We start from the raw sequence: 67,851 nt of genomic DNA, 5'->3' as shown, positions 1-67,851 counted from the left end.
CGGGCGCGGCTCTGTGTCCCGTGTGTGTCCCCCCCCAACCTCGGGGAAGGGGGTCTGGCAGCGGCCGGGGGGGACCCCACGCCGGTGCGCGGGGGTCGCGGTGCTTGCGCTCCCCCCCCTCCGCGCAGATACAGCGCGGGGTGATGCTAAATGCGTGTCGGCAAGAGGGAAGCACAAAAGCCCTCTTTTCACACCGAGCCATCGCGGAGCGGGCACGCGTAAAAGTAGCTGTAAGTACCGTGCCGCAGAAAGAACGCCCTGATGGTCTGGTGTCGGGGTGGTGATGGCGGGGAAGGGCCCGTAGACATGCACGGGGGTTGATTTACGTTAAGAAAGAAAAAAAATGACGTTCTTTTTAGTTGGTAGAACTGTATTGCTGCTTTTGAAGTTACCCACCTCTGCCCTTTCACCGTTGCGAGTAGGGCTGCTACACCAAAGAGGTGAAAATAAATCCATCGTGCCCATGAAGGACCAAATCAAAGCGGGAGGGTGCTGGGTACGTGCTGGGGAGGGCCACTTTTGATACATAACGTCTGCGTAGCCCAAGACTGCACATCCCCACAGACACCAGCTTCCTCTCAGACGGAGATGGGTCAGCGGCGGCGGCGAAGGCAAAAGAGGAACCCTCGAGCTTGAACCGAGATTGAGGATGCAGAACCTCACTCCCCCTCAGTGCCAAGACTCTGAAGATGGTTAAAACGATTGTGCTGTGGGGCATTTTGGGGGGATCTGTGTCCCGAGAGTGTTCGATAGCCGCCGACACGCTTCCCTGAGAAGCGTGAGAGCTTCCTATAAAGTACTCACAAAGGGAATCCCAACTGAAGTGGGATTTTTAATTCCAGATATGATGGATTCAGCATCCTGAATCCATCTCATTTGGGGGGGGAATCTTCTATTTATCTTGGAGCAGAAAGAAAAAATGGACATTTCTCTGCCTTTTTTCATCAGTCTGCAAAAATCTTCAGAAATCACCTGTGAAGGACAAGGGCAATTGAAGGGGTCAAATGACTTCAGTTCTAGATTTTTCTACAGAGATATACATTGTCGGTATAGGCAGAACCTGCCTAGGACAACTGAAGAGGGACTGTCAAAATTACTTGCCTTGCCCACTGAATTTACATGCCACAGAAATGACTTTCAGCCGGTGTTCGTGCAGAGATGCCTTTGAACTAGCCTCAGAAATGGCACGTTCTGGTCCACCATGGGTGTTTGTGAGATTGAAATTAAATTTCTGACATAGCTCAAGGTGTGGTAACGTGGGGGGGAAGATTATAGGCCTGCATTTTAAATCGTGACTCAGTTGTTTTGAATGACATGTTTTGAATGTCTTGAGACGCACAAAGGGGCCTATTTTCTTCGTCGCACTGAGTGGCATAAGTATCTGCCCTCTAAAAATCAGACCTCTTTTAAGTTTAAATTGATCTATCATGATTTTAATCGCTCGGAGCTTCAACCAGAAAGTAGAAGAACAAGTCTAGGGAGTAAGGCAGCGTGAGGAGGAAAGGCTTGGGAACCATCGCGAGAGATGCACCCACCTTTACAGAGTCCGTTCGCTGCTCAGCAATGCCAAGTGCATCTACCAGCACCTCTCAGCTCAGGGTTTAAGCAGAGCATTCTGCGATTTTGATGCCCTTTGGTTCTGGACAGTTGTGGGGAAATTGGGCTTCGTGCCTCTGCACACCCAAAATGCATGCTAGAGTGCCTTCTTCCTTTTGTAAAACCAGCATTTTAATTTTTAAGGAGCACAGAAGCACTTGCAAGTGTAGCAGCTCATCACACCATGTTCTGTGCTCGTCTCCCTTTCCCAGTTGTTTTATGGGCTTTGCTCACGCCAAGCCCGCACAACCTGTGAAAAATTACATCCTCGTTGCCTTTCCTTACGTCCCGTGAGCATCTCCATGAAAACAGCCCCATTTCCAAAGCACCACCCGAAATTCTAGTGTCAGCATGTCTCCACTGCAGCCGCTGGTGAGCTAAACCCTCGTAATGCCATGGGGATTTTGGTGACCACAACAAAGGGCAGCTGGGATGTACAAGGGTGCAGCCAGACACTCCTCTGCAAAAGGGGCTGGAGCAGTTTAAGGCTCCTCAGCTGTCCCGCGCTGCTCCTCGGGTGATGGTTATATCCAGCAGCAGAGCTGTGCTCACAGCATCAGTATCTTTACTCCTTTTCTCTGGAAAGTCAGTTGGATTATCTTAAGTTGTGCTGGAAGATGCTTAGAGCCGACATTGCTGATGCTGCACAGAATCAAATTATGGGAGACTCGACGGCTCTGTTCTGGTAACTCGGGCATCTTACTAATTGTTTTGCCAGGGATTAGCAGATAAAGAAACTAATTGGTGAGGTTGTCTCATTGTTCTGACTTCTCCATGAGTATTTCGATCTAGAAGCCATGCAGGGAGGGTGCTTGGCTGCTCTGGGGCAGGGAGGAGTGAGTGGTGGAGCTATGCTGAGGTGCCTCAGCAAAACATAATTTGATCATTGAATAAACTTTTTTGAAATTTTGAAGTGAGTTTTTAATATGCACTTTTAAACCGATAGGAAAAAAAAAATCAGCAGCATAGGGCCAAACAGATACCCAGAAAATATCTGTGTGGTGGTCGCAGACCTTGTGGGCAGTAAGCAGTTGGATGCTAGGAGTCCAGGGGCTGCATCACATGGAGAGATGTGCTGCTATCTTGGAGCTCATGGGAGAGGATGGGATTTTTCAGGAGTATTTAAATGACCCAGGAGCAGAAATCTCACCGACGGTGACATTCTGAGGCAGGCACTTTGGATGAGCCTCCATCTGCTCCTTCAGTCTGAACAGTGACGGCTCACAATGCTGAGCCCTCCGGTCCCACGTCTGGTGTGGTGCTCAGAAAGGGCTCAGGCTTGGTCATCAGCACAGAGGGAAGGATTGCTATCGTTTTTTGACCTTCCCAGTTTTTCTTACCATTTTGTAGTGTTCTTCCTATAGATGTCCTCTGTGGTGGTATATACAAGGTCCTTCCATTTTATGATGCCCTGTAGCTTTAGACACGTCGTCCCCATAGTTATTTCCATGCTACTGTAGAGAAGTAAACCAAGTTACCTTTTTTCCGCTTGACCATATCTATCTACTCTTTAAGTAAATGGTTGCAAAGAAGCTATCTATGAAACCAACCTTGAAACAACAGGGATCCCTGAGCTGCTGCAGCAAGAAAGGGGTGAGCAGGTGACAGCGTACGTCCCTTCCAGTTTTCCCCTCTGACACCAGATTTCCCAATTGCAGTAGCTGATTCGATCTCACGCCACACCGTACCATCCTATTTTGGTCCTATTTCGATTGGCATGAACGGGCAAGCAGCACCCATCAGCCCATGGCTGTCCTACAGGGAACTCTACAGTAAATACACAGAACTGGTAGTTCAAATGCTGTAACAAAATACCCAAATCAGGAGGAATAATGAGATGTACAGTTTGAAGCAAGGCATTCAAAGATGTAAACAGCATTTTTAATTTAAAATGGTTAAAGTCATAAAAGGAGACTGGTTTAAAAGGGCCTTTCATGTAGCAAATAAGTTTAAAGACCTAGTTAAAGAATTTATTTTGTATTCATAACTCTTAATGCAGTTTGCATTTATCAGGCCATATATGCACTTTCTCACTTAAACACTTCTTTCTTGCCTTATATTTTGGCATGCAAGCTAATGTCACGCACCATCTCCACATGGAGAAGTTACTTCATTGGGCGTCAGTGTCATACTGACATTAAAATTTTGTATTTATTGTTGGTCACCAGAATCTGTAAAGGGTACACAGACAAAAATCTGAACTTTGGCCATCCTATCAGGTGCCAAAAAAAATGTATCCATCTCTCTTGTAAGAGTTTAAATTTTCAGATTTTATATTATATTATATTATGTTATGTTATGTTATTTTTTAGGGAAAACAATTGTAGTAACTCAGAAAATTCACAGTAACCCCTCCGTACTGCTGTGCCGTAGCCTCAGGGACACGCGTGGCGAGGAGGCATGGGAAGAGGCGGAGCACAGGGCGGGAGCCTGCCCTTGGGAAGCAGCCAGCAGCGCAGTAGAAAGCAGCGTCGGTAACTCCACCTGGGCACCAGTTCTGCCTGGTGGATATCAGGCAGGGTCACTGTTCGAGGTAAGCAAGCAGGCCAGAAGTCCTCCTCTCTGCTCGTGGACTCATAGTTTCTTTATGGTACATCTTTGTTGTTATATTTCTGTATTTATTGGGGGGAAAAGAGGACAAAGAACAACATGTCTGCACTTCTTCGTGTTATGGCAGTGGAAAAAACACTTCCTCACGGTGCGTGGATGAGCCCAGAGATGCTCCTCACTCCTAGTCCACTGCACCTGAGCAAGCAATTAAAGGAAAAGCGCAAACGGGTCTGAGTCGAAAACATTAATGTTGCATTTGATATTGAAAACATGTGATGAATTATTTGTTCCGCAGCTGTGTGGGCAATTAGACAGTCCTGTATTAAAGTCTTAGGAGGCCTCGCAGCATCTCCCAGACCGTGCCCTGCAGCCTTTTGGGTCGGCGGCAGCAGCGTCGGCAGGTGCTTTGCGCGGGAAGCCCTGGCTGAGCAAAGCCAGCCTGCTTTATGGCCGAGCACTGCGGCTGGGCGTGATATTGCCAAGGCCTGGCAACCAAAGCCTCCCACAATTTAACGAACATTGGGTACGGAAATATTTTTGAAGTGTTTTTCATCGGTAGTTTACAGCAGGGTGTAAAGCAGTGAAGCGACTGTCACATTTTACCAAGCTCAGTAACAGGAGCAAATACTTGTTTCAGCAGCAGAAATATTTCCATTAAATGTGGTCCTGAAGTTCAAAGCTCACGTGGTAGGAAGTATGGTGCTGGCTACGTCTTTTCACTCACCATTCGTGTTATGCATGCCGTTCTTCACTGAATGTAACCTTCAGGGGAATAACTTAAATAAAATATTTTAAAAAATGGACCCAAGGAGTGCCCCGTGCCCTCCGTGCTGGGGGAAAAAGCCAAACCTCCGTACGCCTCCCAGCTGCACCCAAGGAGTTAAAAGGGCAGGAAGAGCAAAAATAAGGCAGGAGTAGGACAGCAGGAGGTTTGCACAATGCTGAAGCAAGCAGCAGGGAGCAGAAGCCATGGGCTGGCAGAGGGGGGGACGGGGCACGCCTGGGGGCCAGCAGCCCCGCTCAGCCCCTGGCGAGGCCACGGCCACCCGCAGCCTCGGGGTCTGCAGGGCTGCTCGCCCCGGGTGCCCCACGGCTTGGCTGGGATCGCTCCTGGTTTGCATCGCGGCCCGTGGTTAGGGAGCGCTCAGTGGTTTGATGGGACCGCTGCTATTTTGGGGTCTTCCCTGCGTGACCATCACCACGCCGGGCTGGTGTGGAGGGAGCTCTGCAGAGACCCTCAGCCTCGCTGGTGGGGTCCGGCCCTTGCTCTCCTTAACCTGTGTCAGCCCGAGTCGCCTGCATTGGGTGGCATCAAGGGGGGGACCGCTCGCACCCTGGGAATCACTTGTAATCGCAGAAACCAGCACCCGTGTGGCACCCACAGCTGCAGCGCTCGGAGCCTTTCGGTGCAAGGACATTATCGAATCAGCGTGACTTCAAATGAGGTGCTCCTGAGTTTGCATATGTGCTCCAAGAGTTACGCTGTTTCCCAGCACGTATTATACGATCCTCATCGTTTGCTCAGCGTCTGAGTTTCATACACACTAGAAGATCTCCGGTGCTTAGGAATTGTTTTGATAGAAGTTGTGGGGAGGGGGGAAAAAAAAAAAAAAAGGAAGATGTACACATGTTCCACTCTCCTGACTTCATTGCTGCCCATCGCCACCAGCTCCTCCCCATCAAGCGCAATCGGGTTAGGCTTGGCAGCCCTCTTCAGGCTTTGCGAGCAAATGTAGCACCGGTGTTCACATTCATTTACATAAAAAAAATAAACCCCCCAAGATGTGATATTCCAGCACATCCCTCTCATGCCATCCCCAGTTATTGCCTCTTTCTTAAGTCCTGGTTAAACACTTCTGTTTTCTATAGCAACAGCCAAGTTAGGCAGCACACAGCAGCGGTAAATCCAGATTAGCAGATACAATAACCCCCCGGCAAACCACAATACCCTCTGCCACCAGTGAGACCAGGCTCGCAGGCAGCGAGAGGGGCTGCGGCGTTTCCCCAGGCAGCAGGAGCTATGCAGAGGTGGCAGCAGCACCAACAAGGAGATCTCCCTCAAAACTCATCCGCTGGGGGAGAGCAGCGGCGATCCCCTCCGCTCCTTTCCTGCAAAGGCCTCGCTTCATCTGCTGCATGGTACGTCTGAGCCCCCAAACCACGCCTGAGCCCCCCCAGCCACACCTGAGCCCCCCAGGAGCAACAGCCCGAACACACCAGCACCGACGCACAGTTAAAACCAGAGCAAAGTCCCCAGGCAGTGCTGCAGAGAAAAAGAATTGAAAGGCAGAAAGAAGGGAAAAATATGTTGATATTTATTAAAATGTGGTTTAGTAATCCTTTCTCTTACGGTTGGTTCTTGGAGTGAGGCCAGCCAGGCTGCTCATCACTGCCATCATAAGACCAGGAGTCACCGACTGGATACGAGGGCTGAGATGCAGCAAGTAGAAAAACTATTAGAAGAGATTCAGCTGCAATCTCTGGAAATCAGTACCTGGTTGCCACATTTGGTGGGAAAAAGGCGTGTTCTGGGGGGGGCAAATACCAGGCTCCTCTCCGGCTCGCTCCACAGCTCTGGGCACAGGAGCATCGTTGCTGGCTCGGCCGCCATGGCTCTCCCCAGCCTATGCAGTCTGCCAACCCGGGCAACAGCTTTCAAAAAATGCTATTTAAAAAAGGATTTTGGCCACGGTTACTCAAGTTATGCGGCCACTGTGGAGCCTCATGCAAAATGTTTTTTTACAAACATTTAAACCATTTATAAACAAGGTTTCATAACTTGGCAGTCGGACTCGATTTTTGTTATTTTTCACCCAGAGCACACTGCCATGCTGGGAGCTTCCTTCTGTCTCCATCTCTGACACAGCATAGTCCGAGCGCAACCGTAAGCATTTTCTAGTCTGAAACTTCGTAAAGGAGGAAGATGTGCACGAGCCCATCGCTGTCATCAGCCTAATTCACATTTATTTCGCCTCTCCCCGCTGTGTTTTATTAGGGATCAGGAAGCTCATTTTCTACAAAGCCAAAGAAGCCAGAAGTTTACCAAGTAAAAGAGAGTTTCAAAGTGTTTATAACTTTTCTCTTTGGATTTGCTGAGAGCCTGTTAGAAGACAGAGTATAAATAAAGCAGAATTAAATGTTAGACGGACGTGACTGACAGACACAAAGCAAAAGGACGTTTGCATTGACGAGGTTTACTGGAAATGACACTTGGGGACACGCTGCTTGGAGCTTTGCGGGAAGGTGCTGCCCGGCCTGAAACGACTGGCAAAATCCACTGCTGACCGCAGACCCTCTGAGACTTCACGCCGAGACGCAACCTCGATGCATCACCTGAAAAGGCAGATGACAACCGAGCACGATCTGCGTACCTCCAGGCCGGCAGCAGCAAGCGAGCTTGCCCAGCCTGGCCCACGGGCCGGGGTTTCTGTCCTCGTCCTCGCCCTCGTCCCCTCTGGGAGGCTCCAGGCACCCACGGGTGCTGTGCCTTTGGGCTGGCACCGCCGGGAGCTGCTTGGCTCCAACGCCAGCCGCCGCTCGGCACCCTGCCAGCCGGTCCTCTGCTCCTGCCGCGTCCCCGCAGCGGCAGTCGCACAGGTCCTCGTTCCTCTCCACCCCCAGTCCCCCCCAGTTTAGCTCTTCGCCCACATCCTTCATCCTTTGTGCTCACCAGCTGCACCCAACAGATATTTAATACATCTGATAGCAGGTCACTAAATGCTATGTTTTATTACAAATACTGTAACAGGAGCACTATGAATTAAGCTGAACGTTGTCAGTACTTCATGACGTTCCTGATTTCTGTAGGACCTTACCCAACTTTTACTTAATATTTTTGTTTTCATCCTTCACTTGTGTTTTAATTTTAAATTGCTGTATTAGTTCGCATAGTCATGAATGAACAGTTGCAATTTCAACCAGAAACCAGGGCACACCTTCAGTCACGTATCTCACAAAATATACTGACCGACAAGCCCCCAGACCTAAATGCCAAACGTAGGACAGATTACAATCCCATAGTACTTTCAGAAATACACCTCTTCCTGCCCAAACCCCTGAATTCCCCATCGCATTAGCATCCTTTACTTGGGTATTAAATGAAAAAAACCCAATATTTGCTCTTACCTGCTGCTTTGCCATCAGAAAGCAAAGCCCCCGGAGAAGGGCTCTGGAGCTGCTTGCTCTCCTCTGCCTGGTCCAAGGAGAGGTGTCTCAGGGCAAAACTCAGGACGGGGCCTCTGGGCTGATGCAGGGGCCATGGGTTTGCCCTCAGCTGGGCCGCGCTGACACATGCTGCGTCCTCCACGCGCTGCTGCCGCCGCATCCCCTCCTGCCGCCGCATCCCCTCCTGCTGTGGGGCGCTGGACCAGGACGTGGCAGGTTGAGCAGAGCATGGGCTTGTGGTTCAGGTCAAGGTCTAGGACGAGGCACAAGTGAGGATCAGGCAGCAGCCGAGCGCTGGGGGAGAGACCCGCAGCCCCTCCAGGTCTGGAGGGCGCGATTGCAGGAGCAGCCACACGCACCCACACTGGCCCAGAGAAATGGAGAGTCTTGCCCCCATAACGCATCAGATAAGGAGGAAAAACGGGTCACAAAGAAACCCCCCGGGCTTGGGGCAGTGCCCAGAGGGGAGCAGAGCAAAACCTGCTGTAACCACAGGCAGGACGGAATTACACACTTGCTCTGCGTGGATACTGCCACTGGGTTCGTTGAAGTTATCTAGCACATTTAAACAACAGTCTTTCAGGTAATGATTAGTGCAAAACTACCTTTCTTTTTATTAATTTGTAGTAGTCACAGTTAGAGATGGGGGCTACTAAATCCTGCAAAACTCACCCTGAGGGTTCAGGTGGCCGTGGGGGTGCCTCCCCGCGGCTGGCACGGCCCTGGCCCTTCACACCGCCCCCGGGAGAGCTGCTGCTCTTAAGGCATTCGCCCACAGGTGGGTTGGATGTCTTGGGGACAGGGGACACCAGTGGGACATTGAGAGCCGTCCTACTCCAACCCACGGCGCGGCCCTGCCAGCTCCCCGGGAACAGCGGTACCCGGCGGGGACTGGGCTTCCCCAGGAGAGGGGAGCGGACGCCGGAGATCTCACCTCGCCCCAGGGCCGCGCACCCGCCGGCGCGCTCTTACCCCGCGGTTACGCGTGACCGGACTCAGCTTTGGTTCTTTTATGGGCTTTTGGCACAATAAAAAGGATTATACAGACTTTCACTGAGGGAGCTGTAATCTGCCTCAGGTCTGGATAATTACGCTCTTAAGCACTGAGTGCATTGAAAAACGTGCCCACGCTCTCGCTTTTCATCTCTTCACAGCACAGGAGCGGTGGCCGCACTATCCCATTCCCTGTCATCGCTGCGACCGGGCGCTGGGGCTCCATCCTGCACGCTGGTGTGAGGGACCCTGCTCACGGAGGGTTCATCAGAACCTTTTACTGACGGCGTAGGAACAGCCCCTGGAGCTGCCTGCTGCTGCAAGGACCCTCCTGGTCGCAGGGCTTTCCGCAACTCCGAAAAACTCACCCCTTCAAGACTTTTTGACGAGGATCGGGAATGTAGCGCAGCGGCTGCTGCCCTCTCAGGCAGGCTTACGCCCCCCCGGCCCATGACGCAGCCATCCAGCGACGCAACCGCTGCCTTAAATAGCACAACCGTGAGCACAGGAAATAAAATGGTCGCAGCGCTTCCTCACCCGTGCTGCTCGCCATCCCCGGCGACGGGAGGGGGCTCTTTGGCCACTCGCCGTCTAGCAGATCGCTTAAATCTCATTTTCCTCTGTCCGTAACGCCAACGCCGCACTTAACGTGCAAGAGCCGAGAATGAAAAACGCTCTGGGGTGCCTGCGCTGGGCTCCCCCTGCACGGACAACCCCCGGCCTCTGGATCGTCTCCACTGTCAGTAACTACTCACCTGCCTGCGTTTAAGGACTCGCTGAAGACTGGATGTAAAAAATGCACTAAAAGTGATTGACTGTGGCACCCACAGATCATTATTGGTCCTTAACAACACAGCTAAACAATTAGCGAGGCTAGCCCAGGGAGGAGCATAGTTGTTTTAGTTGCTTGTTGCTTGCAAGCGAGCAGTGAGCAGGGCTCTGCCCTCAGCTGACAGCCAAGCCCATTGGCCTGGGATGGATGGCGACCACACACCCCCTCCCAAACGGCCGATTCTCCCAGTTTAACTCTTGTCTTGGAGATGGATAATGAGATATTGGTCACACAGGAAGCATTTCTTTACCGAGAAGGTGGTCAAACCCTGGAACAGGCTTCCTGGAGAGGTGGTCGATGCCCCAAGCCTGTCAGTATCTAAGAGGCATTTGAACAACACCCTTAATAATTTAATTTTTGGTCAGCCAAAAAGTGGTCAGGCAGTTGGACTAAATGATCGTTGTAGGTCCCTTCCAACTGAAATAGTCTATTCTATTCTAGTGCATTCCATTCTATTCTATTCCATGCCAAGAGGTCCAAGAGCCATCATCTTTATTCGTATCAGTTTTCACTTTATAAATAAAAAGGCTCACTTCTCATAGAGACCTTTGGCCTTTATATATAACAAGCCCCTCCACCCTTGGGCACCGCTTCCAGACACTTGCTTAGATGCAAAGACCTGCTGCACGGCAAGGAGCTGGCTTCAGCCTCCACCCTCGGTGCCGGAGAGCTTCTTCTGGCTCACTAACAGGAAACCTCCAGGCAACGCACAAAAAGCTGAACACCCCATTCCCCACCTACAGCAGACACGCCGCAGCCCCGGCGCTTCCCGATCCCAGCGTGGACTGGCAGCGGAGATGGACGCAGCTAGAGGGGACCACCAGGAAAGTGCGAGTCAGCAGCATCAACACCTCCACACGCCGGGCTGAGCTGCTGTCCAACAGCAGTCCGCAGTATTCTTACAGGAGAGGCAGGCAACCTGTCTACACGTAGGCAATAGATTGTTAATTACTTTAATTAGCACATTAAAAAGGTCCATGTAACAGAGTGCATAGCAGAACGTAATTCCTGATGTATAAACTCACGTGTGCAAGGCGTTCAGGAGCAAGCCCAGGCAACACCTGGTCCTTCCGCAGGATCACCCATTACAGAGTCAGCTTAAGTCTTTGGAAGAGACTAAATGAACTTGAAATGCATCTTATTTCCTGCAGGAAGCTACTCAGGACAGGAAGGAAGACAGGTAGCCCCACACTTGCCTCTGAGGGATGCAGATTCACAGAGTATCACCCAGTTCCCCCCAGCCCACCAGTCCCTGCCCAGCCCCTGAGCACCCACCGCTGCACCTCCCGCACCCTCAGTTGCTGAACTGCACGAACCCATTGCAGGGGGCAAAAAATAAACCCAGCACTGGTTCTGGGCTTGACACTGAAGTTCCCTGACTGGGAACCAGGGAGCTCTGGTACCTGTAAGACGTCCCTGCCACTACTTCCACTAGCATCTGCCAACAGCCGAAGGCTCGTCCTCCTGCCCGAGCGTAGTTTCTGCCCAAGGAGCAGCTTTCAGCCTCGCCGGGGCAATGGCAGGGGTTTAAATGGGCCACAAAGAAAATAAGTGCTCCGGGTCAAGCAGACGTAAGTCACACAAGCCAAAGTTTTTCACCATAATTTCTGGAAAAAGTAAATGCAGCACCTCACCTTTGGGCCAGTGGACTAGTTAATTTTCTGTACTTCCACATCCTAATTTTAGTCACACTTGTGCGGATAGCTTGTCACACTATGGCTGCCCATGAAGAAACTCTGCCTGCACAGTTACATTGAGGAAAGGAGTAAAGTCATTACACTTGCAGTAGGTGGCACACTGGTGAAATCTCTCATACACGTTTATTTTTGTTGATATTGTTTATTCGATGCCAGTGACCAGGTTATGCTGGGAAAGACGGCAGTTGGTGCCTTGAACCTTCACCAGAGCAAGAGGTTGGACAGTATTTCCATAACAGACAAGCTCTAACGTGGGGCGAGCAGCACTGCGTCACTGCAGGGTGGGAAGGGACACGATCCCGCCCGAGTTCAGCTGCAGGATCCCCTGACAGCTGCCGTGACACCAGCACAACCGCTCCTCTCCAGCTTGTTGGACTTCAGGAGGAGAGAGGAAGGCCGACTGCCGTCATTTGCACAAAACACAGCTGTGCCGCTATAAACTGCATCTACACCCCAAGCACAGAGCTGTTACCACCACTCATGTAGACACAACACAAGATCAGAAACACTCAGGGCAAGCCTGTTTTTAACAATGTGTGTCAGGCAGTAAACAGATGAACATTCAGATAGAGACAGCAGACAATAAGGGCGTGCCCAGACAAAAAAGCTCTCCTGCTATCAACCAAGGTATACATTTATAACTCCTCATGTATGTCAGTATGATCCATGATGTAGAGAACTCCTGCATAATGGAATAATTTATTCTCAGCTACGAGGAGCTGAGATACAGGCAGTGCCGATCACCTTGCATTTCAAGCCCTGCGAGCACCCGGGGTTGGTCGTCTTCTTCTTTAAACAACTGCCCCTGTTATTTCTGTCCTATTTGCATCTTATTAGCCATCTCGCATTTAAACGTGGACATCTGAAGTAGCTGCATAAAATACAAAGGACAAAGCATTACTCCGATCGAGTGCGATATCACCCAACAGCGGCAGCGTGTAAAGGCTGTGTTTTCCTTCTCCGTCTTTTGGGAGGACATCGCGTAGTCTGCTAACTCAATCACTTTATTTGGGCATAGGAAAACTTTTATTTACAACACGTTAATTAAAAAAATATTTGACAAAAAAGGCATACAGTATTTTATACTAAAAGAATAAAGATTTTTATTAAGCACTGTAAGTTGCATTCAATAGCCTTCAAATACACCACACCACAATCCATCTACAACCAATCAAACCCAACAGTAGTTCATTCTTGCACAATCCATGAGTTGGGGCAGAACTCCCTTCAACTTACATTAAGATACCTACTTAGCTCTTGCGGGCAGGGAATGGGGAATTACACCTCATTTCTGATCACTAATGTGTGATGAAGAGCATCAGGAGAATTATATGAAAACGAATATAAAGAAATGATTCTGATTTTGAAGTACATTAAGTTTGGAAACACTAACAAAAACATCAAAATGATACAGGTATATTTGCTTATACTAAATTCTTGATGGGAAAGTTCTCAAGAACAAGCCATTTGTTTCCTGCTACAGAAGGGGGGTACTTTTTTTTTTGAAGATCAAAGCTTTTTTTTTTGTTTTTCACAGAATTTCATATTTGCTAATATGAAGGCATAAAACAGCAACAGAGAACAATAATGCATACAGCAATGAGTACACCAGGGTAACGTTGATATTCAAAACGGCTAGATAATTTTTTTTTTTAAGTTTTAGAATAAATGCAACAGAGGTCAATAATCACAAAATTTTAAGGTTAGAGCAAGATCAGTCAATGACTAAACATAGTTAACATCTTTTATAGGACTATTACTGATTATTAGCTTTTTGTTTTGCAAATGGGCACAGTACTTGTAAGAATGGAAGAAAGAGGACAATAACATGCATAATATTAACTACACACTTTAAAAATTATGAACCATGCAGAAGTTTAGCTCAAATAGTAGTACTAATGGTCTACGTCTGATTCAAAACCACATAGTTCATTGATCACGGATGCATGGTATTAGTCACAAAAAGTTTCAGAACACATTGTGTTTATTTTGAAAGGTCATTTGCATCTTCTATGATTTCAAGTTTATCTCCATTTAACTTGCTTGTAAAGTATGTATGATGTATATTTAAAAATCAGCAGAACTGCAATATTACTCTATAATTTTTAGTTTCGATAGTTTGCACATTTTAACACAAAAGAACCACATCAACGGTGATGAAATTTAAGAAAGAAAAAACTGTGGTTGTGCCTTTTTCCCCCCATAATCATGAAATCAAAGCCTTAAAGAAAGCTTTATTGTGACACAGTAATGCAAAATCAAATATAATGGCATACATATGGTGCCAAGTACTAAAAATTATATTTTAAGCTATATATACTTAAAGACTGCCAAAATTTGTTTTCTTTATATTTCAAAAAACAAAACTACAAGCTTTTGTCATAACCAGTTTAAACTTTATGTATACTTCATTTTAAGTGCGGGAGTCAAATGCTCTTCATTCTCTTTCTTTTTTGTTTTATTGTAGCATTTTGACTACAACTGGTTAAAACTAAAAATGTGTTGTTTAAATCTCTGACATCAAAGAGGGATCCGAATTTCCAAAGTCCTCATTTTTCTCTTACGGAAAGGAAAAAATGTACGTAACTGTAGGCTCTCTTTCTTTCCAGATATTCCTAATCCTGACCCTTCCCAACATCCTTCACCCTCTATAAAAAATAAGTTTACTCTTCTTTTTTTAAGACAGTGGCCTCAAGAGTATCATCTTTATGGCAAACACTGTCTGCATTTAGTGCATTTAAGTGAGGATTTGTATTGCACATTTTAGAGTCATTACTCAAGGCACTTTCAGACTGATTGGAAGCCCTGATGTCTCCTGTATTCCCATTCATCTGGGAAGCTGGTTTTTCCTCATTCACAACTCCATTTTCAGCCAGGGATCCATCTGAAGACACAATTGAGGATTTAGATTCCTCTGATTTTGACTTAAGTTCTTTGGCTACTTCTTCTGCTGAAGCAGCATAAGGAGGTTTGCCCTATTTTTTAAAAAAAGAAGAAAATTACTGAAGAACCACTGCTATATATTTACAATCTGTTACAATAACACTATAATAGGCAGCATGCAGTGTGCAGAAGTATCACAAGCGAATACCGAGTATTATGTACTGCTGAAATAAGAAGTGGCATACAAAATAAACAGCACAGCACAGATGAGAAAGAACTTTCAGTATTTCTGAGTGCCTTCTAGCCATGCCTTCTGATGTTCTTGTGGTAAAATGCCCTTTCTAACTTTGATGCTTCAGTTATTTCACAATGTAAGAGCTACATAAACATCTGGAAACACCAAAACTGAGAATCAATATACAGCTTAACTCTGCTTCTTGGTTCATATACATTACAATTTAATGATATGATTACATGTTATTCAAATACAAACCAAAACTTTTTTCAGACAATTTTTAAAGAAGTGCAAAAGTACCATGCAGTATTATCTATACTAGTCTATATGCTTCTGAGATTAGGCAAGTGACTTCATACGAAAAGCATATAGTAGAATCTTACAAGACTGAGTATAGCAATAAAAACCAGATTTATGCAGCATTAGAATGTATATTCAGTTTTTAAGTATCTGCAACAATGAATCTTAGTGTTCCAGAAACATAATAGGCTTTAAACAACAAAACAAAGTAAGTAGGTTGGGTTGCTAAGAAGCAATGTACTTTTCTATCATGCTGTTAACAAAGTCAAGTACTGAGAAATGACTTAAGATACGGACATCTTATACACTTCAAACAATAGCAAACAGTTTCATAGTGTAATAATCTGAATTTTTACATACTAGAAACAGTGTGGTTAGACTTTTCTGAATCGCTGAAAGATTTTGCAGTTGAGTAAGAACTCTTGTTCTCTAGCATCAGTATCACAAAACTTATTCAGAAAACCATAAAAAAATCTGCAGTAACATTGCATAGGTATATGACTGGCATATGAGGACAAAGAATATTTAGCACGTGTGTGTAAATGTACTTCTTTACAGGCTTTACTAAGTGTTAAGTTTTAGATTAAACACATGCTTTTGTTTCTTTCCAGATCAAGAGTGAAAGGTCTCATCTTGTGAACAAATAGGCATGTCTTCTATGTTTAATAAATGCAAATTGCTTATTTCAGTCAGGTTCTCCAACCTTTCTTCATATTGTCTCATAATGACTATCAATAAAGCCACTGCAGGGAAGATCTTACTTGGTGTAAATACCCATATCTGAATCTGGCCCTGAATGGGCACTCTTTCCTTAACTGCCCAGGTTTGTAAGACAGGGAAGTACACTGTTGCCAGTTAGTCTTAACTGGGTATCAAAATCTGCTTGTTATGCATTAAGTTTTCCAAGTTCGCCCCGTCACATGCATTTTAATTCACCTTTTCTCTTTTCCTGTAAAAGGAATATATACTAGGGTATAGTGACTTCATGACCGTAAAATCCAATGAACTCGGGACCAGTCAATAGAAAATGTCATTTATGTTTCTTCTCCCTATCACAGGCACAATTTTAGACCCAAATCCTTGTGATCGCAAGTATTTACCACCCAAATTACATATAACCAATAAAATGTGAATACCCAAACTTGCTGACTGTCTGCCAAGACTATCTACCATCCACCTACAGGTGCTATCTGAACTACATTTACAGATGTAAACCTGTAGTAAACCCGGAATATTTGGGAGCTCCTTTTCAGGGCTTCCTTTATTTCATAGGTTAAGGTACTTGGAAATTAGACACTATATAATTAACATAGTGGTTTCTCTTCTATTTAAAGTAAAAGATTTAAAGCTTCAAATACATAGGTAGATTTGTAGACATATATCATCTGCGGACACAGAAATTTAACGAGAAAGAGAAGTATTTGAATTTTTACACCTAGAAAACCGCAAGCTTTACTGGAAGTTAATAGTTGCTTCATTATCCACTGGAGAACATTCCTTCTCTTACTGTCTGATACCTGCAAACACCCCCCTACTCTTACATACTAATGTCTCCATGACAAATTGCACATCCATATGATGTATTTATTGTGAAAGCTTTCCACCTATTTTCTACCCACTCATCCATTACCACTGGGACTTGCATCAACATTCAAAACTGCATAGCAGCAAGAACAATGGAAAAGGGAGGAAAACATAACTCCAAAGCAATTGGCATTTAATATGAAACAGCAGTTTGCTTCAGCTATATTTAAAGGATCCATGGAAAAGACAAAAGCCATGATCCACAGACGCTTCACACGTTGTCACCAAAAATGAAACTGTGTGCTCGTGGGGGTGAAGACTGGTCTGTTACTTCCTAGAAGTTTAGAGTAAGTTCTTACATTTGGAGCCATGCAGCAGCAAAGATCCTTATACTGCTAATTTTTCTTCATGAGGTCGGACCGTGGTCCCAGAAAAGAAACTGGGAAAGAGTGGGGGCAGGAACAGAACAGCTAATTTGTTTCAGCTTTGTATTTCTCCCATTTTCCTAATTTTTCTTCTGCTCCCACAGCTGGTTAGAGCTGTGTAGGCACAGCCTGCACATCAAAATACATTTTTCCACGTCTGTCTTTATAACCAAAGTTTGCTTAAAATTGCGATGCAACACTAGCCTGTCATCCACCAGTGGCTGTGCAGCTTACAGCTTCAACACATAGGAAAGATCATTGTAAGAAGCACTTATCTTTTAAAGTTGTGCTTGTCAGTGTTAGCTGGTCTGGAAGTCCATACCATACTAGTCTGTAAACTAGAGTGTTCTGAAGTCAGGCACATGGCTTTATTACCTGAATTGCTCCCTGGCTTTTATAACCTCTCCCATAGTACCTTCCGCCTCTTCCAAAAGTTCTTATCACTGGAGTGGAAATAACTCCTCTAGGACGCCTGTAAGTTTTGAGGAAAAGGAAGAAAGAAAAATACTTATCAGCTTTGTTTAAAACTGCTTTAAATTTTATTTTGCTGGAAGATTTTTTCCTACCTTTACTGTCTAGTGACTAAAATTTACGTTTCTTTAAAGAAGCAGTATGACTAACTAATTCAGAATTACAGGGTTCTACTGCTTGCAAGTGTATGAAACATAACAAACCTTTTGTTTTCGTAGCAATAAAATGACTATATCTGTATTTCACTTCTAGAGAAACAATAAATGAGTACTTTCAAGCTTTGCAGAAACATTTTCAAAGTGTCAAATTATCCTTACAGTGCTTTAAAAACAGAACTCAAAATACTTTCACCTTAAAAAATTATGCAAGCAATTTGAACCATTTATAAGGCCATTTCTCCCATTTAATAACACTTCCCATGTATAAACATGCTAGACAGACAAAATCAGATAAAGGAAAGGAAGGCAAAATACAAAATTGCTTCAGTTTTGATGGGAGAATACAAAATCATCTAAGAACCTGAGGGAAAAAAGGAGGCTTCAGCAATATCTGATGTGTAGCAATTTATCAAATTTGGATGCTTTCAAATGGAGGCTTCCAACTAGGACACATCAGGTGGTGGTTTTTTGATTTGATTCGATAAAGATTAGATCAGATCAAAACAAACTTTCACTCAGCTAAAACTATTTTAATGCCACCAACTGCAGAAACTCAAATTCCTAATCATTATGTCAAGGACTACTTCTCACCTAAGAATTCTTTTTGTTTTCTCTACTAGAAATACGTGACTGCTCTACTTTTCCTCCAAATCCACTGCCCCAATACCAGGAGGTCCCAGCATGAAGACTGACCCCTCTACAGCTGGCACAGAGCAGCCAAGTGCTGCTTAGGTCCAGGCCTGCATCCAGCCCAGTTTCTAAGCTGCATGGGCTGCAATTGCCCAGTTTGCCATTCTGGCAACAAATGACAGCTGCCATTTAACTGAATCTCATATTCCATATACCTGACAATTCCCACATGCCAGCAAGGTCTCTGTGAGCTGTACAAAAAACCACCTGAAGAGGAGGTAAGCTTTTCTGTAGTGCTCCTGCTTCCTCTGCTGTAAAAACTGAGTTATGCTGAACTGACTCAGTGGAGAAACACTGATCTGTGCCATGCAAGTCCTTTCACACACACTGCAAATTCCCACACTGAGCAATAAGAAATTAAATACTGGGATTTAAAAGCAACAGCAAAGAGTTGTGTTTTATATTTGAGTAACTATCACTGCATTCTTTCCAAAGATTTCAACAGGGCTTACCTATCCCATTTGCTATTTTTTTACAAGGTCAAAGTGTACCCGAGTAAGATTCTTCCTACTCAGAAAAATCACACGAAATCTATTGAGGGATCAAAGCCAATAAAAAGCAGGTAGTATAATTTTACACAATAAGAACAACATCCAAGTTCGGCGTTGCACAAAGACACGAGACAATGGTGTAAACAAGCCTGACATGATCCCCTCTGCTGTAACAGATAAAAAAAATGAAATAGAAGTGTGCAGGACTAGGTGATAAATTGCAGACAATGTACTGTGCAGCTTCCTAGGAGTCTTCTTTAGTAAGAAACAGCATTTGCCAACAAGGACCCCAATCTTTAAAATGCCTGTCTTTAGACAGAACACTAGTATTACTGTGTTTTCCTACTAGGTTTTATTTTTAGTACCAACTGACACAACAAGCAGATAAGCTGCCTGCAGTAGTTTTGCCCTCTTTGACCAATTCTGTTAACTCTACAGGTAAAGAATTTAACATCATTTGTGATCTGATGGAGAGAGGAAGATCTGGCATTGACAGTTTTCCTGTTGTTTTGAGGTGACAACTTGCACCCAAACCTAACTGCCCAAAGATAGTACCTCCCACAATGAAAATGTACAGATATTTTATCCCCTAATGCAAAAGCTATTATTGGAGATTAGCATTTCTCTGTTGTAAAGGTACTTACAGGACCAATAACACCCTTTCAGTGATTTGACCACTTCCCAGCTAAGGAGGGTTCTCAATTTAGGACTTGCCAGTGTTAGTTCCTGGCTACTGATGTTTTGCATAAATTCATGTATTTGCTTCTTCAGAAAATGGAGGAACTCCTATCCTGTCAAGGTAGTCAATGGTATGTGTAAATGTAAGCCAGATCTGAGCCTGAAGGTGTCTCCAGATCATCACTCAGGGTGCCTCAGACAGCAGTCTTTGTGTATGACAATATAAATCACCCGGAAGCTTTCTGCAAACAGTACTGCAGTCAGTGCATTTAACTGAAGAAAAGTAACAAGCTCTGTAGTAAGCCAGATTCTTCTGTTCATGGATCCTCATGAAAAACAGAACTTAAGACCACACACTAACCTCAATTAAATGGTGAAAAATGTTATTTCATCCACTGAAACTGAGGAGTAAGGTTAAAAGTAAGGAGTAAGGAGCCTAGTGCCTCATCGCACACCTTAGCTTACTCCCCTGGTCTCCAGCTGCTATTCTGGAAGAGCACAGGTGTCCCACAGACCCCACTAGCCTGCACAATTAGCTGACAGTTGTCTGAAGCATCTAAAACAACACTAGATGCTTATGTGTTGGCAACTGAATCTCATTCTAGAGAATAAAATGTTCCTACCTAAATTTGGTCCCCTCAAAGTGTCAGCTCTGCTCTTCCACCAGTGCTGTTTTCTTCTGCTGAACTTTTTAATCTTTGTTTCTGCTGTTCTTACCTCTCCCTGTCCCCACACTGGCAGCCTCTTTGCTTCTCCCCCTGCTCCCATTCTCCCAGGGCTTCAGATCCAACTGTTTCCTCACTCAGTCCAACAAGACAGGCATTCCAACAGCTCTTGCTGACTTTAGCACTATGCTTTATAGTGCACATTTGATTAAATTAATGGATAGAGAGGAATTCATGCAGTTCAGACTTATGCTTTCAGACGGCTGCTTCCTAGCTCAGGATGGCATAAACACACCTACTTTACTCCATACCTTTAATATAGTTAAAGACAGACATAATATATATATCACATTACCTTGGGATTGTCTCCTATAATAGATACAATCTTAATTAAAGATAAGACAGTTCTGTAAGGGACAGAACAATTAAGCCTATGGAAAAAATATAATCTTAAAAGGACTAAGTACTTTTGTAACGAAGTATCTCTTTTTCAGAAATGTTGTGCACCTGTAATTTCAGCTGTAGTGAAATGAAGTGGAAGAGCTGAAGAAATTAATATTCTTTTAAGCACATCTCCCATCATGACTGTAGCAGAGAACTATTAAACCTAGAAACATCCTTCAGGTGTTTTCTGCTTCACAGAAGAATTACATAATGGAGTTGTTAAAAATTTTACCATACTTTTAAATAAATGTTCTATTATGACAAAGAAAGTAATTGAGTGCTGTGATAGTTTTGATCGGGTATAATGTATTTATTGATTTCATGTAAGAGAAAGCCCCCAAGTCATTTCTTCATGCAAAACAATCCAGTGTGTGTGTGTATCTCTATCAGATTGAGAGTATGAATTTTAGTTGCACATAAAAATGCTTATGCTCATCTGAACAACTGATTAAAAACATCTTAAAATGAATGTAAATGCTTTTCTTGAATAATCAGTAGGTATAATTTACCTAATGTGTCCTAAAATCTGTTGTATGCAATTTCTAACTTTTCCCTGTTTTGCTTTTTTCCCCAATCATTAAAATACATATGAAAAGTATGTTCCACAAGATTGCACTTACCCTCTTGCTGGTCCTCCCACAGAAACAACCTGCAGAGGAAATGGCCCTCTACCCCCTCGTCCACGTCTGCTTCCAGCCCAATGGCCGACTACAGTGCCGGCAATTTCAAGTTTCCCTCCCTGAGAAGGAATAGGTTGGACTCCTGCACATAAAAGCAAAACCAAACCTTGATCTTCACAATCATAACATTAAAGTTACAAATGAATGGAAAACTGGTTTGCCCAGATTTTATCACATATACAGTTTCCTTTTTTGATACTGGGAGATTATTTCTCATTTTGCGGTCTTTCAGAAGTATTATAAATCCAAGAGTCTTTCTTTCCCCCCCTTTTTTAAAAATAGATATGAATTCTGAAAAGAAAAATGATCTTACACAAGTACTTCAGTTTCAGTAATTGAAAATATACTTTAGATAAGCATTAAGAAACTGAAGTGAAATTTTACAAACTATCTGAAGATTATTTTTTTTCCTGCATTCCTAATAAAGAAGTAATTTTTGCAGGTTTAAAATCACTTTTTAGTGAACACCAAATACCAGCATAAGACACACAAATTATAATTGCTATAAACGACTCACTAGGCAGAATTATCTGTTGAATGTTATGCAGAATTATCTGCATAACGACACTAAGTTGTTATAAAAATACAATATTTAAACTGATCTGGGTGTAAAAGGTAGGTTTATCCTTTCCCTACCAAGAAAGCAGCTAAAATTGCAATTGTCTAAAATACAAATGTATCTTCTATTCAAGTTGCTCGTATCTTTACACCTGTGTTTTGCCCTCAAATCAACTCTGGGGCATAACACATTTCAAGAAATCTAGGTAAGTGCAACTGAGCCAGATGTTACTGGTAAGACCATCAGCACTGAAAAGGTTACAAAACACAGCATTTATGCAGCCGCAATTAGTCTTCAAACATTAATACACTAGGAACTAAACTACTGATTAAATTCAAAAAGGTTCATACTTTCCTGTACAAGTCTTTCAGCTTCAAATGCACATTGTTTACAGGGGCAAAGTTATACACACAACGAAGCATTAGAGGAATGTTTGCTCTTAGGATAAAAGCTCAGAGGCCAGAAAGAACAGCTAAATATATGGAAAAATTTTACCCTGAACAGGGGATTGGAATTAACAGGTTTCTACTGTCCCACCTCGTACAGGAGACAAGCAATGGCACACAGGTAGGTAAGTAAATCTCACGCCTGTGTCCACACTGACACTGATGACAGCAGAGAATGGGTTAGCAGTAACACCGCAGTCAGTCATTTCTACGTTGGGTTGCTTTTGCAAAAATCTCGACTGCCCCCATATTTAAAACAAATAACTGTTAATACAGTCAAGCAAAGTTCAGCTGGTGGCAGATTCCACCCTTGCACCTCGAAGCACAGGAGACAGACCGTCCCGTTAGGTTTTACGGCTACCCTGTGTTTGGAGGGGGGGTTCTAGGCATGAGAGGGGCTGGCGCTGAGGGGGCTTGTGGCAGGGACCTGGGGAGAGCAGAGAGGACAGCAGCCTGGGCAGGCTCTAGAGAGGGAGAGCTCAGACAGTTAGGGAGAAAGGGAGACCGGCAGTCAGTAGGAAAGCCTCAGACCAAACCATAAAGTGAAGGAAGCTGTTGCCAGAAGCTCTAAGAAAAGGGGTTTGGGTATAATTACCGCCCTGAAACTTGCTAGTCCTGTTGCTGTCATTGCCAGAGAAGGCTCCGGAGTGTCCTGCCGCTGCCGCCACCCGGAAGGCCCGGTAAGCGCCTGTGGCTACTGTTTCCCCATAAGGGCCTCCGAAGCCATAGACTCCTGTTAGACCCAGGGTAAAGAAAGACAGGGGAAAAGCTGTGAGGGGGCCAGGCATCCGGGAAGGCCCCTCGCAGAGACGCTGCTGCCTCCTTCCACCCTTCCCGAGTCAGCAGGGAGGGCCGTGCTCCTGCAGGCTGGGCTCCTGCAGACAACGCTGCATGGGAGCAAGCCACCGCCGCTGAGAAGCCCTGGCCAAGGCTGTCCTGCCGCCTGAGCGAGCACGGGGTCTCCTATCCAAATAGCAGGCCTTGAACCTGGGTTTGGAACGGGCATCCCGACTTCTATGGCATAATGAGCACTGTAAAGGCTTGCAACAATTTTTCGGCACTGAGCTCCAACGGCTACAGTTGTGGCACCCCAAGAGCATCTTACTCCCAATGTCCGGTATCAATATACCCACGGGTCTTGGTACCGGAGAGATTTGAGAAAGGGAATAATTCTAGAAACAGCCTGGAATGGTTGTATCGGTATGCAAACTCAAAGGTGCCAATGGTTAAATAACCGTAGCACAATCCAGAGGGGTGGGAGGGAGGAAAGGTTGTCTTCAACCCTGGCAGTTAAACTGTGTCCATTAATTTAGGCATTTTTAATATTTATAAATATAAACATTTTGAAGCAATGTACAGTGCAAATAAGAGCCTTTTCATATCATCCAGTGTGGATTCATTTCTCTTTTGTCTATTTCATACAACAGCAGTAAAAATATTTTGATCTGGCACAGTTACTAAAAATCCTGATGGAAATACGCAGCAATACAACACATTCCATATTGCTAGGCTATGGCTAATAAAAGTAACAACAAAATACAGTGATTGGCACGTGGCAACACATGCCAACCACTTGCTTTTATGTATTTTTCCTACAAAATTGAACAGACAAATCAGTTTGTAGTTTTGGGAATGTGAAAGAGAAGGCAACGCTTCACACCAACATGTTTTGCACCACTGTCCCATCACTTACCAGCAAAGCCTCTCCCCCTGCCCTGAGGTGGTGGGACTGGCCCAAAGTGTCGAGGATACATAGAAGCTGGATAGAAAGGCATGGCAGGTGGAGGTGGGAAAGGGAGAGGATGGTTCTGCCTGGAGAAATTTAATCCTTCTAGGATGCTCTGACGCATCTTTTCAACCTTGGCTGCCTGCTCAGCCTATGAATAGAGAAAAGGTCACAAAGAGATGTTAAAATTCTGATTTCAATTGTATAAAGCTAGATTTACACAACAACTTCAAAGAAGAAAGCAAAATAATAGAAGAGTAGATAACTACTGCAACCAACTTCCATAAAGCTAGCTAGAAAATTACAATAATCTGTCTTGTATACCTACTAATAGTTCAATGATACTTGAACTGTTCACAAGAAAATCTTTATGTATCGGCAGAGAGATGGGAGTCTAAATACCGAGACAGGTTAGAAGTTGATAACACAGAAAACAGTTTACAAGTTAAAAGGATTTTTCAGAAAGGAACCGAGAAACTTCTGTCTGCAGTCACCTGAACACTTAATGCAGCCCTTTAAACAGAATAAAACAGAATAATCATCATAAACCTGGACTGCAAAACAAAGTCTATGTAAACAGGCCAAAGCATGCCTGGAGGCTAACGAGCCTGAGAGGGACCACAGCCATCACCAATATTTCATCTATTATCAGTTTCCCTTGAGTGAGAAAGAAGAGGAGGTAAGCTTTTTTGTTAAGATTTCATACCTCCCAAGAAGTATATTAAGAAAAAAAAGTTTTGGTCATTCAGTAAACTGTTGATTTTTATCAGTTTCCCGTTTTTATGGTTAGATAATAACCTTGCATGATTTGGATACAACAAAAAACTAATTCATTTGTATTTTAAACGGTCGTAAGAAACGTGAAAAGATTTTGAGCTTAAGGACCATAAGAATGACTTCACAGTCTGTAAAATAAGTTAGATATCACAAAGTTTCTTTCACTGTAAAGCCACTGCAGCTTAGTCCCTTGTGAGCCTTGCTAGCTTGACCCAAAAAGACAGTACTTGAACAAATGACCAGGGAGAGTTTTCTACTCAGTTGTTCATTACATCACAACTGCATTCAAGATTCTGTTTACAGAGAGAAAAACAATGAAATTAAAATTTACGTGTTTACTGTTTCCAAATCTACCAAAATGCTATCTCAATCATCTATAACAGATAGGAGAGTAGACAGAGCTGAAAAATACCTATCAGCCATTCACCTCATATTTCTCTTTTAAAAGTAGAGATGATATGTGAAGTAAATGACTGATAAACCAACCACATCTAACACTTCTGAAAATCTGGCACACTTGATACTCTGTCACACTTCTGAAACTACACACCTGACCATCACAGAGGTCAATGAGCGGAACTTTCTCCCGGCTTGCTTTGATGAGCTTGGTCTGGAATAATTTTCCATCAAAATACATCCACGGACAGCAGTGCTCCCATGGAATTGGCTGTCCACAAGCATCGTTTGCAAAAAGCGCCATATCGACACCACTCATAAATAAAGCAGACAGCTGAATTCCTCGGGGATCGAGATTCTCAATCTGTTTAAAAAAAATTGTAAATTTAGTAAGGTAATAAAGAGATGTAATTAAAAATTATTCCAATAGTTACATTATTTTCAGAACTCTTGGAAACAGAGCGATTTTAAGAGGTTGTCCAGACTTTTCACATGTAATTGCCAGTTTGACAAGAAGAAAGCACCAGAATCTATCACCTCTCTATACAAAACTGCAATACTCAGGAAGGCTGTTGTTCCCATCCATCCACTGCAGAGGTGAGAGATAAAACAAAAAACCTCTATTTTCTCAACCACAAAGCACAAGAAATTATTTCTAATATTTCTAAATATATTTTAATGTTTTAACTCAATTCATTATCAAGAAGTCAGTAAGTTTTAAATAAAATACTAATCTTTACTTTGTGGCATGTATTGTCTAAAACATGTAAGATGCATACTTGAGCTGCATTAAAATAATTGATAAATATGCAGTACAGAGTTTTTCAAACAATGCTAAAGCATGTTATGGTAAGGAAAAGCTTTAAAGACACTTAGAGGAAATTAGCAGTAGAAAATTTAATTTAAAAAATTATTTCAAATAATCTTGTGCTTCTGAGGTATTTTGTAGAAAGTTTCAGGAATGAGCTCAATGTTAGCACTCAATTTTTCTTCCCGTGTATCACATTTTGCTTCCAACTCCTTTATAACGGATTTTCTATTAGCTTGATTCAAGATATTGCTGTTAGAATGCATCTCTTATTAATGAAGTAAAGTTTATGCATACACCAGCTTTATTTAGGATGCAGGATAGATACACAAAGGTAGAATTAAATAGTGAATAATAGCTGGTGGTGGAAGCAATGAAGGATTTGCTGGCAGTAAATACATTTTTAGCTCTGGCATAAGAAAATATCACTAAGAGTGTTCTCTAAAATACTTCTGAAAATATCACCCCTTTCTTGGGAACATTTTCAAGACCTTAGTATTAAATTTTAAAATTAAACTACATTACCTTCCTTATGCATAAGCAACCTTTAAGATCCAAAAGACTATCCAGATCGTTTTGCTGATATGCAGCTGGGTTCAAACTCAGCTGCTCTTTCTGCCTGACTTCAACAAAAAGAGAAGCAGCTGCTTCATATGAAGACAGTAACAACATTACATGAAATATTGCATCTTTCAGTTAATCAACATGTATTATGGAAATGATCCATATTACTCTTCATGTATGATTTAAAAATAAAACTTGGAGAACAATTTCTGTTAAACAAAAATATTGTATGCTGTTTATTGCTTGCTTTGTCTCTGCCTTTCGTGTTGGAAAAAGTATTTTCTCTGGGAATTCCTTTCTTAGATCCCCAAGACCAGCAATTTTCACAGTGGGGTTTCCTCCTCTTTGCATCAAATCTTAAGATAGAGGCAAGACTTCGACAACGCTTATAGATACCTTTGCCAAAATCTCTACCCCTAAATGTTATTTATTTATTGTGTTATTTTGAAAATGGACATTGAAGACTAAGTGGCTGATACACTGCTGTTCTTTGATGCATCCAGCCTTGCCTACAAAACTCATGTGAATTTCCACCGATACCCAGGAAAGCTTGGGGCAGATGTTTTGAACCATGCTCTCGTGGTTCTCATGAGACTTTAAAGGCTCTCCGCAATGCTCGGCCAGGCCCAATGCTTGTCACCTCAGATAACCTACGTACATTTCTTCTGAACGTATAGGATAACTCATTGTCAATTCATTCATTTCGCAGAGGTTGGCCTCATGCTTCCCAGAAGACAAAGTACTGCTCTTCATACAAAGCAGACAACTGTCATCTTTGGACCAGAATCTCCGGGGTTCTGAAAGACCCAGTAAGCACACAGGGCTTCCAGCATGAACTTCTAGTAAACACCTGGAAAAGGAGTTCCAGCAAACACCCAAATGATTCTCCTGACAGACAGGATCTACATTCAGGCTGCTTTTAGGGAATTAGCCACAATGAGTACTCCTCAAAAATGCTGTTCTCAGGAGTCTAATGCACTTATAATCCATGCCAGCAGCAATCCAATCCTAAGTGCTGAAGCAAACAAGCAGTCTTGCATGAACTCATCAGGTGTTCATTATAGCTGTCTTCATCCTGTGTTTCTTCAGATCTTTTTCGGCAACGAGGGAAAGGCCAAATAAACGTCTTCCTGTTGGATTTTATTTATTTATTTATTATTTTTGCTTTTGACATTCATTCTTTGGTATATGGGAAGAGGATTTTGTTTTTCTGTTAACTCTGCCATTACGACTGCTAACACGTGAATTCTCTACTTGCTGTGTGACAAGTTCAAATAGATTCTGAAGTGGATTCAGTTGTTTTCTTCCCCTTACACTTATTAGGAGTTCTATGGTTATGTGCTGAGTTTCCACAAGCAGATTGATTTGGTTTATAGGCTGAGACTGAGAAGCCCTTGCCAGGGTGCTACATGCAGGAATGCAACCCAGATTCTGCTCGTCACCCACAGAAGAGAAATAGTCACTTGCTGGCTTTGAGAATGGTCTTGCAGACCTGGTATTAGTGGCAAAATATTCCTCAGAAAAGCCTAATAGCTGTAATTACTGTTTCTTCTCAGAAAAACGGTGCTAGGATTGCTGCTTTTGTCTGTGCCCCTCTGTAGTGTGTACCTGTGAATATGAACAAACTTGGGAACCAAGTACCTTCTCCTTCCTGATTTAACTAAGGACAGCATGTTATCCAGGCACTGCTAGGAGCAGAACTGGTCAGTAGACTTTCCTGACTTGAGCCCTACAGTACCTAAAGACTATCTATCCAAAAGGACTTCTTCAACATGAAGTTGCATGATGAAGAGGCAATCAGCATCTCATCTCCTTTGCTATGTTGATCATCCATGCAGACAGGAGATAAGATGGATCACCTCCAGTTGTGCATGCCCTATACATCCTAATACCTCCCATAGCTTCCAGTTATCAAATACACTATTGGACTTAAGATACATTATGTAGAAAAAAGTATCTAAAATTATTTCCATTCAGAAAAATGTTTGCTTAAAAAAAATAAAAGAGGACTAAATTCTACTGTTTTATTCAGAGAACTTCATAGTAGGTTCTGAACAAATCTTGAAGAGCAAACAAGGTAAAAGCAAAACCCAAATCTTGTATATTTTAGCTCAAAGGCTACAAGAGGAAAGTTCACTGTGAGCATATGAAGGTTGAATGGAGAAATCCCCCAGAGTAAGACAATGTTGCACAGATTGATAGCCGTTCTGTATTTACAGTAAGGATACCACACTAAACAACTCTATCAATTAGCCAGCAGTATTTACTTCATATAATACTACTGTATTAGAAAAAAAATAGAAACTTTGAGATCTTAACTTTTAAAATCCTCAAAATAATTATTTCTACAATTTTGTGAGTATTAATAAACTTGTCCCTTTTTTTCTCCTGCATTTTTCCATTCAAGATTATGCAAATCTCCCTCCACTTCTACGCTTGGCTGCAAAAATATTTTGAATGCTGAATCATGAAAAAATACCCAGGTTAGTATTTAAAAACAGCTACACAAGGAGAAAGTCTTTTTTTTTTTTTTTTTAAGCTTTTCAGTGGAAGCAGATTTGTTTCAAACTTCCAAGAGACAATTACTTAAGAAATTGTGAGAAAAGGTTCTGCAGTATAGAGTATGTTTAAGATTTTAGTTACCTATCTAAGCAGTGAAAGAGAACTGATTATCAATCTTTGCAACACTTCAAAATACTAAGATTATTATTTTGGAAAGTATAGGTAATTATGCAAGGCTTTTAGTGAGACAGGCACATACACATCACCCACTACAGTTAACAATATGGTTCAGCTGGGAAAAAAATCTCTTAAATTATGAAAGTTATAGTTAAGAATTACCTTGAGTTCCTGAAGCTGATCAGGTTCATAGAGCTTTGGAGACAATGCTTGGGCAAGAAAAGCATCAAGTTCCTGGCGACGAAGTATACGAACCCCTGGCCACTGTACCATATACCTACAGCGAAAGCCCATAATTATTCAGAAGCTTCCTTTAATAGGTAGATCAAGAGGTATTTTATGTTATCAGCAGTCACCAGAATGGAACAACAAAAAAATCTTCTTTGCTGTCTAGACTTGAATAGTTAAAAAGGCCAAAACACTAAATAGATTTGAAGTTTAATTTTGTTTAAATTCATATGGAAGAGCTACTGGCTGGGAATCAGTTATGCAAACCCCGCTTCCAGTGAAGAATGGGAGGACATGCCGCCAAAATAGAATTTGAAACATAAGTGGATTCTGATACATCTAAAAATAAAATAATATAAAGATTAATGGTCTTTTTATAAAGACTAATGGTTAAAGGACTTTGTGAACATGTTTTCCAGATAACACATTACTCTAGCCCGTGAATTTTATGCGCATCATGCCTTAATGAACAACAATTTATATATGCCACATGTCACAGGAGAGAAACATGCTGTCCAAATGAAATGAGGAGCTCTGCTTTAAGATTCCATAGGGGCAGACTATTTTTTTGTATACTTACTATTCTATAAGGAAAAAAAGAAAGGAGTTTTAGTGTTCAAAAGGCAAGAAGAGGTTTAATAGAACTGAAAGCAAATTTACATTTATCGCTCTCAAAACTGGGTTAAAATTTTTCATGTGCAACATGCTAACCTTGAATTCTGCCATATTTGTAAGCTACTCATATTGAAATAATCACCCCTTCCCAAAAAGGTAAGCAGATCTCAATTCCTCCGTCAGTTTTCAATCTGAAAATTAAACAGGTAAGTATTTTGGACCTTGTGACTTCCTCTTTGAAAAGCTGAAGTATGCAATTAATACTTCCAACTGTTGGTTATCCATCGTCTCAACTAGATGAGCAATTCTAACACAGGGAATATAAAACATCACAGAGTATCATTCATGTGGACTTTGTATCCTGATAAGCTGCTGTGCAGCTGTTCTCCGAAGAACTCTCTTGCTTTACAACTTTACCAACACAGCCCTTGAGATCCCAAATGTTATTTTTTAGTGAGTTGAAGCCTAGATTATAGTAAAGGTAAACTAATTCAAATGCTACAGTGGCCTCTTTGCAACACAAGACTTTTTTTCCTCCTCCCTTCAGTCCTCTAGAGACTGAAGAAAGAAACGTTGAATATACAGCATGCTTCTAAGACACACAGCAGCAATGTTTCTAAAAACAAAACAAACCCCTTCTCCTACTGATGCTGCAAATATGAATTAACACTTTCTGTACTCATGGTTTAATACAAAGTTAAATACGTCAGAGAGATTACGCAGTAAAACCTTTCCTTCATTCTGTTTTACCTTAAGGTAACACTGACCTTAGTACACAACAGAGCACCATAAGATGAGTGGGCACATTAGTTGGATTGAGCATTGCTGGTGTATCTGATCTCATACAGGCCAAAAACGCCCTCATTCTTCGGTTCTTGTCTTCTACTGCTTTTCCCAGCCACAGCTTCTTCAGATTAGGACAGGTCCATTCCCTGAATGCAAGTGCTTCCACCAGCTCAGGGGTTTGTGGAGATTTTCCTTTGTAAGCAGCCCATTCTTTAATTATCACTGGTGAAACTACAAAATGGCAACAGTTGAAAGAAAACATTCTGAGTTAAAAAGCAGGGTATATTTAAAACTTTGTATGCAAGAGACTTTGATCCAAAAAGCATCACTTCAAGACTGCAATAGATACTAATGTTCTGGATTACATTGCCAAATTGGTAATTCAAAGTCTGTATGGACCATCTTTCAATTCTGATCACTTACAAATTAAGTGCATGCAACCAAGTGTACACTAGGAACCTTACATTAGTATTTTCAAGTTAATATACAACATAAAGGAACTACATATATTTTTCTAAAACAAACAGCATAATTTGAAAATGCTATTTTCCACTAAAATATCTGTGTCATTGATGAAAAACCTACAGTGATAAATAAAAATAGTACATAAATACAAATACATTCCAGTGTGGTCTATTAAGAACAATATGATCCTAGCGCTTTTACTCAGATCAGAGTCGAAACTTATGTTATACTTCTTTGTTGTTGTTCAACTACCACAATGGAATGACATCTCAAATATGGGTGGGTTTGGTGTTGGGTTTTTTTTGCCTAAAAATTTTACAAAATATTACTTAAGCCTTTCAATTTACTGCACTGCTTTCTATTCAGAGGTTAGTATTTTTGTGTCTGCTAAGCTCTCTTTCATCCACATCAAAACAAAGACTGTTCAACTCTATATTGCTGCTAAATCATCTCCCTTTTTGTGTTTGAAGGCGACCAAAACAGAACACAAGTTTTTTAAAAAAAAAAAAAAAGGAAAGTCAAGACTGAGAAATGATACCTTTGGCCTTGGAATGACCCCAAGTTTGACACAGCTCAAAATCTGTTTGCACCCTTCTTAACTCAGAGCCCAGTTATGCAGTGTGGAAAGATTCACGGAGCTTGTTAGTGCAGCTTCAGGTTACAGCCTGGAGAGATTCACTGCAGGAGCACAGACCTACTCTTTCTGCTAGAAATCTTTCTGTTACACATCGAGAAGAGAGTACTACTGGTGCCAGGATAGCCCTTAGAGCTACAAAGCCTCCTTCAGCAATCAGACATCAGCCTTACAAGTAATTTTATAATTAGGGGCAGGCAAACCATGGCAGAGGTGATGACTGGGATTAAAGAAAGAACCTCCAGAACAGCCCAAGGCACTCACATGCTTTTCTGGAATAAAACTAGTCTAGCATTATAGCTACATTTCACAGAGCTCAGGGTAAGTTTTACAAAGATAACATGCAGCAATGAAAATAAATATTCTGATATATTTAGTTGGTAGCCTCACTACAAAATCATGTTCTATTTTGGTTGCTACCGGTTTTTATATGCCACCAAGCTATAGAAGATGGGCTCTAACAGCCAGCAGAGCCACTCTGTTATTTGTGCATAGAAGTTTTCACTTCTTGTTTAGGCCTGGCACAGTAAACATGAACAAATAAAAGGATGTATTTTATGTAGGCCTTCAAAGACTTGTTTAGTTGCTTTAGGTCTTAGAAGCAAGAGATACTTTGGGACCAAAACTTCTTAGCTCTCTCAGCAAACAGACAGGAAACACACTGAGGCTACTATGCAGAACAGTTTAATCTGTTAGCAGTAAAAAAAACCCAAACTGTTGACAATTGACATAAAATAGTTCTTTGTGTTTTGGAGTTCTTTTTTTCTTTCGTACAACCTCCTTTTGACAATAGAGGTGATACTCCTAGCCACACTCAGTTCCTCGGTTTGGATGCCCCTCCAGAGGCAAGCAGATGCAAACTCTATGTGCCCATCACATTTAAGCACCCCCAGATGACCACTTCCTCAGCTTCTACACCTCCTGTAACAGCAGACAACAGCAAGGAAACAGAGCTGTACACAACACAAACGTTTCTTCCACATATATTTCACATATAAAGACCTCAAGCTTAGAAGAAGCTTGTCTGTGTTTTCTATCTGCAATCCTATGTTTCAACATTCAAATTTGGTTCAAAGCTTTTAATCTGGGGATGACCGACGACCCTATGAGGTTAAGGCCACAGGAAGAGTACCTCAGTTTGCTCTCAAAACATTTTGTCTTCAATAAGATGCTACCTGTAGAAGTCACACTGGAGATCCACCCTGGCTTCAAAATTTTGCAAAGTAATGGTTATTATGGGAAAGGTAACCATGCTTCTTGCAGAATGGTTTAATATGAAGGTCACTCTAGCAGACTGGCAAACAGTATCCTCTCTGCATGATGGGGATGAGGAATTACAGCTGTATCATTTGACAAGTAACTGTAGCACTGTTCACCCAAATTTAGCATTTAACATAACAGACGAATTGAGGACTTGTCCACATCCTCTTATTTCTCCAGGGCATTTCTTACACCTTTGACAACTCTGTACTGGGACTGCTGCCAAAAACAGTCTTCCTCAGCTGCTGAGGATCTCTGTCCTCAGAGGAACATTCTGTGTTTTCCTCCCAGGACTTCCACTTGGAGATAAGCAATGTCACCCTTGAAGACTACATTAGCTACAATGAACACTCAGGACCAGTGTGTTCAGCCACAACATCACAGTGCTAATTATACTGTTTTTCATACTAAACTTCCTCCTGCTGCTGATCAGCAGATCTGAGTACTCAAAGTAGCCTAAGCAACTGCACAATATATTGACATCTGCTTTGAACATTACCCTCACGACACTTTAAGGTCAATCCAAGTAAAAAAGGTCAGCGTCAATCTGCATTAGGGCAACCTGCTTGATAAACATGTGAATGCTGTTACAGGCTCTAAAGTCATTAGCAACGGCATCCTGCACACTCAAGCTGTCTGTTAGAGCCCTTGTTGCTCACTACAGCTCAGGTGGTTTTAGTATTCTCTTTGCATTTTTTTCATGAACTGAATGTGAGGTGGGAGGTACCCAATATGACTAGAAGATGAGCTAGCTAATGCAGATTAATCAGGCCTCATTTTTAACCTTATAATCTTTACCGACAGCACAGCTTGAGCTAAGCATGCTTGATTTTGCAAAAGGGCTACTGCCCAAGATATGGCTTTCCTTTTGGCAGAAACAGCACCAGCTGAATACATCCTTGATGGAGAACAGTACATCACAAGGTGGCTAGGCTTAAAATAACAAACCTTTGGATCCAACCAGGAGTTATAACAGCTTGTACAAGTGTGCATTTTTCCACAAAGTGGAAAGGGCAGATGGTTTCATCTACACATATGTATTTTTCAGAACATGGGGAATAACCTCTTTCAGAGCTTGAAAAGAAGAGTCAGTCAGACACTCGGTTTCCATCTCCTCAGAAGGAAGGGCAGCTCAGCCAATGCTGTGCCCTTGGCAGCAAAAGCACAATCAAGAACTTTGTGATTCAGCTTTTCATATCCTCTGGGAGCAGACATGAGGACATGTACAGCAAAGGCATTACTTAGCAGACAATTATCACTGAAGAACCTGACTGACTACCTCTTCCGACAGATCTGTTGTTTTTCATTGGCTTTTCAACTACATAAAAATAATAATAATTTAAAAGACAGGAAGTCATCCATTTTATGAAAGACCCATTATCCTGCTGTCTATATATTTAGTAGTAATACTGATGTGTCAGTTTATTATGTATTTCTCATAGCCTCCTATAACCCTTGCATGCAACATACTTGCAAATTATTCATGTACAATTATTATGTTGCCAGCATTGTGGTTTGTACAACAAAGATGACAGGATTTTACATATTAATATATTCATTACCTCTCTACATAAGTCTTAAGGACAATATACATCTCTTTAGAAATTAATTTCTTAATTCTCTTAACATCTCTTAATTCTTAAATTTCCTCTTAATGGTCTTAATTACTGTGTTTCGTAACTTACTCATTTTTGAGAGCAGCAAAAAATTAAGACACTGAAGGAGAATCAGCATCACTAATTCATTACAGCTTGGGTCCTCAGAAAAGTTAGCAAGGGCTAATATGTGTGACTAATCGATCTGAGAAATCTGCTCTTGTCGCTTAAGACACTATTCTCTCCTTCCGTCTTGCATAGCCTGTCGAATTCTTGCTACTTTGTAAGACAGGTGACCAAAATAAATGTGTTCCTGCAACATAGCCCTTTCAAACCACATGCTTGCATCTTAGCTCGAATCCATCTTTCCTAGCATGTTTAGCTTTGAGAAGCAACTAACTTTTGGGCAGACGTTCAAAAATTTTTTTTTATTTTTTTAAGAGCGTGGTCAGTCCTAAGATAGAAGTAGGTCAGTAGCTGAATGTGTCCTGCAGCAAGATTTGCCGGAGCTCCTGTAACTAAATCAAGTCAGCAGTAGCATTCTTAGCCTCCATTGAGAATAAACCTCTGAAAAGCAGTATAAATGAAGAGAAAATAGAGATTATATAGGTTTCCCCACTAGCTGACAGAGAACATTCTAGGTTTACAAGATAAAAACATTCAGAAAACTGAAGCAGACCTTCAGCACTCAGCTACTTCACCCCTACAAACACTGTAGTACACTTTTAAGGACAGAAGTCTAATGAGGATAAATGAATACTGCAAATAACATCACTATTTTAATTCTGAAATAACCTTGTAACCTGAAATACTATGTTGTGTGAGTTTAAAGAATTAAGAAGTTTGTGACAATACGTGTGCTGAGATATTATTCAAGCAGGGTAAATACTAATTCCCACAAAATAACTGCCTAAGATAAACAGTTTTCCAAACATCATTGGAAGATTATCACCTTCACTACAAATGTACAGAAACATTTCATAATTAAAAATGGAAAGAGAAAAGGGAATGAACAGAAAGTTTACAACTGATTATTATTTTTATCCTTTTACACCTGAAGACTGTGAATGATGCTTTCATACATTCTAAATATGATTCTTAAATTTAGTCTACTGACAGCAGACTCCTATGTATAAATACTGCTGCTGCTGCTTCTGCCATTCACTTAATGCTTTAGCATTCCTTTAACCTTTGTAAGATGCTACTGTAAAGTTCACTCATTTCCTTGTATGCATTTCATTACAAGAAAAACACTCTAGAATGAGGAGGTTGAATTTTCTGGAATGACAGTAATTCCTTGAAGCAGAAGACTTAAAAAGACAACTTCCAGATTAATATGAAGATTAACATTCATCCCTCTGAACTAGCAAAAGGAACTTTTGACAAGTCTGTTTGCAAAATTTTAGTCTGTCTTCACCCAGGTCTACCTTTACTTATATTACACCTGACTTCTGCAGGTTTTAAACCAAGTTTTTATATGCCAATACCTGAAAGATACTAGAGACTTGCAAATTTCACTGAAGTACATTTAATTATACATTTGGGAAGACAGGGTAAGTTAACATGCACACCTCATTTTTGAAAAAAAGTATGCACATTTGTATGCATATGCACAGAATAGAAGTTTCCTATAATCAAGTTCTACCATATACTTTGAAAATTACATCACAAACTGACATTACTTGCTGCAAGCCTGATAGCCGCTTGAGCATAGTTTTTAAAAAAGAAACCCCAGAGCTTGCTTAGAAATGGTTAACATTCATAGTTCTTAAACTACTATAGGAAATAAAATTTCAAATTAACATCTTTTTCTATTATCCATGGGATCAAATAAGCCATAAATTCCTCCTGTGTTAGCTACACCGATTAAATCTTAGCAACTACCCTCATTCAAATCACAGTACAAATGGATATGAAAACATAGCAAAAGGAAGAGAAATAAAGAATGGCTTCTACAGTACATACATTCTGGTGGAAGTCTGTTCTTTCTAAAAGCAAGTCTTTCAGTTTTCTTTCTGCTTTCTGCCAAACTAAACAGGACTCCGTAAACATACTGACGAACTGGCCTATAAAGGAGAGCAGCAGGAGGCAGGTCTTTGTTGGCTTCATCTTCTATAGAAACAGCAATTTTGATTTCACCCTTCGGCATGAAAGAAAGCAGAAAAATACGACATGTTATAGTGAACAGAAAGCATTTAGGTATGCATGGTAACTCAGTCCAGAGCTAATATACATCTCATCTAGTCAAGAAAAATGTTATTCACCAGTAATGTGGATCTTAGGTATGTGAAGGTAACACCAGAGGAGGATTACCCTACAGACTACTTGCTTTCTTCCAATATGTCTCCAGGCTCTGATTATCCCTGTTGCTCTCCTCTCTCTCTTCTCCATCACACACTTCTTTTTTTTGTCTGGACTATCTGCAGGTGAGGATTACCTAAATATTCATCTTCAAATATGGATACTTTGAAGAGTGATATAGTAGACACAGAAATACAGTAATGCACTTTTAGATAGTCAAAGCACATTTGAAGCTGATCTAGATTTCAGATGGTTATTTTAAAAAAATATTCATGCTGTCTGAAAACACCAGTCTGACTTTTTGGTGCAAGGATTTGAAATAGTGTTGGGAACTAACTATAAGAAACAACATTATGAGAAGACCTGGTCAAAAAATCATAACTGGGTATTACATAAGCAAGGTTGGTTTTGAAAGTATATAAATAAAGCTTTAGCATTTTGTACTTTTTCAGAAAAAAGCATGAAAGAACCTTCCAACATTCTCTCTCAAAACAGCAGCAACATGCTATATTTTCTGAGTCTGCACATCCAACCACGTTAAGATTTTCTTGGAAAACAACTGACTTCACTGCATTGCTCCCAAACATCAGCCTTTATTTTCAACACTGACAAGCAAGTGCTCTGTTCTGCTTTTACTTAAAAAAAAAACCCTTTAAACTGTCCCAGCAATGAATACTGTAAGTGACATCTTGGAGTGATTACATTAGGATATTGTCAGGTTTAACTCGGACAATGCTACTTTAGGTATAAGGTATGTCTAAAAGGTCTCTCTCTCTACACAACAGCAACATAACCTAGAACACCTCTATGTGCCAACTTCTAAAGAATCCCATAATTATACAACAAGATCTGTCAGTGTATCCATGATATACTTCAGCTCCCCTGTCCATGCTTGTTCAAAAGCATTTCAGATAGTGGGGAAAGAAAAAGTCTTAAGTACTACTAATTTATTTTTTATGCACCCATCTCTAGACTGACCTTTTTTTTCTGTTGGGAGAGGATTTCTCAAATGCAGGCATTTAATTCGTTTCCTCCCATTGTGAGATACAATACACCAAGTTGGGCAGGAGTGTTGGTCTGCTTGAGGGTAGGAAGGCTCTACAGAGGGATCTGGACAGGCTGGATTGACGGGCCGAGGCCAATTGTATGAGGTTCAACAAGGCCCAGTGCTGGGTCTTGCACTTGGGTCACAACAACCCCATGCAGCGCTACAGGCTTGGGGAAGAGTGGCTGGAAAGCTGCACGGCACAAAAGGACCTGGGGGTGTTGGTCAACAGCTGGCCGAATATGAGCCACCAGTGTGCCCAGGTGGGCAAGAAGGCCAACGGCATCCTGGCTTGTATCAGAGCTAGTGTGGCCAGCAGGACTAGGGCAGTGATCATCCCCCTGTACTCGGCGCTGGTGAGGTCGCACCTCGAGTCCTGTGTTCAGTTTTGGGCCCCTCACTACAGGAAAGAATTGAGGTGCTGGAGCATGTCCAGAGAAGGGCAAGGAAGCTGGTGAAGGGTCTAAAGAACAAGTCCTGTGAGGAGCGGCTGAGGGAACTGGGGTTGTTCAGCCCGGAGAAAAGGAGGCTGAGGGGACACCTTATCGCTCTCTACAACTACCTGAAAGGAGGGTGTAGTGAGGGGAGGGTCAGTCTCTTCTCCCAAGTAACAAGTGATAGGACAAGAAGAAACGGCTTCAAGTTGTGCCAGGGGAGGTTTAGGTTGGGTATTAGGAAAAATTTCTTCACTGAAAGGGTTATCAAGCAACTGGAACAGGCTGCTCAGGAAAGTGATTGAGTCACCATCCCTGGAGGTATTTAAAAGATGTGTAGATGTGGTGCTTAGGGACATGGCTTAGTGGTGGACTTGGCAGTGTTGGGTTTACAGTTGGACCCGATGATCCTAAGGGTCTTTTCCAACCTAAATGATTCTATGATTAAACATCAAGTACTATTTAAATGTACTAAGAATATTTGGCTATGCAAAATGTGAAACAGAACTGACATCAGTGGTCTTCATACACCTTTTGATTCTCCTCCACTTTTCTTTGATAAGGAAGAGAAGTGTAAGAACACAGCAGCCAGTACAAGTTATGGTGCAAAATAAACGCATGGGAAATAGAAAATCCAAACCCCAACCCTGATCCAGAAACTTTTCTTTTTATGCATTTCAGATCCTGCCTATGGATCTGAAGCAGATTTTCAAGATGAATATAAGTTAACAGGAATGTGGACCGTGCCATTTTGCTAGATGCTGTACCAATATGTACACTGAATGGGCTTGATGTACAAGAACCAGTACTAACCATTTTGAACTCTAAAGGGGAATATTAAAGTCGTCTTGTTCTGGGACTCATCTGTTTGCATTTAGAAGGAACAACAAACTTAGGTCTTTTGAAACTAGATTAAGTCAAATACAGAGTTGTGCAGCAACACCACTAGTCTGGCTCTGGTTCAACACAAAGCAGACTTCAGCAGCTTCCCAACACACTGAAACAGGTTATCGCTGCTTAGTTCTGTAAGAAGCTCTCCCCTGCTTTTCAAGGTGTCCTTATGTGGACATTTAGGTAGATTTTTTTTACCGGATACATTGAGCAGACAAAGAGTCCTAGGCTGTGTGAAAATGCTTGCAGCTTACCTGGCATCTGAAAGCTAGCACATAAAATAGCCAAACAAAAAAAAAAACCCCAAGCCATCAGAAATGTTCTGCCAAACTAAAATGAACAAAAGTTCAGAACATCATGGAGTTAATCTATAATTACATTTTAGGATTATACAAAGGGGATTTCTTATAGCTGCTATGTTTCTATCAGGGCTAGCTACCAGGGATGGGAGGGATCGGACTGTGGGGGAAAACAATCTAAGTATTTTTGAACACTGAAAATAGAATAGACTTGGCACAGACACCAAAGCACATATGCAGGAGTTTTTAAATGGAAATGGACTCTACACAAAAACAGACACACATATATATACACACACAGACACACATGCAGAGATATAAAAATATCTACATATATTCAGGAAAAATGATTAATTTTGTAAGCAAACACTTCTAATTACAGTCTTCTCCTGTCTATTGGAACAATATACCAGACCAGATGAGCGGTTAGAAAACAGGGGAAAAAAATTGTTAGAAGCACTAAAAATGGACTAAAACTCAAAGCATTAAAAAGGATGTAAATTTATCATTTTTAGTCAGAAATGCAAGTGCAATTATCTTTACAGAATTGTTATTTCAGAGTACATAATTTTTAACTATCATACCTTGGTTAGGACATGAAAGATGTAGGGATACATTAACCCCTTCTTGTGCCTGTGTTCTGCCACTCTTAATACTTCAGGTGCTACAGGAGGTAATGGAGGGGTAGTAATATCCATGTGGTTTCTGGTGGGCATTGACAACAGGCATGGGATTTGTGGATTACTGGTTTGATTCCCTTTGACATCAGCTGCCTGACTTCCTGAAGAAGCACTAGAGGAACCTTCTGCCTATAACAGAACATACAAAATGAAGTGCTTTTGAATGTGTATGGAAACATACCAGGAGATCAGCCAAGAGAAACAGCAAATTTCCTTCTTCACCCACAATGAAAATAGTAAATCTTCACATCATGTTGTATCAGTATGTAGAATACATTATCCAAAGCTAGCTAAAAGATTTTCAGAAAATGTAAACTTTCAGCCATTGTTTGCTAGCAGAAGCAAAATTACTGAAAAAAAAATATTATGGTAAAGCTTTAACTTATTAACAGCAACAGTAATCATTATTTTAATTTTTAATTGCACATACAGAAGGGGGACCGGTGACCTCTTAATGAAATGTGAATGACCTCTTAACTAAGTATTTCCAATATGCTACCAGCGAAATGGGTTAACTGAGAGTCACAAAGTCTGTAATTTATCCAGACTTCCATTAACACATCCCTTCTCAGTTTTCATTTCTAAATGAAGCAGGTAAAACTACATAGTTCAATTTAAAGACATTTAAAATGTATAGTGTCTGAACTCAAAAGCCCTGTAAATGTTTTGTTGTTTGGTTTTTTTTTTTAAATAAAATTCTTTCGTAAAGAAGCAGCAGCAGCTTGTAAGAGAAAATGGCAACATTTTCTGACTGCAAGATAAAAGTGGCATTTTATTCTATTTCTAGAAATGTAGTTCACAAATTTATAGGAAAAATATGACACACAAAAATATACTGTAAACCTCCCAGTGAATAAGCCTTTTGTAAGCATTTATGTTGTATCTCTCACAGATACTACCAAAAAAAGTAGAGTTCATTCCCCAAAATCCTTGTCTTCAAAACAAAGCTTTTTTTAGCTTAAGAGTTCATACTAGTCTTGTGCCTATATAAACCATTATAGCAATATTAAAAAGTTTTGAGACTGAAATTTAATTTATTCACTTGATGATACATCACACATGAGTATTTTTACAATTTGTGTAGAAAACTTCACATTCTTCATAAGACTTTAAAAGGAAAGCTGAAACAGAAATGGCGAAAGCCATGAAATCCCACAGAACGAGTAACATAAAAAATAGGCCCAAACAAGCTCAGCTTGTTCACTACAGGCTCTTATGAAAAATACAAACTTGCATGTAAAAAGCAAAAAAACCCCACACAACCTCCAAAACCTTTCTATAGAAAGGTGTATATTAGTAAAAACATGGTCTAGCAAAATTTCAAAGGGGCAATATTATTTTCAGATTACATTTTAAGCACACAATCAAAGAGGATGTTACTGAAAGATTATATTTCAGAGTTGGTAATCTAGACTTCATTTTATTTATAAAAATGAAAATATACAGAAGAAATGGTTAAAACCTGTAATCCAGAACACTTCTAACAAAATATACAAATACAGAATGTTTTTATAAATACGAGCTATCACAGCTCTATTAATTCTGTATTATATTATCAAATATTTCTTTATCTGTTTAAGGATTTTTGTCCCCGTCTTCTACTACCCCAGCAACTAAAAGTCAGTGATACTGGACCACAAAGAGAAGTTTATAGAACTGCTGATTATTGAGGGCACGGAGGGGAGAAGACAAAAACCCCCAAATGATAGCAATGCTTTCCCTGTTTGCACTACCCAGGTTCCTCCTGGATTCGCTCCAGCAATATTCAAACACCTAAGCTGAGAAACTACCACAGTTAAAAGTATTTTCTTTTCTTTAGTGATATACATCCACCCAAATGAGATGAGTATACCTTTGTCATGTATAATCATGCAGTGAGACAACTACGAGCAAGGAATTTTGACATTTAAGTCAAGTGAAAGGAGCATCAACATTGCTGCTTCCTGCCTGATCTATGCTACATTTTCAGCACTTTAAAATCACCTCAGAAATTCACATAGCTCATTCAGTTGAAATCTTCAGGAAATATTTCTTTTTTTTTTTTTTAAATCACTGATATATAACTCTCTAGGAAATGAGTTCATCTACAAAACGTACTCATAATCCTCCATGTCATGCTCAAAAGATGCAACTGTTCTGCTACTGAAGGCTGAAGAAGTGGTTTGATATAAAAAAAAAAAAAAGGCAAGTAAAACTCACAAGCATTTATACATTAAATTGGATGCACTTAAGTTGGACTCCATGCATATATCTATTGGAAAGCTTAATCACTGCTTATACAGCTCTAATTCTGCGTGTACGAAGACAGGCAGCCAGACATGCTGTGCAGCATGTCCCACCCATCCATTGCCCAGCTCCAGGGGAGGCACCACTGCTGCTGCGGCTGCTCCCCGCCTCCACAGGACATCCTGCTGTGCAGCACACATGCAGGGCTGCAGCTGGGACGCACCGGGCTTCAAACATGGCCCGTAATACAGAGGAGAAAGGAATGTAATAGGTCAAATTAGCATTTGCATATGGTGACTAATCCACAGGCAGATACAGTTATCGTACGGGGCGTAGTCTGCAAAAATAATAACCACTGATGGATGAAATCATCAGCTTGATATTTTAAGCACAAAGCCCAAGTTTACTGGAATTTCTATGCCAAAGATACAGGGAAAATGTTCTGTTTGTCTACAGCATAAGTAACTCGTGATTGGGTCTTTTTGACACAAAATTAACAGCTGGTGTACAGTTCCATCATGAAGATGCAGAGGTATTAAGTGCAAATGCTTTGAATGTTCTTTCCAAACACGGTTCAAACTTGGAATAGACCATCATACTCTTAATTTGACAATGGTTTTAAATCTTGAAGAAATTTAATAGGATAATATTAAGTCTTTATCAAGGGCTTAGTTATCCCATCCATTCTTAGTTAAGTAGCAATACAGTTTAACTGGTCCCACAGAGCTACTTTAGTATGTATTATGTGAAATTCATACCAGGTGGTTATGAAGGACTTTTACTCCTCAGCTGAGCTTTAACACACCTACAATGGTCTGTGGCTAACATTGAAATATGTTAGAGCTGTTCTCACTACACTGTAGGTTATATGACATGGACTCTGAACCCACAGACACTTAGATCACTATACTCCTTAGTAAAAATCAAAATAAGGCACTACTGTAAACACGGATAGCAATATCTAAGGATAAGATTGTTAGCTAAGGAGTAAACAAGTTTATTGATTTCTTTCGATTTTGTATTTTCTAACACATCCTTTTTAATTTTCATTTTTATGTATATGCTACAATATTCCTTGGAAAACTTACTGTACTTTAAAGCTGTTGTTTTGTAATTCACAAAAAATGTGTAAAGGCTTACACTAAATCCTACAGATCAATACTGAAAATTCTACTCAGAGTTTGTTGTAATGCTTTAATACAAAATAATAAAATGTGATGTTTGGAACTTAAGGAATTACCTTTGTTTGGTCTCCCAGCTCTCCACGAGTTTGACTTTCTGACTGGGTTCCTGTTTTTTCCCAGCCTATTTTGTTCCCACTGACATGGCTGAAGGACAACATAAAGAAAAACATCATATTAAAGTGTTGTTTAAGATACAATGGGATAAATCCTTTGTGACTGTTATTGGAACTATGGGCCAGAGACTGTGATTAAGGGATGCTTTGTATTAGAAATGTCAATTTGTAGCAGTCTTGAAGAGACTTTAATACCGACATTTGTTCATTTACACTATGTCAACATTTGGATTGTACTGAAAAGCTGTACCTTACAATGACTAAATAATGTTCATGCAGGAAAAATTCTTGATTGAACTTTAAATATTTGTCACTATGCCAAGTAATGTCCCTCAATTAGAGGGCTATTTCTCCAAACTGCAATATAAATGACACTGTCTAGATTTCAGTTTCTAAATTTATTCAACATTTATTGCATAAAATGCATAAGGCAACACTATCAAAAACGCTGAAAAACATCTTGTATTGTTTTTTTTCTAAAGCAGGTACATTTCCAGTTCTGTGCTGCATGGAAGCCATGCAAACTTACTCGATTTACTAAGCAAAACACATGATAATATTTAAAGTTGATAGACTGCATCAAAATAGTGAAGTCCAAGCCATCATGCATAATTGTAGACACATTCAGAATTTAATACCCAGTAGTAACATACTATTATACACAACCCCAGATTTTTAGAGGCAATGACAGACCTGGTACAGCCCCAGGCTTTGATTCTCACACAGTAAGCCACTACACCTAACAAGACAAAGGTAAACACGAACTGCCTCTGTTCAAATTTCCTTTTTGTAGGTCAGGAAGCAGTAATTAAATGAAAGTCTGCACAACTTTATATTGCCAAGGACAGACATATGATCTAGTGGAAGTCAGGAACACTTCTGCAGTAAACAAGGCACATTAGTAGAACAGAGCAAAAACAATTTCACTGCTGCTTTGTTCCACACATAGCCTGTCAACGAGGGCTCTTAAGTCACTGTCCTATATGATGAATTTCTGACATTCACACCAGGTTTCTTTGCAAAGTCACATTATCCCAAAATTTAAGAAGAGTAAACACTACCAATTCAGTGAAGTTTCATAGTTTTTAGCTACTGAAATTTTAATGAATTATACTGTGAAGTAGGAATATTTCTTTTATACAAAGTAAAGAACTCAAAGGCTTTATGACATTTACCAAAATTTCACTCTGTCTTTCTTTCAATAAAACATAAGGGCAGAAGTGGAAAAACACCCAACATTATTCGGTTTTGGATTTCTGCTTGTTAAGGAACAAGGCGACTAGAGTAAACCATGGATGTGTTTGCGGTCATAGTGACCTAAAACTATTTTTTTAACGTCTTACCATATCACTAATTTGCAGATTTCTTACTTTCAGGATACTGGTGAACGATTTTTAAAGTAGATTTATTTTAACAGAAACAAGAGTAAGAAAACATCCTCATGTAAAACTTACTTCACTGCACCTCCATTGCCTTCATCATTGTCAGAGGACGAAGATGTAGAAGAGGCAGGAAAATAGGTTGAATCCACGTGATTAGGGCTCCCACTCTGAGCTGGATTTATTGGAGAAGATCGTTCATACAATGGTGTATGTTTTCCTTCATGAGGAATGTTACTGTAGTTGTTCTGCTCAGAAAGACTTTTTCCACCTGTTTCCAAGGTGATGGCTGGCTCAGAGAGACTATATGGGTATGGACCCTGACCTTGGGCCCCACCCTGATTGGACATCTGCTGGGCCTGAAATAAAGTGATCTTTCTTAAGTAGAAGGTAACAAAAAGGCTTTTCTTTTAAAATAAAATACATTTTTTAATCAAGCGGCATTTTCGAAATGCACACATCAAATCTCAGCCATCTTGGACATCCTTAAAAATTGCTCTACCAGAGTCTGTAGCATCACCATAGTTCCAGACTTAAAATTCAATCAGTGAACACCCATGCTAAAAAAGTTAGATTTACCTTTCCCACCTAGATTTTAATTTGATGAGCACAGCAGGTTTCTCCCAAGGAGAAGGGCAGAGGGCTATACTTACCACAGGTTTTGCTTGTAGTGAGGTCTGTGGAATGTTAAGCATCTGAGAAGGAACATATGGTGGCACTATCCCAGGCATACCAAACTGATTTGGTCTGGCTGCTGTAATGCAAACAGGGAGGAAGGGAAAAAAAGAAGAGAAAAAAAACCAAGAAAAAAACCCAAACACTCATGAAAATGCTCACTATTTGACACAAATGTTACCCTTTTTATACTTTTGCTTCTATGGTTTATTTATTCTTGTTCTGTTAGCATTACTATTTTCTATGTATATGCCTTTAAGTAGTTTCATTCATTTTTGCCATTTAATAAAAATACTCAGTAGCTTGTGAAGTCTATTTTACTTGTCTCACCTTCTCTTACTGCACATTTCTATTCTACCTGGGAATCAAAGGAAGCTTAAAAATAAAAAAAAAAAGCCCAAGAGATGTCATAATGAAGAAGCCAGCAAAAAGAATGTCACACAGACACATAATGCTGGCACTTCCTATCATTTGAATATTTGACCTAGAGTAGCCTTAATGCCCTTTAATGCAGGTCTGTGAATGTAAATAAGAGACACCCCCCAAAAAAGAGAAGAAAAAAATCTGGATTAATATACCAGTATGGTAACTGGAAATCTTTAGAAAATTTCAGCTCAAATTATGTTTTAGTGTTAAGGAGGAGGTATGTGTGGTAAATCCTGTGATCATACAGTTCATTTGTAAGCCTTGAGGATGATCTGCAATGCCAGAACAATTCATGGTTGCAATTTAAGCAGGTATGTTATGACATCGAAAAATCACAGACTCTAAAGGGATTTCTAAAGCATGTCAGGTAAGTCCAGTGAGAAACACGAAATATGTTTTATGGAATATAAATAGAAACTGTCTTCACGATTGGAACCGGTCACCAGATTTCAGTTGTTTACAGCACCAAACTCTCAAGTGTCCTAAATCTAGAACCGATGCAGCAATAGCTAAGAAGAAAATCAGTCCAGGTTGTTCTCCTCTTTTTGGGGAAAGAACACAATCTCTACCCATATCCTATGAATACCTTCTTTTGAAACCTCATATTCAAGGGCCAATGAAAATTGCCAGAGAATATAAACATTTTTACAATGTTACTATTTCTGGTTTAGAGTTATCCCAGGTTTTAGTTAAAACAAAAAGCCTTTTTTCTTTAATTACTTACCTAGGTAATGTGGTGGATGAAATGGCATAGGTTTATTAGTTGCCGAGTAATAAGCAACTGCTCTCTTAAATCGAGTAACTTTGTCATCTGTTCTAGACTAAAACAAACAAACAAAAAGATCTGTCAGGAGCAAATCTGGGCATGTAATCTATAGGTCAGCACTATACTGTAGAGTAGTTAACGTATACTATATCACATACAGTATTAAGACCTATGGACCCTTGAGGACTATAGCACGACTCCAGCCCAAGAAATATTATGCCAATCCATGTAAGGATAAAGCTTGAAAATACTGTCTTCATGTACCACTGATTTTCAATGACAGTGCACAAAGCCAGACTACAAAACCCCTTTGGTTATCAAGAATTTAACTTTAAAGCACTGAGGGTAAATGCAGTATTTCTACCTTCGGAAGGATGGAAAGCGCAATTAGAGTATCTAAGACACTGCATATACTTATAGGTTCCTATTACCAACTGATGCAATACGATATTTTTATAGAATGCAATTCTTCAACACAAACATATAGTACAATTGGTTTTAAAAAAAAAAAACCAAACCAGTATTTTGCTTTGTACTTTACCTGTGAATGTTGAAAAACATCTTTTGCTATGGCATCCAAATCAGTGGTGTCCTGAATATTACGGACGTAGTCAGCTACAGCTTTGATCACTACGTCACAAGGTGGTAAAACTAACTGGTGAGCACGTACCTATGCAAACAAACATACAAGCCAGTATGAAATAACAGGGTAGCCCAAGATACTTCAGTTACACACCAGAGAATTAAACTATTTATTTACTGAAAATATATTCAACAAATTCCATGTTGCCAGATTTAGTATCTAAGTATTTTGGGGCTTTCAACCTTGTTTTTAAGACTTCACCTTAAACAATGACTCATGTTTTTCATCTATGGTATAGTTATATATATATGGGAAACCTCACCTCTACATAAATATTTGCTGGTTAAATATCAGCTCCAACAACAAACAAGGTCAACAATGCTTTCTAGCTAGACATTTCCTCCAGTGCAAAATGCTTTATCTAGTGAATACATCCATTTTATATACACATACATATATATATATATGCCAGAATATACTGTATTTTGACACAATTTATATTCTGAATGTAAGGAGGTATCAGAATTGATGAGAGATCCACTGGGAACAAGAAGATCTCTATGTACACAGAAAACGGAGGATTTGAAAAACAAATGGAAAAAAAGGAGTCTCTCAAGGAAACTTATTTTCAAGATTCTACAGAAATTGGCCTAAAAATCATTATTTGAAGATTACATGGTTTAATAATCCGTGCTTTCAAATTTTGGATATTTCATTATCTGTAGTAGAATATACTCATACAGCTTCACATTATATATAACATCTCAGGCAAGAAATTATTTTTATTTTTTTATAGTATACATCAACAAAGAATGACATGGATTTCTCTTGTTGCTATGATGTGAGCATAGTTATTTTCTCTTTCAAGCATTTCAATATCAACATGGTTATAGGGCTGCTTACTCTTTTTGCAGATACAGAGGAAATTCTTAAGATAATTCCATTGATAAAATAGTTTCAATATTCTGGCATTAAAATAATTGATGTTTTACCACCCAATGACAGATGTGTCTGACCTCCCATATTCACCAACTATTTTAAATGGATTAGAAACACATGCTTAAATGCAGGCTAAAAATTTCCCTCCAGTTTATGACCTGAGCCCATACCGACCATAGATTTGTCTACAAATCAGATTCCACAGTACAGTCTACTCAAGATGTTAGGAAAATGATCAATTCCCATTGATTCACTGGTCACTAACTCAGGCCATGGACTTTGTAGCAAAAGACCTCTCTTTGTAGTGAGAAGAAAGAGCTGGAAGAACTTTGTGGGACGACGTCCAAAGCCCCTACAGACGAAGCTCCCGCAGCTCAGCGACTGGCAGCTGCAGATGGATGTGCTGTACCAGGAAGTTTTAGACTCAGTTCTTTGGCCTGATCCCTTCTCGTGTCCACATGGAGAAAGGAGGGGAACTGGATAGTCCTGGAAGCCCTGGACTTCCATCTCAACACTCTCAATAGGCTCCTCCTGAAAATAAACTGAGGATTATTCAGCATATGATTATGGGAATTACTGCTCTTACATGCACTGCATGATCCTGTATGGGGTATAGAAACTTCACAGGTCAAGCAACCATCATGGAACACTGTGAAATTAAAAGCAGTGAGCGGTGGTGCTAGCTGGGTCTGAAGAGCTACTCAACCATAGGCAGTTTCTGTTACTTTCCCTCTGTGCTGCACAGTGTGCATGCTCAGAGGAACAGGAAAGATGTCTCCAACTACATGTCCTAAATTTTAGAGGATGCCTGAGGAATTTCTAAAAAATTCTGTGCAGAACCTCTGTACAATTCTGGAGCACTCCGTCTATGCCTATAGGGGCAGCTAGGTTTTTGCTTTTAACACATCTTAACCTGCTTATTTGCAAAATACAGTAATTCAAGACTTGAGAGATCATTATTATTATTAAACAGTTCAATTTTTTAAGAGATGAGAAAGTGTGAAAAATCTTTATGCTTGCATTCTACACAGAGGTATCATACTTTACTAGAAAATACTGCAATTCAGCCTTGTCAGAAATGTTTATGCAAAATTCTGATTAATACATCATTAGTTTTATCGTTGCAACTTTAAGGTCTGTACCACAACCCCTTTTTATTTTATATGGAGTCTACCATACGTAATTATTTTCTTTCCTACCCTTATTTGATCCACTTATTATGCAATTTCTTAGACTGGCTTATTCATATTAGGGCCATGGAATTTTTGCCCAGATTCCCATTTTTATTAATTTCTTTCTCCTAATGTCTACTTTCTACAAATGTCAGGATATTCATTCTATACCTGGTCATTCTTTACCAGAGAAGCTCCACATTTTATGAGCCTAAATTAACAGCTTTGCTCTGTGTAGTCAGTGGCACGGTAATTATTTCTACTTCAGATAGTAAAATCTAAATTTTCACTACTGTGCATTCTGAATATATACACCAATACTAAATACAGATCACATTTGCATGTAAGCTTACAGTCCTAAATATTGATAATAAAACTTTGTACCCAATCTGCAAGCAGAAGTAATAGATTTTCTTCCCACTGGTAATCTAAGACGTTTTATGAACACCTACCATTTTATTTGTAGTTCTAACAATTATACATCTCTAAAGCAGCTGAATCATAACATGGCTGTGTCATGCTAGATGTGCTCTCTGCACAATCCCTTGGAAAAGCCCTGCATTACTACCTAAGTGTTGCTGCAATCTCTGCTTGAAAATTCAGTGGATGAAAGGAGTAAGCAATCTATCATTAGTTTTATGTGATCTCCAAGATAGTAACAAACGATAAGCAGTTAACATCAGGAGAAGACTTCACATCACTTTAGCACTAATATTCAGCTCAGGCCCTAGAAGTATGAAGCTCAAGTGAGACATGTTAAGGGCTTACCATGCATATCGCCCCCAGTTTAGCTGCTTTCAAACAAACAGCCTAAGGACCTCACTGGAGCATGGCCTTATTTCCTGAAGTGAAACCTTCTGAAAGTATGTATTACAGATTTAGAGTATTTCAGGTATTTGCATTTTATTTTCTTTTATTCTGTTTCAAAGATATCCAGTCCAGAAGTGAGAACACCCTCAAAACTAAAAATGTTGTGACCTACACAGAAGCCAGAAAAGTGGAGAAATAAGATGTACTTTCCTCATATTAAAGAAGAAAAGATTTCTATTCATTGTAGAACTTTCCAGAAATCCAAACTGTTGATTTTGTACTGAATCATAAATAATGTTTCTAATACTGTGTGCATTTAAATGCAGGCTAAGTCTTACTAAGGGTGAGGTATGGGAAAAATTAAGACTTAACAGCAAAAGTTACAGAAAACATGTTCATGGTTCAAACTTACTTTTAGCTGCACACAAAGCATTTGAGAGCAAAATCAGCATCATATTTAACAAGTTTCTCATTGTAAGATTTCTTCTTAGAAGATATTTTTTTCCTTATCCACTACAGAAGAGTTTCAGACAAGCAACAACATGGGAAATCAATTTTGGAAAGGCAAACATGGAGGTGGATCACACACTTGGAGGATATCAGGTTAGAAAGCATGACATCTGAAAACAGCACAGTTTCTTTGCTAGTTGTCAAAGAACTACTTAAATTTCAGGACAGACCTCTGATAAAAATCACAAGCGACCTATTAATGCACTCTGAAAATATTAAGTGGGGAAAGGAAATTAATTCTACATAGGTATTTGTCAAAATGAGAGGCCAAGCTGCTACAAGATAAAAATGTCTTGGTTTTGACAAAATAAACTTGCAAAAATGCTTTATTGAAAGAGAATAGACTCACATATGCATAACTCCATGGGACTTTCAGGACCATATAAAGTACCTAAGCTACACTTGGGAAAAGCTCCCCAGTTCTGGGACAACCCCAGTTGCCCACTGTCTCCAGGAAGCGAAGCCTTTAAAAGCTAATCGACACAAGTACCAGCATTTACTGTTGTGCCTGCTGGAAACAGATAACCCGTTTAGTTTTATTTTCAAACCACTAAAAAAGAGACCTCGAACAATCAGTTACTGTGAGATGACACATAGTGAACTTTTTTTTTTCCACTGGTGAGAGAAAAGGCTGAAGATATAAAGAATACTACAACAAATTGCCTGGGTTTTGTTATTTTTGTCTAGTAATTTCTATTAGAGATCGCATCCAAACTGTTTGGATCTTGTATCAGCCTTCGAATGTTAAAAACATTTAATCTTACAAGCTTGTAGTGCATCTGATCTAATGACATGCTTTCTGAAGAGGCAAGAAGTTCCCTGGATGACTTAAAATCCTCTCAAACCAGCAAAGCTCAGCTTTTCCCTGAAGACTGGGTTAGTCTATCAGCAATTCTCTCTCCTCCTCCCTCCATCCTGGTTGGGAAACTGACCTGTTTCTACTTCTGCATGTCTTGATGGTAACAAGAATACATACAACATGGAGATCATTTGCTAACAATTTATACACACAGGACTCTGAGAAAACCAAATCTAAACGGAGGAACAAAAATGTCAGGAAGAAAAGAGAGAGCAGAAACACAAACCAAAGATGTGATACGGACAGACTTCATATGAGACAACCCGCATGACAACCCTGCACACTACCACGAGTCAAGGGCTGGGCTGCCATCCAGAAAGACCTAGACAAGCTAGAGGAACGAGACAACAGGAACCTTAAGAAATTCCACAACTACAAAAGCAAAGTCTTGCACCAGGGCAGGAATAACGCCTGGCTACTCTGCAGGCTGGAGTTGTGCCAAAAAGGACCTGGGGCTCTTGGAAGACAGCAAACTGAACACGAGCCAGCAGGGTGCCCTGGCAGCAGAGAAGGCCAGCTGCACCCTGGGCTGTGTAGCAGGAACATGGCCAGCAGATCGAGGGTTCTTGCTCCTCAGTGCTCGTTAGACCACCTCTAGAGCACTGCATTCAGTTTTGGGCTCAAGCTAGATGTCAAAAAAAGCTGAGCTAGTTCTGCAGAAGGCCATCAAGATGGTTAAGGAGTTGGAGCACTTACTCTGTGAGAAGAGGCTGAGGGAATGGGGCTTATTCAGCCTGGCAAAGACAAGGCTTTGGAGATACCTAACAGCAGCCTTCCAATACCTACAAAAAGGCTGTCAAGCACATGGAGCCGGGCTCTTCACAGTGGTGCACTGTGGAAGAACGAGAGACAAGAGACATAGCCTGAAACAAGATGGGTTCAGACTGTATGCAAGGCAAAACATTTTTACCATTGGGACTGTCAAACCATGGAGCAGGCTGCCCAGACAGGTTGTGCAGTCTCCAACCTTGGAGATTTTCAAGACTAGTCTAGGCAAAGCCCTGAGCAACCTGTTCTGACCTCAAGCTGACCATGCTTTTAGCAGGAGATTGGACTAGATGACTTCCTAAGGTCCTTTCTGACCTGAATCATCCTATGATGACCCTTAGCATTAAAAAAAACCAAACAATAAAAACCAGACAGACACTTTAAGCATCTCTTAAGAGTACTACCTTTGTTATCTGAGCAGCAGCAAATTACCTAAGCACCTACTTAGCATATTAGTCTCCCTCTGGCAGACACCCTCTGAAGTCAACAGAGAAAGACAAGAATTTCCTAGAGCAATTCAGAGAAGGAGCCTAACCTGCATATTCTGGATTGCTGTCTGGAAGCATCTCTCTGCCTCTCTACTGAGATGAAACAGCTAAGGAGATTAGGTTTCCCCACATACTCTTCTTTTTCAAAAAGGGAGACTGCATTAAGACTTGTTTCTAAGGTTACCTTGTGAATAAAGAGTCAGAACTTCTTCAGTGGTATGTGCTCCCAAATAGGTACTAATTCATTCCAGAGATAAGAAACTGCCCTCCTAGTATCATTCTGATGGTATTATACATTGATCTTGAAGCTCCATACCATAAAAGCTTTCCCAGAATAAGAACGAAATTCTATTTGTCTTAAAGATAAATCCCAAAGCACACAAATAAAAAGTAGTGTAAGGCTAGTTTCCAAACAAGGTCTAGTGGTCAAATGATTTCTCAGAAAGTCTACCAACTCCTTTCTTGTTTCAGCTTCTGATTCAGGTGGTCACTTCAGTGAACTCTGCTCTCAGCCAGGTAACAGGACACAAGCACAGGTCTACACATTTATTAGATGCATTATCTGTTTACACAGGGACATTTAGACAGACAAGATCCTGACTCACAACAGCTTGCAGTGTCAGTTTTTGATTCTTTTTCACTTTTGCAACAATAGCAATTGAAATCTCTTCATTTAAATTTGTCCATGGAACTTTTAACAGTTTTGCTGAGCTGATAGTCATTGCTGGTGTCTTCTGAAAGGCATGACTTTTTATCCAACATGTAGAGATGTTGTCCTGACTGTTAGGTTCATTTCCTTCTGACATGAAATACGGATTCTTTGCTCAGGTTTCTATTTCCCTTCCTTTTTCCCATTTCTACTCAGCTGTTCCTAGATGAATGCACCACCCTCATGTCCCTCTTTTAAAGAGGTACTGGTTCCCCACTTTTGCTTTTTTCCCACCTCACTATATTGACAGCAAAGCAGACACACCAATTTTCTATCAGTGAAGACTGGTAGTTTCTTTTCTAAGTTACGCTTTTTAATTGGTGAACTAGAAAAGCTTCTCTTATAGGAAAAGTAACCATTTTGCTACATCATAATAAAAGATAGATAAAGAATGCAGAGAATAAATTGTACATTATTAACTGTCATAGTCCTCACTGAAAAACAACAAATCAGGCCATAGGGAACTGAATCTGTTATGCTCAAGACCATACTGTCTTAGATATAAAAGATTAAAATCTTTACACAATGAGAAAAAGTTTTCTAAATCCTGAGTTGTTAGGGCCCTTAGTTCCCCAAGTACGGAGAATACTCAATGGTAACTCTAAATAGACACAACAAAGCAAAGTTTGTAAGTATAGCCCAGGGATGACATCCTGGGCAACCACAACAACCTCCCCCCCACCAGTTCCAGTTTTCATGACAGCTTGCACTTTTTGTAACTGTTCTGAAACTACTTCTTGCTATCAAGCTTGTGGCTAATACAAACGTGTCTTTTAGGGTTTTTTTAAGCATTCATAAACTTTACAAGAAATATTGCTTTCTGCACATCTACAATTAACAGAAGAGGTCTCCACAGAGAGCTATAATGACATCATTGACATACTAGTATGTCAAATGAAATTAAATTGAATTAATGAGCTACTGAAACAAGTTATAATTTCAAGCCATGAGCACTGTTGAAAGTGAAACTAAAAAAAAAAAGAAAAAGAAAAAAGCAAGTTGTTCCATGACCAGTAACTAATGAAGATTGGTTTCCTGTAGACTTGTGTCCTTGTTGCTCTAGCCCTTCTTCCTTCTCTCCCTTCGACATCATTATCAGCCAGGAGACAGAAATGCTGTGGTTAGTTTAGGGCTATGTACTTAACAACTAGCCAGCAAGCTGCTGTGAAATTAAACAAATCATGTTTTGTGCTAGCCTTTTCCCTCAGTAAGGGCACTAATTTGGATCTTTTTCATTGGTAACAGTGTATCAGTTTTCACAGAGCCGGTAACAGCAGAATGGGAACCGCTTTCAAATCTGATTATCATTGGCCAACAGATTAAATAAATACAGGGAGGACTGCCGAAGACAGACCAGTGAGGCTCTAAGGAAACAAGTTACATTTCCTTAGGATGCCAGCTACAAAGCCCAACTGGTGTTTCTGCTGAAAATGTAAATCTAGAAGCAAAGATGACAAATATCTGATCCTCATTCTAGTCAAGTAAATCAGTATATATTTAGAAGGCTTTTCAGAAGGTCTAGGTGTCTGAAGTCATATACTGAACTGGCTGTAAACAAGTCTGCTCAGCCTAACACACAGAAGAGTATTCTGAACATAAAGTTTATTAACCACTTTGACAGAATTCCTACATTTCAACCTTTTTAGTAAAAAAATGAAAATATAGGCACACTCTTTCAGTCTTTCATTTTTTCATCTCAAGTTTTATAAGGAACTTTATAAGCAAACATGCATGCATATTTTGTTTTGCCACTACAATGTGCTGACACTTACCTTTCTAAACACAGGAGCGGCAGCAAAATAGGGGATGAGCGTAACATCAAATTGTCACAGCTGTTCACTAAACAATGCACGTACAAGCCTTAAAAACTCTGCTGAAAATCTTGAAGCTGTTTTTAAATTCTATCTTCAGCAAAATAAGTTAAAATTTTTCAATGCTCAATAAACTTTTGGAACAGAAGGGGGGAAAAAAATCCGCCTATTTTTGTTGTAGATACAACAAAACGGTTACAGAATTTACAAAAAGCAAATCAATCAGCTGCATGGTAACACCTTAGGAGAAAGGGGAAAAGATAAGTCTATTGTGGCAGAGAGAAAGAAAGGTCACTACTATCCCATTCTTTGATGTGTCCAGTTTCCCTTTTATAGCTGTCTACTTGGCAGATGCACAAAGCAAGTGTGATGAAGCAGCAGAACAGACATACTGTAAACTAAGAGCATCAGATCCAAGTTACTTGTCTCAAAAAAAAAAAAATCCACTGAAGGCCACATTAGCTTTCTTGTGCAACCCATTCTCTAGCATATTTAAGAAATACAGAAAACTATTACACACAAACTCAGATCAGTAGAAAATAAAACAATATGGTAGGAAGATATCCAGCTAATTATTTTTGACAGTTGAAGAACATGACTAAACAAAAAATCCTCCTCTTAAAAACAGAAAAGAGTAAGAAGCTACATTCTCAAAGCCAAACGACACTGAAGCTATATGGCTTATGTAGCTGAAATGCACTGAGGGGGATCACAAAGACTAAGTTTAGCCTTGTAAGGCTAATGGCCCCACGTATCCTCTGTAGTCAACAGAGAGGGACTGAGACACCAGGGGGTGACCAAAAACAAAAGCCTTGCATAGCTGCTGTGAATTAACCTATTACACTGCTCTGATTAACTATTATGATTGATTTTAGCTTAATTGCTCGTAGTTGTATTAAGTTCGTACCTTAAGTGAAGCTAGTGGATGTTCTGGACCAAGTAAACTCCAATGAAAGGAAGCCAAATCTTCATCAGGTAGAATATGATTACCTAGAACATAATGCAGAACTTAAGTACACCATAAAATGTTACATACTGTTTCTACATACAGCAAAACAAATTTGCAATCAGTCCTCAATTCCCGATCAACAGGATTAACAAAGAGAGATTAAACTTGCAGATACCTTTTTGTTAGTCTAGAAAAACCTAATTAGCATGCTGCCGCTGCAGCAAGATATACTTCCCTCTGTTCGAGGAGCACTCTTCCATGAAACCCAGCTCACTTACAGAAGCAACAGAGCCAGTCACAACACACAATGTCAGCCTCAACCTGGCATGTCCTATTAGGGGATCCTCAATTGGATTTAGTAATGCAGGCGCAACAGTGTAAGAACACACTCTATTGCTCTCCAACACAAGCCGGTAAGCCCTTCCTGCATCCCAGCACGTGCCATTCCTGACCTGCATCAGAGCTGCCTCTGGAACCTGCACTCTGTTCCATCATGCAGCGTGGGTCAAGCAGCAAGCCACCAGGTAGATTTATTTAACCTTCAGGAACATGGGCAGCTCTGATGACACTTAGCAGGTTCCCAATTCCTAAAGTTTCTTTTGCTGACCTGACCAGGTCAGACAGGAGCCTGGGTTGGCAGCATCAAAGTAATTGGGAACTCAAGTAGTAGTTTCAATGAACAGAGATAGTGGCTGTATTTACCAAGCTGTTCATACCAAATGGAAGATCAGTTAAATTATTTTGAGTTTTGGTGGTTTTTTCTCCCCCAAAGCACATCACGCTCAGAAAAAACCCTAAAAAATTCTTACTAGGAAGTATTTAAAACATTTGAATTAATCAAAGACTAACTAATCAACCACTGACAGAGTTCAGTGTCTGTGGAGCCAAACTTGACAAAGAGCTAAACAGAATGTATTACTACACTTATGATAGAAAACCTAAGGATATTTTCAATATCTGGTTTTATAGAGCAGCAGCTTAGCAGTGAATGCATAGTTCTCATTACTGTTAATATATTTAGAGTTGTTTTTTTTTTAAATTTCACAGTTTGGACAGCATCTTGAACTCTCATCTACTCATAAAGAATATGACAAGATTCTTTGATTATGACAGCAATTGTTTACTTTCTTAGTATTTTGCTTGTAAAATAATCTAGTTTGCTTTTAATGCTCTTTAACATGTGAAAACCAAGAAAGCTGTCTATTGCCTGGCGACTAGGAGATGCCCCCTTAGAGAGGGAAGTCTTCGTGTCCCATCAATACTTCTCCTACTGCTGAGATCTCCAGCAAGGAGACATTATGATCTATATTCATTAGGAGCTAAACTTTAAACTCAAATCAGAAAGATTCAACTAGTTTGTGTATAACAGCCACATTCTTACTAATCTAATCAAGGTAGGATTAGACAGCCTTTATAATGCAGGTCTGAAAAAATCAATTACAGCCAGACCACTAGACAGTTTTGTGATAACTAACAATAACTCCTGCAGATGCTAAGATTACCCTTTAAAATAGTCAGAGCTTCTCTCCCTTCCACCAAAACCTCAATCTTGTTTGGTCTCCATCTGTCATTTCAGTTAATTCCATCCCCTTGAACACACACATAAGACAGTCTGACCATTTGATCAATTCTCACCACATACTGAATTGTAGAATTTAGGATGTTGAAGAGCAGCAGTGTCTTCTGTAGTCCAAATAAGAAGTGATGCCTGTACTTACCTTACATAGTTCTAAAATTTTACTGAGGAACAGAATGAGACTACATAACTAAACATGTTACAAAGTACTGTCACAGTGGGAAAGAGATCGACGTTACATAAGCAACCTCTATTTCTTGACCTGGCTGAACAACCTCAACATATATTGATTTTTCCCGTTTTAATGGCTTATTATAGTGCATGCCTTAGGTTTTTTTAAAGCAATTAGATACTAATTGAAGCCACTGCCCTTTCTAAAGAGTTCACTAAATTACAGCCCTATACCTCACACTGTGTTTGTTTTTCTACTGCTGAAGCTTGGGTTTGGTTTGTGGTGGTTGTTTGGTTTTTTTTAATCATTCTGAAGTATTTGAGTCAAAATTTGCAAAAGGACCCAAATCAACTCCCTGTTTACATCAAAAGCAATTAGGACAGAACTTTTTAAGAGCACAGTCTGGGAGGATACAGTACCTTGGCCACATTTTAACTATCCATGACCAGGATACTCCTAGTATTATAAAGCTAGAACTACAAAACCCTTCTGCATGAAAAGCTGTAAGAAGGAAAAAGCTATAAAACAAATGAACCAACCATGGAATATACATAACCTTCTCAGAAAGTAATCTTTAAAAATTTGCCTGGTTGACACAGTCAGAAAACTATTTTGCTGGAATACTTCAACAGAGACTTAATCCCTGAACATATCTCAGTCCCAAATAATCTGCCGTTGAGAATATTTTTTTAATTGACCAGTTACGTGTCGTTCCTCAGGCTCCTCCAACTGCTGAATGTTTGGCTGAATCATTCAAGATTTTTTTTCCTCTTTTCAGCATCCCCAAATTGACCCTTGAAGCTAATGACAAGAAAGTACCTGAAGACAAAGAAGTTTGAGCTTTCTGTTTACAGGGAAATAGATTTGTAGACTTACAGCTGAATACTGATACAGCTGTTGTGACAGTTTTGGCCTTCTGTAATTGTAAACATTAAACCAGCATCTTAACTGCAATTATTTCAGAATACATTAATTTATTCCTACACAAAGTACTAGCATGGGGAGTTACACTGGTGTACCCAGAACAGAAGAGCAATGTAAAAGATTCATATGCCTTCCCATGCCTCTCACTTATTCCTTCCCATTGTGATTTTCTTTATTCTACTTATCAGGTTCAAAAAAGACCCAAAGAGGCCACGGGAGCAAGGGCAGAATAACCTGTGAAGCCAGACAAGCCCTCAGATATTACATAAAAATATAAAAATTTAGATCTGAATGAGCTACCCTGCTTTAAACAGATGCCACACTACACAAAATTAAGTGCCTATACGCATTTAGTGTTTCATTAAAAAAACCTGAGGTTACTATATTCCTAAGGTTGCAAAAGTTAAAAAATGTTGCCAGTACTTTAAGTCAAACAGTATCTGTTTGCTGTAACCTTATATAAGCATTGTTTAGATCACCAAATACTTAAGTTTCCTAATATTCATTAGTATAAAAAAAGAAACAAACACCTCATCACAGGAAGACCTCCAAAGTATCTTCTGTTCTAACTTTGACTTCCATAAACTTTACTCTATTCTGCTTACTCATACTGAATACACACACAAAAGAAATGCAAAAGAACACATGAAACTAAACTTGTAGCTGAACTGTTGGTTTTTGGTTTTTTTTTTTTTTTTTAACCTTTGTACCAATTTGGGAAAAAAAAAGCTACAAAATATCTCTCTAGTAATCATGTGAAACAACCTCAAGTTTCCTTCCCCTAAGAGCAAGCTGAAAAGTATTTTGTAGTGTAAGATATAAAGAGAGAAAAATATTCAGGAGTTTCTTGCATAAAGCTACAAAACCTTCAGAAAATTTACCAGAATATTTTTCACCTACCATTTAATATAATCAAGCAATGCCTCAACTGGCCATGCAGCTGTAATTCTGTGACAAGTTACAACGATGTCATTCACATGTATTTCACATTAATTCCATAAAGCGTATCTGCAACTGTGAAACTGCTTTTCAAGCAGTAATTCTTACTCACTGAATTGGCATGCAACAACTTATTTATAGACTCCAAAACAAAGCCTAGCAATAGTAGTCTGTCATGCAATTTACAGAGAGTTTTTGTTTTAAATAGCAGCTTAGCCAATCATCTGCCATTCTTCCATACAGCCATGTAGGCAGGTAACCATTCTGGATATGAAAAACCATATACTAACAAAGAGCAACTTCAACTAGTCAAATACTTGTGGCTTTGTAAAGTAAGATGCATTGGTTCTTTCCTTCTTAACATGGAAGGTACCTGCCTGGACTAGAAACAATTTAATGTTAAAGACTACTAAAATATTAGTATGCTAAAGCAATAATACATAGCCTCTCTCATTCACAGCTTTCAAATGATAAGTCTTACTCTTCTATCATGTATCCATACAAAGTCAGTAAGAAAATAAAAAGAAAATCCAGTTTTCTTAATTTGTTTGCTCAGTACGACAAGATCAAGAACATGGCTACTCCGTGCTTATTTACCCAAAAAGAAGTTAGAATGCTGTTCTAAATAGACCTTACTCACTGGAGTCAACTTTATTAGTAATTAATTCACTCTTCCATCTGAGAGAGTATGACAGCTATTCTCTACCACTGCTGTGGTAATAATGTGTGTTAAAATTGTCCCATTTAAGCAGAGATGTGAAACTGAAGTCCTTCCTATCTGTGCTCCTTAAAGATACTACACCATTTAGCATTAGAGGCAGGAGTGCTAAGAAACTATCCAAACAAAACTAATGGAATAGTAGGATGCTGGTCACCTGTGCTTTCAGAAATATGGAGTTTCACATTTCTGTATAATTTAGTATATAAATATATAAAAATAGTATAATTTATTTCTGGTGCAACTGACATGCTGTCGTATTTGTCCAATATTCATTTCTGAGGGAAAAAAAGCCCCTGCAATCCAAACATCTTCACTCCATATATGTTATTTTTAGGTAAAATACAAAACAGTCTGGAAGGCATATTATTAAAAGTAGACCTCATATACTATACAAGACCAAAACTAGTAGAACCACAATTGTCCCAATCCCCAATCCCTGCCCCCCCCCCCCAAGAACATTTTGGCTAGGCAGAGCTTTGCAGAATTTTTACTTTCTACTCTTGTTTCTAGACAGCCACAATTTGCATCGCTCGCAGGTCTCTACAAATTCGGCATGTCTGGCCTCATAAAAACGCATCCAGCCCACCTCAAGTATAGTAGGAATGTCTGAAACAAAGGGATGTCTTTCCCTAGGTGCTTTGTCAAATTATACACACATATTTTAAGACAGGTAATAGAAACTGAAATCATAAGTCTGACTAGCAGCATCGAGTTCTTTTATTACTTCACTTACCTAAAAGAGCAGCAAAAATAGGAAAGCGATTTGGATTCAGGTCCAGTTGCTTGGCAACTTCATGCATTAGGTATTGGCTTGTTGTGAGACTTTTCCCATTACGGCTCAGTTTTAGGGCATGGGCACTGAAATAGTAAGGGATGTTGCACAATGCATAATCGGAGTCATATGCAACCAAACCATGGAAACCTTTTTCTCTGCAGAAAGCAATTACTTCTTGATGATGATCCTCAATGCTCTGTGCAACCTATAGTGGAAGACAGAGTAATTAGCTACAGTGTTAAATTGCAGTACTGATTTATCACACATATTATGATATAGTGAGTCTTTCAGAAACTATATACGTGCATTTGAAACACTTGCAGTATATTTAAAGTAATTAGAAAAAAAAAATCCAGTGACACAGCATATATGGACAGGATGTAAGAAGCGCTCAGAAACACAATACACAGTTCTGGAAGCCTACACACTGAAGTGGCATTCCGTATTACTGAAATCATCTGAAGTAACTGTTTATTAAGAGAAAAGCTCAAACTCTAAACATATTACTATACCAATGTCTGTATTAACTCACGGGAAAAATCTTAAGGCTGTGGATGCTTAAGCAGTTCAGCAAGCCAAGATGCCCCCTTAAAAAGCAATCACATGATCACCTTTAAAGTTTTGCAGCCTTGTTTTAAAAGAAACAAACATAACCCTAGATGAACAGATGTAACTTTCTTGACCTTTCAAATGTCTACCTTGCTGTGTTAAGCCAAATTTTTTCCTCTTTCCACTTTCAGCCTAGTCATTTATGCACAGCTGTCTCTGATGGTGCAAATTGCTTCAAGTTTATAGCCCAAACTTCACCTCTCAACTCACGTTGCTTAGCAAAGCACATATTTTAGGCTATGGCAATCAGATGACTAGAACAGACATGTTGTGCAGGGGAGACATGGGCCAATTCCTAATGTTGGCAATATAAAAGCAACCCTTTCTTATCAAGAAGATTATAGTAAAACAAAAAAACGCCATGATGACAGGTTAGTACCTACAGTCCTGCATTTTTACACACCGTCAGGAACGATTACAACTACAGTTTGCATACAAGCACACAAAAATAAAGCCAGCTGAGTGCTTTTGATGCCTAATGCTTTTACCATCTACATACATAATAAACATACGGCGATTCAGAAAACCCCACAGAAGTTGGGTGTTGGTATAACCTACCCTCACCAAGTATTCGATTTTAACAAAAACGTAGATAGTAAGCTATCCCAAAACAGATTAGGACGAAACTATTAGTCTTCAGCCTCCACAGTACGCATGAATAACTACAGTGTTAGTGGCAGTGATGCTATTTATTTCCTCCACAGCCAAAGCCCTGCAGAACATGAGCGAGGGTCCTACACCTCCACAGCCCACTCCAACGCTCCCGCAGTCATCCACCTCTCAGCAAAGAGTTTTTGTTTAACAGCAAGCTTACAGTGACCCTCTTCTCATGCCTTACACTTTCTGAACCTGACATTGAATTACAGTCTTCCAGAGAGGTATGTAAAATTTTGCTTTTCCCATGTAGCTTCACAAGATGTTCCCTTTCAAGCAAAATCCTGAGCAGCTGAACAGCCAGCACCTCACTCTCCAAGATATTCCTATGATCAATAACCAGTTTGCTAAGCTCTCCCTACTCCTAATGCTACCACCTTACAGTCTTAAGAAAATTGTTACTTCTTCAGAAACATGCTTGATGGACTGTATCAGAGTATTTTTGAAATTTACTTTTGTTTGTGAGAAAAACAAGCATGTTCATTTTTCTAATAATACTGTCACCTAGCATAACGTGTGGCTGCTGTACACAGAATTGGAAGAGACTGTGAACATCTTTGGAAAAACTTGAAGTTATCAGATTTATACAGTTACTAACTCAAGGAAGGCAATTTTAGCTTCGCCATTCCCCCCAGCCTTTACATGTTTTAAAGTAGGAAAATTCCCCAAATGCTTTTTTTCTTGAGTAGATAGATTTAAGTTATGTACATGTATCTAAAATCAACATCTTTCCATGCACAACAAGCACAGATCATCTATAAAAAACAAAGCAAGAACTCTTTTTGCAGCAGTAGGTGTGACATGGGTGTGCAGATAATACAAGAGAAAACTCAGTGTGTGGCCCGCTCTGATCTCCTATAAACTATTTCCTCTACCTCCACAGCCTCCAGTTCCCTCCCTCCCAATTTTATAGAGCTATCTGACATAGCAAGCTATGAGCATGAACCTGCAGTATGTTTAGGTAATAGTAGAATCCACATTCAAATAATTGAACTGTCACAGGGAAAAGAGCTGTATTTACCAAGGTACAGTTAAACCTGCAACATAAAACTCTAATAGGATGAGAGTCAGAGGAACAGCTTACAGCTCTCACAAAAGTAGAGTCTGAAGATGCAACTATACCCAGGGAACACGCACACTTCAAAATCAACCCAGGGAGGGGGGACGTGGGGGAAATCACAGCCAGGAGTTTGGAATCATTTTCAAGTCTAAATCTTGTGTAAACAGTAATGGTGCTGGATCAGAAAGAGAGAAAGAGAATCCTGCCCAAGTAAACAGGCACATGCATGTTTAGATACTAAGAACAAAACAAAGTCTCACCAAAGTATTAAAGATGTTAAGATCTCCACTGCTTAAGTATTTAAATTTTAGCAAACCTGCTTTGCATACAAGTTTCTTTTAAGACTTATTCCCCTCTCCCCCAAACAGAAAAATACCAGGTCACAATTAAGCTAAGAACCAATAGGGTATTTGTTATAAGTTGGAGGAACCTGTTATTTTTACATCCTGCTGAAACCATCTGCAAGTGATTTATAATTGTTCTGGATGGAAGACATTACTCTTTTTCTCCCCTCTAATTACCAAAATAGATCAATTTTGTAGCCAGTTCCTAGCTTGGCACAGAAGCCTTCTACTGAAGACTCACATGTTTCCTGCAAATATGAAAATCAGTTTCATATTTAAAGTTAATCAGTATTCTCAAACCCAACTTCTCAAAACAAAGTGAGAAAACACTAGAATTTCACAACTGTCTTATGCATATGTAAATTAAAAAAAAATCACCCATACACACAAACAAAAATCACTCCTTGAAGATGCATTTGCTCTTTGCCCACCAGGAGTGTTGCTGAAAAGTGAGCATGAGGGAGAACATGAATAAAACTGGGGTAAGGTTTAAAGAAAGATAGTTATAGGTAACAAAGCAGATTTAGAAAGATAATACATTGTCTAAGAGAAGAAGAAAAGCAGAAAAAGAATGTGACTTAGGTTCGGCAGTATCTTTGACGTGCATTATGCATGTTACCACTATAACCATGAAATATACTTCCTAACCTGAAAATGAATCAATTAAAGACAGAGCTATCCACAGTTTCTCAACAGCTGTACAAATGAAGCATCAAATGGGAATTGCTGATACCCTCCCCATCCCCAAGACAGCTGACCAATTCAGAGGACCAGTGCAGTTTGGACATGCACAGCGATGGCTCACTGATATGAACATTCCTAACAGCAACAGACTCTCCCCCAGACACACATTAGTATTTGGTAATGAGCACTTGCCAACTCCCAGTGCTAACCTAAAGCAGACAAATATCCACCCCTCAAATCTTCCCCACCAAAATTGTGGGGGTTTGTGTTTGGTTTTGGCTGTTTTTAAAACAGTAAAAAAGGGACTCGGTATGACATGTCCTCTCACTCTTAAAACTGTTTCCAGAGATTAAGAATAAGGCCCTATTACTGAGAAACTATAAAGGAGCTAATGCTGCAGCTAAGCTTGAACGTAAACAAGTGCTACAGGTGACACTGTTGTCAAATGTGGCAACTTTATTCAGATGCAATGTACTTCAACAGAAACGAACCAAGTCTGAGACAGAATGCATTTAAAAGACTAACAGCTAGTTCAACATGCCACAAATACCAAATTTCTATCAATATCAAAACAGCTGGCTTCCTGTTGTGTACTGTGCATTTCAATATTGCATTAAAGCATCCAGTTGAATACATTAAGAATTTTTTTTGCTTTTAATATACTCCATTCATTGCTTTTACTAATGATCTCTAAGTCTTAATAACAAATTAAGGAAGATTTATAATGTACCCTCAACCAGATCAAGGTAAATACTTTCACTGCTTAGTCCCTAAAACTTTTTGCTTAAAGAAAAGTATTTCCTAGTTACAAAGGGGGGGGGGAGGGGGGGGAGTTCAAATGAGAAGATGTTTTTTCTATCATTCAAATTCCCATCATCATTCATATCCAAAACACGGACACGATTTCACTTCTACGCTGACCAGGAAAACACATTACTACAGCAGACACAGCCATAACCTCTTCACTTTAAGCAAGCGCCAAGCCCAAGACAGCATGTTCGGTGGAGCTCGACGCACCCTGCAAGAACAAGCTTCGCCTCCAATTCCAGTTTGTTCCACGCACGCTTCGCCCGGTGCGGTGGCCCCGGCCGCGCTCGGCCCCAGCGGGCCAATCCCGCAGGGTGGGACTTCCACTGCCGACCGGGCTGAATGCCCGCTGCCTGCTCGGGGTGGCGTATACACCAGCTCGACGAGGTGGGACCTGAGGGGAACACTTTCCTCCAAGGATGGGTCTGGCCGAGCGAGCAGGGTGCTAAGAGGGAGCAACAGCAACTCTCACCCCATTGGCGGAACTAGCAGAAACTTCACCCAAAGTCACCTTTTGGGTGAGCTCCTTCCAGAGAATCATCTTTACCCCAGGACTGCAACCTGGCCAGAATTTTTCTAATCCACCAAAAGGGCAGTACAAAAGCCAGATAACGTTAAGCTGCTGCTAAGTGATCAAGCGTGCAACTCTAAAGGTTGTATAATATTTCTCTACACACAAGTAATTTACGATAATAAAGTCTACGAGTATGCACTCCACTCCCACTGCTCTTCCCTCCCTAGCGGGAAGGCAAGCAAGCAACTCTTAAAATTGCAGCTTCATCCCAGGGCTTGTTTTTCTAGCGTCTTGTGTTTCAATATACACAACCGCTCGGCTTAACAGAAACCATCGTAAATCACGGACACTGTACAGAGAGATGCGACACGTTACTGTTCTGCAACCTTTGAAATCGTGGCCTTCGTGTCAGGTCAAGATCAGCGCAGACCCCAGCTCCCGCCTCGAGTGTTGTTTCTGTTATCAGAAAACAGAAGCTGCCCCTTAAAATAAGAACTTTAAATGAAGAACTGTCAGATCGGTGCTCCTGCCCCCACAAACTGGAAGTGTTTGCCGTTACAGAGTAAGGAATGAATTAATTATTCCACACTCGGTCAAAAGCCCATTAACACATCTAGGCAATGCTGAGCAAAACCCTCACCTTCATAAACGCGAAACTGGAACCTCTCTGTATTTTGGAGCGAGCGATTTCACCTCCAGCGCAAGTTTAGACACCTCGCCTCAGTAGGGAACTTGTTGCAGATCCGCCGTGCTCGATAACTAAACTGCATTTTTTTTCCCCCCTTTTTTCCCCCCCTTCACCTTAACAATTAATGAGACTACGGTGCTTTCGGCCACTCACCTGCCGTACCAAAGTCCCAGCCTCGCCACCCCCCCGAGCGGAGGGGGCCCTGGGCAAGAAGGGACATTTTGAGTCAACGGAGCGGCGGCCCCGAAAGAACATGGAGGCAAAAAACCTCCCTGCTGCTGGGCCTGGCTTCACAGCCAGGGGAATCCGGGAGGCCCTGGGCGCTGCCGGCCGCCCCGCCGCCCCGCGCAGGC

At 40.5% G+C, this 67,851-nt stretch overlaps 1 protein-coding gene across 9 annotated transcripts; it reads right to left on the bottom strand.

Moving 5' to 3' along the window:
• Positions 1 to 12,839: 12,839 nt before the first annotated feature.
• On the bottom strand, positions 12,840 to 62,354 carry FAM120A (family with sequence similarity 120A). 9 transcript variants are annotated; one of them, XM_010584402.1, is made up of 19 exons: positions 58,534 to 58,606; positions 56,990 to 57,072; positions 56,044 to 56,110; positions 49,249 to 49,486; positions 47,975 to 48,103; positions 47,392 to 47,488; positions 46,220 to 46,320; positions 45,642 to 45,925; positions 44,131 to 44,218; positions 40,569 to 40,793; positions 36,980 to 37,154; positions 31,042 to 31,291; positions 29,594 to 29,708; positions 25,535 to 25,744; positions 24,175 to 24,358; positions 23,077 to 23,223; positions 21,417 to 21,558; positions 17,575 to 17,671; positions 12,840 to 14,807 (listed from the first exon to the last, which is right to left on the bottom strand). In XM_010584402.1, exons 6-19 carry the CDS (start codon positions 47,417 to 47,419, stop codon positions 14,496 to 14,498), a joined length of 2,358 nt encoding a protein of 785 aa, XP_010582704.1. In that variant the 5' UTR covers positions 47,420 to 47,488; positions 47,975 to 48,103; positions 49,249 to 49,486; positions 56,044 to 56,110; positions 56,990 to 57,072; positions 58,534 to 58,606; the 3' UTR covers positions 12,840 to 14,495. The 9 variants fall into 9 exon arrangements, 8 of the variants coding, with proteins under 8 accessions (XP_010582704.1, XP_010582705.1, XP_010582706.1 ...); XM_010584403.1 differs by lacking the exon at positions 56,044 to 56,110 and having other exon boundaries at positions 49,249 to 49,497; XM_010584404.1 differs by lacking the exon at positions 56,044 to 56,110.
• Positions 62,355 to 67,851: the final 5,497 nt, after the last annotated feature.

The sequence above is a fragment of the Haliaeetus leucocephalus genome, unplaced genomic scaffold (genome assembly GCF_000737465.1).
Source record: "Haliaeetus leucocephalus isolate CR32 unplaced genomic scaffold, Haliaeetus_leucocephalus-4.0 Scaffold984, whole genome shotgun sequence".
NCBI lineage: Eukaryota > Metazoa > Chordata > Aves > Accipitriformes > Accipitridae > Haliaeetus > Haliaeetus leucocephalus.
Note: the sequence above shows the minus strand (reverse complement) of the source record. Positions and strands in the feature narration are given on the sequence as shown.

Coding starts and splice junctions, on each gene's coding strand:
- FAM120A (XM_010584396.1), bottom strand. CDS start 62,163: ATGCATGAAGTTGCCAAGCAACTGGACCTGAATCCAAATCGCTTTCCT. Junction 46,321..47,391: donor TCATCCACCACATTACCTAG/GTAAGTAATTAA, acceptor TTTGCATTACAG/CAGCCAGACCAAATCAGTTT. Junction 17,672..21,416: donor GTGGGAGGACCAGCAAGAGG/GTAAGTGCAATC, acceptor CAAAACTTACAG/GCGTCCTAGAGGAGTTATTT.